Below are 72089 nucleotides of genomic sequence, written 5' to 3' on the forward strand. Positions count from 1 at the left end.
GGCTTCATATTTCTGGATTAGAGCAAGAGCTTTAGTCTCCTTGACTTGAGCATTTCCCTCATGGGTCATTTTCAGTGACTCATATATATCATAGGCAGTTTCCCTGTTAGATATCTTCTCATACTCAGCATGAGAGATAGCATTCAGCAAAACAGTCCTACATTTATGATGATTCTTGAAAAGCTTCTTCTGATCATCATCCATTTCTTGCCTGGTAAGCCTTACGCCACTAGCTTTCACTGGATGTTTGTAACCATCCATCAGAAGATCCCATAGTTCACCATCTAGACCAAGAAAGTAACTTTCCAGTTTATCTTTCCAGTATTCAAAGTTTTCACCATCAAATACTGGTGGTCTAGTATAACCATTGTTACCATTATATTGCTCAGCAGATCCAGATGTAGATGTAGGTGGATTTGTTGGAATTTCACCAGCCATCTTATACTGAAGCGTTTTTCTCTTCCTGAATCTTTTCTAAACACGGTTAAGTGCTTGCACCTTAGAACCGGCGCTCTGATGCCAATTGAAGGATAGAAAAACACTTAGAAAGGGGGGTTTGAATAAGTGTAGTCTAAAAACTTGAACGATAAAAACAAATTGCACAGTTATTTTTATCCTGGTTCGTTGTTAACTAAACTACTCCAGTCCACCCCCACGAAGTGATTTACCTCACCTGAGGATTTAATCCACTAATCTCAACAGATTACAATGTTTTTCCACTTAGCCCACGACTAAGTCTTCTAGAGTATCCTGATCACAACCTGATCACTCTAGGAACAAATGCTTAGACACAAGCTAAGACTTTTCTAGAGTATCCTGACCACCACGTGATCACTCTAGTTACAACTGCTTAGACACAAGCTAAGACTTCCTAGAGTATCCTGATCACACTTGATCACTCTAGTTACTTATAAATTAATGTAATCAAATCTAAGAGTATTACAATGCTTCTGAAAAGCTTTAATCACAACAGTGATATTTCTCTTAAAGTTTAAGCTTAATCTCACTAATATATTACAACAGCAATGTAGTGAGCTTTGGTGAAGATGAAGTTTCTGAGCTTTGAGTTAAACAGCGTTTCAGCAAGTTATTCAGAATAGGTTTTTTCAGAATTTGTAACCTTGCTTCTCATCAGAACTTCAAATTTATAGGCACTTGAGAAGATGACCGTTGGGAGCATTTAATGCTTTGCGTGTTCCGTACAGCATTGCATTTAATGTTTCATGCTTTTGTCAACTACCTCGAGCCTTGTTCACGCTGTGTCTACTGACGTTGCCTTTAATAGCTTCCAACGTTCCTTTTGTCAGTCAGCGTAGCCTGCCACCTGTACTTTCTTCTGATCTGATGTTTGTGTATACAACGTTTGAATATCATCAGAGTCAAACAGCTTGGTGCATAGCATCTTCTTGTCTTCTGACCTTGAAGTGCTTCTGAGCGTGATACCATGAGAACTTCAGTGCTTCTGCTTCTGAACTCAAGTTCTTCTGATGCTTCCATAGACCCATGTTCTGATTCTGCTTTGACCATCTTCTAATGTCTTGCCAGACCATATTCTGATGTTGCATGTTGAACCTTCTGAGACAAAGCTTCTGAGCGCTGATTTGTGCATACTCTTTATATATTTCCTGAAAAGGAAATTGCAATGTATTAGAGTACCACATTATCTCACACAAAATTCATATCCTTGTTATCATCAAAACTGAGAATATTGATCAGAACAAATCTTGTTCTAACAGTTTCTACAAGATTGCTCGAATCCTAAGAAAGTCCTAAACCAAAGGAGTTACAAGATCTTTTTCATGCCAAGCTTCCCTTAGATTTACTCCATTTCTTCACCTAGGGTCTTTTCTTGCAACATGATCAACAAAACCTGCCAAAACACCAAAGAACCAATTGAGAAATCAATGACAGTTCAAGGTGCAAGAATTGTGAGAAAGTAAGTACAAACCATAGAGAATATTTGAAGCCAAACATTACAAGAAATTACATATAACTTGCGAGAAGAAAGTCAATGGAATATCAAAAGAATTCAAGGTTCTTCAAGGTGTATTTTAAAGATTACAAGCATGTTATGTCAAAAGATGTGAAATTAGTACAAACAGGAAAAACAATTTTTGAAAGCCTGAAGCTTAAACCACAAGCCAGAGTTATTAATCTCGGCCGCTACGACCACTATCGTGGCGCACTAGAGCGGAGCGGCACCCACCCGTGTGAGAACATGGGTAGGGTTGCGGTGATGGAAAGGCAGACGCTATGGGCGCTAAATCGGGTCCCAGATCGCGGGTTTTTCCTGGGCTGAGCGGCATTTGGTTTTTATTTTCTTTTATTTTTTAATATTTCTGGACAAAATCGAAGAAAAATAGAAGAAGAAGAAGAAGAAGAAGAAGAAGAAGAAGAAGAAAAAGAAGAAGAAGAAGAATTCGTGAAGAATTCATGAAGGAAGAATAATTTGTGAAGAAGAAGAAGAATCGTGAATGATGAAGATGAAGTTGGAAACTAACGTTGGAAACTGAGGAAAGGATTGGAACGGCGCCTTTAGGAAAATTTTACTTTGTACCCCAACAATTATACTCATACCCCTCCACATAAAAAACTAGGACCGAAATACCCTCGTATAAATAATATATATTTTAAACTTTTTCATTTTTTTTCACATTTCAAAAAAAATTTCGAAACACCTAAAAAGAGTTCCGGTAGTCAAAATTTTCAAGTTACATACCGGAACACTTAGTTAAAGTCTTCCGGTAATTTTAAAGTTGAATAAGTGGGTGCTAAGGTGCAAACCAGAACACTTATTTAAAGTGTTCCGGTGGTTTATTTTTTTAAAAAAATTCTAGACTTTAGGCAACGTTTTAAAAGTGTTGCCTAAAGTTACTGGGAACAGAGCAAAAGCGTTGCCTATGGTGTCACCAGCGTCACAATACATTTTACGCAACGTTTTTATTTGTCAATTACTTTAGGCAACGTTGCGTAAAATCTAGAATATTTTTTTAAAAAAATAACCACCGGATCACTTTAAATAAGTGTTCCGGTTTGCACTTTCAAACCCCACTTTAAATACCTTAAAAATTACCGGAACTCTTGTTCTAAGTGTTCCGGTATGTATTTTTTTAAACCGGAAGACTTTAAAAAAGTGTTCCGATTTATATATTTTTGGGTGTTTTGAATATTGTTTTTTGAAACGTGAAGAAAAAATGAAAAATTTTAAAATATGTACTATTTATTCGAGGGTATTTCGGTCCTTTTTTTTTTCATGTAGGGGTACAGGTACAATTGTAGGGGTACAAAGTAAATTTTTCAGCCTTTAGAACATCCTAGGGTTTGCTTCTTTTCCCTCTTCAAAATGGGCTACCAGGCTGGGCCATGAATCACCCGGTCCAATCCAATTTTTATGGCTTGTATTTTTATTTAGATTTGGCTTTTACCCATAGTTCTGAGTTACATCACAAGCCCAACTCATGCTCTTATTTCTTTTTATCTTTTCATGTTATTTTCATAACTAAATGAATAAAACCAAAAATGAAAAAAATAGTTAGCCAGCAAAAAAAATATTATTTTATTTTATTTCTTTAAAATATTTTCAAAAATACAAAAATACTTCTTTTAGACATTTTCAAAAATACAAAATTATTTTAATTTTAAGGTTTCTTTCATTCAAAATATTTTCACCAAAACTACTTAGAATTTAAAATTTATTTATTTATACTAATTTTTATGAAAATGTATATAAAAATATATATGTCGGTCGTGCTATCCCGCTATCCGGGATCCCGTTATTCCCACTTTGGGGGTCGCACTATCCGGGATTAATAACTTTGCCACAAGCAATAGGCTTGTCAAGAAATTTCAGGGAGGCTCCGCACTAAAAGAAGGCATGTACTAGAAAGAAATTCCAATCAAACAATCTCTAATCTACCCTCACAACTCATCTTAAGGTCCCACAAAATCTTGAGGAGAAATTCCTCATAGCCAACTAGATCCTATCACTATACAAGTGAAGGAATATTTTCATTCCTTCACATGAAATCATAGCCCTTATTTCATCAATAAATTGAGCTAACCATAGAGCAGTATACACACACAGAAAACCCTACTAATACCTAACTTAAAGCTCTCATCTAATACTTACTGAGCTTTATATTGAAGCTCAAGTAACTCATCTGACACTTACTGAGCTTCATATTGAAGACCCGTAGTACAAAAGCTACAGAAGAACTAAAGGGAAGAGGAATAGAGGAGACCAATATAATCTTACCTGAAGACATCTCGAAGCTAATTTGCCTTGCCATTGTTCGTGTATTTGTGTAGTTTATTGGTTGACATTCGTTATACCCTGTACTATGCAACAATAAAATAGGGGTGTGGGACTATAGGGGTGGAGTTTGATGTTATTTGATTGTATTTTATCATATCTGTGATGTGATTTTGGTTAGCAATTAGGGTTTTGTTGGTTCAATTTCAGATTTGCAACAGTGAGGTGTGAGATTGATGTTTGATTCAAGGTTTGAAGCTAGGTTTAGGTCCGATTTTGAACCAAGATGAGGGTTGAAATTGTTGTTGTTTTTGAAGAAAATAAAGTGGTCGTGAGTTTGGTGGTGCGAACAAGGTGAGGTTGAGGGTAGATTAAGGTAGGAAATGGTGGTGAGAGGAGATTTGAAGTGGTTATGGGAGATGAGACGAGAGCTAGAATTAGATAAGGAGAGAGAGTTTATTGTTTTCAAATGAACAAAATCGGGTCTGATGCTTTTATTTCTATGGTCTGGGTCTGGGTCAGACCCAACACAGATCCACCCTTTTGACCCAACTGCTCCAGCCATGAGTTTAATGCATTTATCTTTTTTGACAATTTTTAAAACTATTCAATGCATTTATCTTTAACTTTGAACACGACGTTATTCGTGAATCAAATTTGTTTGACCTATAATCTATATTGACATTTTTTGTAAGTAAGTTGTATTATATAAAAGAGAACAGAGAATTCCCCAACCTGATTACAAAAGTAAGTCCCTCGTTGGAATTTTCCTCCTAAAAATTCTCCAACCGAAAGCCTTGATCTTCAAAGGAACTTCAGATTTTCAAAGCCTCTTCCAATCCGCATAAACATAATTTGGAGGACCATAGGGCAATTTTCCAGAAGTGATAATGTTCACGTAGGAACTTACCGAAAACCCTGCTTCGTGATTGGGCATCCAAACCACAGAATCCTGGTGTTGTACCCCAAAATTTGCCCACCATCTTCAATATTCAAAATTATTTTAAAATTGGATTTTAATAAAAATCTAGGGGTCATTTACATTGACATCTTGAATTTTATAAATACCCGATTTAAAGCCTATTTTAAAATATAATAGTTTACTCTTAAATTATTTATATTTCAATAAATAGCAAAATATTTGCCTATGCTTCATATACCTCCAATTGACTTTTTATTTCAAATAAGTAACATAGCCTAGTTGGTAAGGATTTGAGAGTAAGGCTTGCAATTATAAGGTCATGGATTCAAATCTCACTTTTCCAACTTATGACATTTTTTCCCTTTTATTTTGTTTCTAACTTTATTTTTTATTTTTATTTACAACATCATATTTTTTATTATTTTAATTTCAATTTTCGTATATTTAATTAATGCATTTTTTAAAATATTATTTTTTTCATTAAAATCATTATTTTATGCAAAAAAAATAGTCAAAAATTATAAAAATAAATAAAATCTTTTCAAATCAAATCTTGCACTCAGTCACAAAACCATTCAGATTCACAATCTTGCTCACAAAGACTTGAATCAAATCTCAATTAATTTCAATCTTCAAAACCATGCCAAAAATATATTAATTTCATTTAACTTTTGACCTAATTATCATCTATAAATAGGACTCTATTTTCACAGGTTTGGGAACTAACAATTTTAACACTTTTCTACACTACACTAACAAATTTTTGACTCACTCTCGGCAAGTTTTACAGTTATAGTTTTTCAAACAATTTCTCCCAAAAAACTAACAACTCTTTAAAAACCCAACAATCACCTCCAAAACCTCTCCTAATTCTCCATCCACAAGTATAGTGTTCTTGATAGGATTTTTCTTGTTTTTTTGTATTTTGTTTGATTTATTTTCAGGGTTGCAATTCCGGTCGCAGTACAGTGATAAATTTTCCTGCCTATCAGCTGAGTTTTGAAACTACTATTTCAATTTCCTCTTTTTTCTATTTTATTTGATTTAATTTCTATTTTCATATTTTTTTTTAAAAATCCAAAAAAAATTGTAGGTTCGTGATCTTATTTTATTTGATTTATAATCAGGTTTTTATATATATTTTTTTATTTTATTTTAATCATTTTTCTATTTTTCCAATTATTTTCTCAACCGGAACATTGCAGGTGAGGATCAAAATGTTTTGATCACACCTTATTGTTTGTATGAATGCATAGAATGTTTCTGGATCATTTGTTTAACCTAATAATTAAACCTAATAATTATAGGTTAAACAATTGGGGTTAACAATAAGTCATATTTTCATTAATTTAACCTAATAATTAACTTAACTAGCCCTAAAACTTTTTTCCAAACCCTAATTCCTTTTTTATTTTATTTTTTTCTGCCTATTATTCATTTTTGGAAAATTGTGTTTGTTAATCAAAGCCTTGTAATAGTTTAGATTTTACTTTCCCTCATTTTTTTTACCAATTATTGTATCTGCTCCTGGATTGTAATAGTTAATTAGAATTTTACTTTTTCCCATTTTATTATCTGTACCCCCGCTCCCTAAGCCTTTTAATAGTCTAGGACCTTTATTTCATTTTGCCTATTGCTGTATATAATTGTTAGTAATTAGGGTGTGCATGGAAAGACTAACAAATTGGGCATAGCTAACCTAATTTCAAAAGATAAATAAACTGAAAACAACACACTTCTCACACATACACCTCTAGGGTAATCTCTCTTGTTGCCTTACGATTACAATAGTCGTGTCCCTCGAACGTAGGGATATCTTATCAAATGACGCTTACAAATAAATCACCATCGCCCCTTCGACACAAAAATATCATAGTCCCTCAATGACCCTTCGAGTTGCCTTCGGAAAAATGATCTTGTCCCTCGATGACCCTACAAAATGATGATACTCCCTTCAAGAATGCTAAGATATCCTTACAAATGTTGCCTTCGATGACTATTCGATGACCCTACATGTCACAAGAGTATCGCTTGTTGCACGCTTCCTTAGCTAAAACATCCGCGCAACGATTTGATTCTCTATGCGTATGTTTAATGACTACCGTCTCATGATGCTGAATAAATTTGCAAATCTCCTTGATCAAAACCAAGCAATCCACCTTATTTGTCTTCCCTTCTTCAATAGCTTTCACAACTTTCAGGGAGTCCACATTAATCTCTACATCTTTCAACCCTAACTCCTTTGTGAGTTTTAGACATTCGTGAACACCCCAAAATTCCACCTTACTTTCATTGCAGATGCCCAAGAATTTTGTGAAACCCCTAATCCACCTTCCTCTCTCGTCTCTAATAAATCCACCACACCCTGCAAAATAACCTATTTTACTTGCACCACCAATATTCAATTTAACCATGATATGCTGAGGTGGTTTCCAAACATCATCTCTAGCTACTTCTCCTCTACCAGTGAACTTAGAATTTTTCTTCATAGCATTGTCATAGTCTTTCTTCCACACCCTAATTTGACTTACCATATCCATAGGTCTAGTATAATCTTCTTCATGCATCTCTTTGTTGCCCCCAAGTCCAGAATGCATGGCAAGCAATATCCCAGGTACTATTCCAACCTTTTGATGATGCTTCAATACTAATAATGTTGAGCCTCATCCACTCTCGAAGATTAAATGTGAAAAAATCCACCATGTGATTACTTGGAACTATGATTTTCCACACTTGAGCAATCCGCGAACAATATCTCATCGCATGTAAAGTTATTTCGCAAGTGTTCCCACACAAGATACACTCTGCACTTCCTAATCCTTTTGTGCTTTTGCTAAAGTTTGTAAGGATTCTATCATGATTAAGCATCCAGATGAAACTCCTATATCTCTTCGGTATGGCTAACCTCCAAATCTTTTTCCAAATATCATCAGTTTGATCTCCATCGAAACTGGCATATCTGTCAAAGATATATATCTTTTAACATAAAATTTCCTTTAGTTATACGTGCAAAAAGAAAAATTTCAGTTTACTCACCCTATCTTGGCGACATGTGTTGTACCCCAAAATTTGCCCTCTTCCTTTTGTAACATTTTTGCGGTTCAGTTGGGAGATTCATAACTCCGATCCAAAGAAGAGTTTAAAGTTTTTTTATATCCGTTGGAACAATCTCAGCATCCCCTATAGTTCATCTGTTTAGCCCGAAAGCCAATGCCCGGAGGAAGAGCATGTGAATTAATTGTTTTCACCATTTCGGTTGCGTTGTCCACTGTTTCGTGGGTGATAAAATATTCACGATAAATTCCCAGAGCATTATTTATGGACCATTCTTATGTCGAAAGAACCGGCTTGATGTCTTCTCAAACTTTCATGTTTGTCCCGAGAGTCAATTCATTGAAGAAGATCTCCGAATTTGCAAGTTAACAGACGTTGCACAAAGTAATTTATATTGGAATTTAAGGGTTGTACGATCACTTTTTCAGCACTAAAAAATTCATAACTCGAGATTAGAAATTTCTATCGAGGCTGTTCCGGTGCCCAAAATTCCATCTCAATGCCATCTTCAAAACGTCTTTGTTTCCCGAGATCCAACTCTGATTGGAAGGCCTCCAAAAGTGTGATACATTGAAGGATTTTTGTGATGCGTTCTGCCGTCTGCACAATCTTACAAAAATCGTAACTCGGTCAATTTTTATTATATCGAGCCTGTTTTCGAAGCTCAAGATCAAAATTTTCATTATCTTCAAGTCCGCAAGCTATTTTGGGTCTGAACGGTATTTCGAAGACTTCCGTTTTTGGTTTATTTCGCAAAACGGAACTGTTGAACCAGAGAATTTGACGTGACGTCGCTACATTCAAAAATTCATAACTCGGTCAATTTTTATACGAGAGATCTCATCTTTTAAGACGACATCACCGACTCAAAGCTCTACAAGTTCATAGTTGAAGTCAGAACGAGATTCAATTTTGAAAGGCATGACCTTGTCGCTTGTTCGAGTAGCAGACGTCAAATAAGATGATATTTTGACGGAAATGGATTCTCTAACTTTGAAACCACTAACTTTTCCTAACTTTAGTCCATTTTAATAGAGAGAGAAGAGAGAGAAGAGAGAAAGAGAAGAAAAAGAGAGGGAAACATGATGTAAGAGAGATGAATCTTAGAGAAATATAGAGACAAAGTTAGAGGGAAGTTCCCACCAAAATGTTAGAGGATGCATACCCATATTTATTTTGACTTAATAAATTTTTGTCTGTGACGTCTCGACACTGACACCCTTCTGATTTGCTCATTTTTTATTCAAGGGTTAAATATCTTAGAGGTCCCTATAAATATGACAATTTTTAATTTTAGTCCCTATAAAAATTTTCTTCAAACAATGGTCCTCGCAATATTTTCCGTCCCTATTTTTAGTCCCTCCCGTTAGATTTCCCTAACAGATGCATACGTGGCACGCCACGTACCACGCCACCTCAGTTAAAGTCAATACTGAAGAAAAAAGAACGGATTGCGGGGGTTTTAAACCTCCTTTAAGTAACTTAGAAACAATATATTTTTAGAATAACAACCTTTAGGTGGAGCTGAACCTAACCCATTCAAGACTTGGTATTGATTCTAATTTGCTGGAGGAGTTCGAATTTGAAATTTCAAAAAACTTATACCATTTAAAAATATAGTTATGGAGGTGGCATATATAGCATATTTAACATCTAGTTCTAGATTTTTCAATATGGCTTCACTAATTTGCAAGTAAAGCTGTTTCAAAATTTTGTGCCAAGTTTCGACACCAGCAGGTGCATAGGCATGAAACTTACTTAGCTGAGGATATAGCCACATCTTTACAGAAATCTTCTCCTCTCTATATCCCCATTTTCTTGAGTTAGAACTAATCCTATTATATCTTCATTTTGGAGTATCCTATTTTCTCTTAAAACTAAATGTTGAAATAATAATAAAAAAACATTAATAAGGAAGGGATTTAAGATTGACACATATTGATACATTTGAGGAGTTTTAGACTTGTTTAAAATATAGAAGTCTTACGTCCAGTGTTGAGTCTTTTTTCTGGACTATATACTTTTTTATCTATATATTTTAACCTTCATGGTTAATATCATTTGTGCATTTGGAGCTTTAAAGAACTGACCAATAATAGAGAATTGGAGTTTAGACATTTATGTATATATTTTTCTTCATATTGATGTAGAATGGATGAGATGATAAGTGGCCAAAGAGGATGGAGAGAATACAGTTTGTTCTTGCACCACCACTGCTTTTTCTAATTTACTATATTGTTCTTGATGCATGCAATTTAAGCCTATAGTCACTATACTTGTTATCTATAGACTACTGATGTTTTTTTAAATGGTTATCTATTGGTATATGAGTTAAATGCATGATTTCTTTTACTAGAATTGCTTACAAACTAAACGATATTTTTCAGTAGCTACTATCTAAAACCTTCTGTTTTTACTTTGCCGGTTATCTATTCTTGATTTTTTTTAACGGAAATAAACTTCTTAGTGTTTAATACATATAACCAGTTGTGTTTTTGTTTAATTTAGCTGTGAAAATTGTAAGGTTAAGATCTCATCGCTGTGTCATGTGTTTTCTGAAGTGTCTACATTCATGGCACTTATTAATTTATTATGATAGACTCGTGCCCGAATGAGTGTAAATTTGAAAAGTCAACTCTTAGAAGATGTTATGATTTATGCGGCAGTTTTACAAAGTGTTAGAGAAGAGTTTATATACAAAGGTTCAAAAGAGAGAAAAAAGAGGGAAAGCTATCCTATTGGTTAAGACTAAACTAATTAGTTAAAACTAATTAACCAATTAGTTAATACAAATATTATTTATCTTAACAATATGCAAAGAGGAGTGAGTGTAATGAAGGTTTATAAGTTAGATGCTCTGAAGAATGAGCGTAACAAAGATTTTACTATCAACTGTTTCATTAATTGCTTTTGAAAATTTATTGTTTTTTATGTTATTTAAAGGGGGTTTAAAACCCCCGCAATATGTCTCTTTTTTCTAGTGTTGACTTTAACTGATGTGGCGAGACACGTTGCGTGCCACGTAAGCCTCCGTTAGTGGAATCTAACGGGAGGGACTAAAAATAGTGACGGAAAATATTGCGAGGACTATTGTTTGAAGAAAAATTGTTTGAAGAAAAATTTTATAAGGACTAAAATTGAAAGTTGTCATATTTATAGGGATTAAAAACATACTTAACCCTTTATTCAATTGTCTCCGTTCTTTTTAGAACGCGTCCATGACTCAGCCGCAGACATTTTCACATAACCCGTCGGGTTAGAATTTTGCACCGAACACTGTGTCATTTCATTTAAGCGGCGAATAATCATTTTTACCGTTTTTCTCTTCAGATTTCCACCACACTATATATACTTTTTCCCTCCTATTTTGTCATCAACCACTCTCATTTCATCAGATTCAAACTCTCATTCTCTCAAACTCTCCTCTCCATTCTCTCAACCTTCTCTCTAATCTCTCATCAATCTCTCACATAACACTCACAAACTCATCAATTCGCCAACAAAAAATCACAAAAGCAAGAATCATTCTCCTCCTCTCAACCGAATTGGAACCGGATCACCTCATCGGCGATCTCACCGAACCGGCGCACACCTCCGCCTTCCACGGCCAGTCCGGCGCAAGACTCTCTCCGTCAACCGCCGAAGAGCGCGATGGAGCTCCCTCCGATATCGGCATCATCGTGTCGAGCTCCTTCCTTCCGGCTTGCTTATCTCGGCGCTAGCTTCATCATCATTAGAATCACATCATCTCAAGTTCTCTTCTCCATTTGTGGTAATTCACTTTATCCTAACGTTTAATTTTGAGAACATGTGGAAATTTGTTGTTGATTTGATAGAATTGTGATTAGAATTGTTATTGTGAGTTTAGATCTATATCTCTTTTGTAAGAATGGGTAGAATTAATATAGGATTTGTGATGTAGATACTTGAGAAAATTTGTGCACTCTAAGTGCTTGTTATAATTCCTCATAGAACTAGTATGTTGACATAGAGTAAATATTGGACATAGGATTAATTCTCTAAACTTGTGGCATTACATTGATTTTGTGATTGTTGAGATGGATATATCTGGCATTGGCTAGATTATGTTAATTATCAAAAACTTTTTTCGGATTGATGTTTGTGATGCTTACTAACATTTGTTATGAAGCTTGAAAATCCATATGTTAATTGTGTTGTGTCGAAGTGTCAAGCTAATGGAATATGTGTTGCTTACTAACTTTGTGTGGTTGCATATTATATCACTTTTCGGATTATGCTTGTTGGATGTGTGTGTGGTGTTGATGTCAAAGTTTGACAAAAGTGAGCTTGAGCTAAAAGCATGACATATCACTTTTTTCCAAGCCAAAATGACTTGAGCTCATTCATGCTAAACTTTGAACATCCTTTTGTGCTAATTGTTAGATAATACCATTACTTGAATTCTATGAGTTGTGTTGGCTCACTAATTTCCGGATTTGTGACTTGTTGCCTTAATGTGATAATTCTATGCCATTGCTCATTGGTGTACTAACTTTCGTTACTAACACTTAGCATAGTTTCTCATGTTTGCTACTAACTCTTGCCAATTTCCAACTTTGCTCACTAAATCTCATGTCTCCATAATTTGTGAGTTCTTGTGATATTGTTAGTTTCATTTGGTGCACATAATCTCTACTAACATAACATTGCTAACTAACATACATTCCTCAAAGTATTTGTTACTAACAATATATGCTAATTCTCATGTTTGCCTAATATTTCCAACTTTGACATAAGATGTTGATTTGTTAGTTTGTGTTGATACTTGATATCCTTTGCTAACATAGGCTATTTCCATGAGTTGTAACAATTTCTCTAGACTCAAGATGCCTTACAAACTCCTTTGACACACATAAAAGCTTGAGTGTATGAGAAAATGTCACAATTCTAGTTTTTTTCTCAATACTTGACATAAATGCAAATTTGCTCTAATTTCCTAACCGTGATGAGTTTTGACACTTGTGATTAATGAAACTTAACTTTCTCGATGATTTCGGAGTCATTAGTGTACTTTTCATCCGGTTTTGGATAACTTTTTTTTACTGATTTCGCTATTGTCCAAAAATCGAAAACGGCCTAAAAGTCACACTTCTGGGTGGAATTAATTCAAACCGAGTTCGTTTTTGAGTCCGTTGACGCGTTTGCAACCAACCATGTAATTTTTCATTTAATTTTGGGTTGATAATTTTTTACACTTTTTTCCCGATTTTGCGGTTTTTGACTCCGATTGACATGTACCGTGTCGCTTTGACTTTCATTTGACTTGTATTCATATTTAGTTAGAAATTATGTACTAATGCACTTGAGTTTGCTTGATTCGGATCCATTCTGTGCATACTTTGCGTTTTGATATAACTGATTTTCATGTTTTGTGCCACTACTTGAATTTTGTGTTATAGGCCGATGATGCAACTTCCGGTTGCTTTCTTGTTATTACTAACTTGTTTGTTGAGTTTGTACAAAGATTACCAAAGGGATTTCGATGCCGCTTATTTGCACGGTATTCCACTTTATTTGTGGATACCACTTTTCTCATGTGTCGATATTTCGGTACTCCGCTTTATGTGTGAGGTACCATCTTCCGTGTTGCATCCTTTTGCCCTCATGATGAGGCGTATATTTGTACATTGTATTTTGTCTGGACTGTTGGTTTTCTTGCAGGATACTTGTTCGGTTGTGTCTAACACACACCGATTATGTTGGTTTGATGCTTCAACGCATATTTTGACATTGTGTGTTATTAATGCTACCTTGTACGAGATGTCTGGGTTTCTTTGTTGCTTGCGTTTCTATTAACGAATTTTGATATCCGTTTGGTATATTTCTTAGACCGATTTACTTCTTCCGCACTTTATCGCTTTCTTAGGCTAGAGTCCCAGCCGTTTCGTTTTTGCAGGCATTTTTATGAAAGTCCTCCTTCAGAGGTCATGTACGTGCTTGTTTACTTTTGTGCCAAAGACCTCAAAAGAGGCGTCCCATTCCCAATTCCCCCTAATTAAGTCCTCAAAGAAGGTAAGCGGAGTGAGGGTTCATAATTGACCCTGGCAATTTCTAGTCCGTGTCGTTCTTATGCTCGCATCTCACGCTGAGGCTCTGAACCAGTGTCAAGATCTGCTATAGGAGCAAGTATCGAGTCACTAAGACCTGACTAAGGCAAGTGGGAAAGGGTTTTGTAGTCGGACCCCCACGTTTTGTCTAGCTCGCGTCGACCAACGTTGATGTTTTGTGCACGCACGCACAATTTACTATTTCTCCCCGCATTTGCGCTTCTTGTCTAGTGACATGATACCATGGTTAAGAGCACACTACTTTCCTACAGCTTGCTAGCTTCGTTGACATGATATCGTCACTTAGCCCCCCTTTATCCTATTTGATGACTTGATATCGTGATTAGGTGTCCCTTTGTCGGTTTCGATGACATGATATCGTTACTCCGTTCCCCTCTTTACCACCTTGGTGGCACATGACCTCGGTATGTTGATTGCTACTTGAGCGAGTGCATACTCCTCAAGCTCTTTATGTTTGCTTGCTTGTTTGCTTGTTTGACACGCTTTCCTATAGGATCCGACTCGGACTCTTTTGAGATGAGTTATATAGACCTTAGGTTGCTATCCATGTATGCTAACATAGGTAGTTCACTCCCTCTTTGTGAATCCATAACATAGGAACAACATTGTATGCTAACATTATATAAGTTAGTCTCCCTTAGACTTTTTTCTTCCCCCTTTTTGCATCCCGCTTTTTAAAATACTATTTTGTTTTTCTTTCTTGTAAAGCATGTTAATCATACAAAAACCCTTAATCAAGGTAAAAAAACACAAACCAACACTTATTTTCGCCATTCGGCTTTTCGCTTCTAAGAGCATTGTTAAATCCTTTCTACTTCGGTTGCGTGAGTCTCCAAAGGTCGAGCCGCAGGTAGAATGCGAACTTAGCATTGTTCAACTAAAAAACACAAAACAAACCAAAACGTGTGAGCCGAACTATGTCTGCTCTGATTCCTTAAAAGGGATACGTAGGCTGAGGTGTGGGGCCTAATCGAGCATATCTTTGTAAATATTCCTTTCTTTTCCTCACGTTTTCTTATTTTCCTTTTCGCATGCATTGTTATAGCTTTAGACTTTATCTTACACCCTTAGAATAACAACAATCCTAAATGGGTACCGTCGAGTACGGTGGGCGCGAGGGGTGCTAATACCTTCCCCTCGCGTAACCGACTCCTTTACCCGTTTTTCTTGGTCGCGTGAACATGTTCTTTCCTTTTCGCATGTTTATTTGGTGTTTCCTTTCCCTCTTGGGATAAATAGACATTGATGGCGACTCTTATGTTCCGCCGGCTCCCCTTCGTGACTCGGATAAAAATCCTAGGCCCGACAGCTGGCGACTCTGCTGGGGACGATGTTGACCTCTTGCTGGTCCATCTGGGTGTTGACCTCTTGTTGGTCCATCCCTGCGAGTCGATCCTAGCTTGCGTTTGTTTGTGTCTTTGGGTGTTTGTTGCTTTATTGCTTTATCTGTGTGTATGTTTGCATGCATGCATCATTGGTAATTATGTGTTTCTAAGTCTATTTATATTCGATAAATGTATTAAAATTGTGCAAATAAAAAATATTTAAATGAATTGTAATTAATTTGGAGTAAAGAAATTTGTCTTTACTTATTAATAATAAATACTTTTTTATTTGAAATTTGATAATAAACTCAGAAATCCTAACACACACTTCTTTTTTTTATAACATAAGCCAAAAAGAATATTTCATTATAACGTAGAAGGAGAACAAAAATGCAACAAAAACACTAGAACCAAGCAACAAGAACAAAATTGCACCAAGAATACAGTATGCTAATAGCATCTAAAACTACTGCTAGATTAGTTTAGAAAGAAAAACAATGAGCTAAGACCCATACCACCAAAATCAAATCTACATTAAGCTTAAAAACAATATGATATGCATTATCTAAACACCAAAAGCCAATTGTAAAACTGCAAAATCCAAATCACATCAGAAATAGATAGTTGCTCCAAACAACCGCAACAACCAGAATATCACCACCAAACTCCACACCTGCCAATGTCAGCACCGAGAAACGACAGAGACCGACTACAAAAAGCTCCACATATGAAGGACTAAGCTCTCACACTCAGCTCTATGGAAAATAAATTGAAAATCAAACAGCAATACAACCACAGTGAAAACTTCCAAGCTTCCAAGCTTTAGCTTCAGAGTAGCAAATTTTTTCCATCAAAAGCAGGTTGTTCTCAAGTTCCTCTCACTACTCTTCACAAGTTGCTTCTTTATAAAGTAATGATTTGAATTCAAAAACAATCATAATATATTTTTAAATTAAGGTAGACTATGTATACACTCTCTTTCTACACTAAATGCTTTTACACCATATACATACACATCTTTTACCCTTCACAATTGCTAAAGTAAGAAAAAAAATTATTAAAAAATTATTGAGTATATATTTATGATCTAATTTACGTAAGTGTACAATTTGGTAAAAATAGCATTTCACTTCTTTTATTACATCAAACAAATTGTATAAAAGTTAATAACTATTAGTAGTACCTCTCCCTAAATACAAGTATGATTTGAAAAGAAATGCTTTTTAACACAAGTATGCTATTTTTACACTAATTGTGACATTCAAACCGTATAATAATACTTTTTTTTTTCTAAAATGTTTAATTATTATTTTTTATTTTTGCTTACACAAACAATTGCATGGGACCATGTGTATTTGATACGGTGTATCACATATGGTGTTAGATTTTTTTTTGTAAGCATAGCAAGTCTCATAAAAGAATTGTATTATCTAAACTATTTTTTTATTTCAATTACTTAGTAATGAAAATATTAACAAAGTTACCTCTAACTCTAACACATTTGTACTAAAAAATGCTTATATTTTAATATATTGTTTATATTTAAATTAAACATTAAAAGGTTAAAAGAGTTAACGGTAAAAAATTTTACAAGGAAGCTAATAGAGGGTGGGGAGTGTTGAAATATTAGATTAGATTTGATTAGATCTAATATTTAAATATAATGCAAATTGTGTTAACTCAAGCCCAATTAAGATTGTATATAAATAGTCATAGTATGTATCTTTATTTTGTACAATTCAATCAAGTGAATAATATAATTCATATTTCCTATATTATTCTGTCTTTCTCTCTTCACTAAAATTGTCTTTCAAGAACTTCACGTCAGAGATCGTGTTTCCAGGGCAAGTGAATCAACCGCTGCGAAGATGGCTAGTGATAAGGGCATTCTGAATTCTCTTACAATGCTTGACGGCAAGAATTGGATCCGATAGAAAAAACAAATGCAATCCTTGTTTGGCTTCCATGAGACCTTAGAAGTGGTTACCAGCGACATTCTTGCGTTGGCTGCAAATGCAATTGACTGTTAGCTGAAGATTTCGACTAAAGGATTATGATACCTTGAAGTGTTGGATTATGATGAAGGAAGAGTTTTCATAGAGCTATTTAAGGTTTTTTCTCTTTGGAAGAAGTATTATTCGACCAAGAGTAATATTGGTAGTATTTGACAAGTATCCTTTGACGTAGGCGCTGGTATAGTCGAAACACTAGAGCGGGAAGATTTGAAATTCAAATGGAGCGGTTTCGTCTAGCGAACACGTAGGAACATCTGAAGTAAAGTAAAACGTTCGAAACGTCGAACGTGGCAGACATCTATGTAATGACCGTTATGGTCGAAGTAGTATAAATAGGAGTACTATTGTTCAGTTTAGGATGTTCAAATCAATATACAGAAAATTCACAAAAATACTCGAAGTACCGGCGCGAGAGAAAAAAGTCTTTGCTGAAACAATGTATGTGTGAAAAACATCGTATTTGCGTTTCATGTTATTTGTTTAATGCAAAGTTATATTTAACAGTTCTTTGTTTATACGTTTGCTTTGTTTCGTTTCAAAGTCATTTACTTTTTGCAATTTACATTAGAAAGTTGTATATTTCTGCAAATTAGAAAGATTATTGAATATGAATCAAATCACTAAAACACTATTCGACAATGTCCTAGGATCAATCTAGTCGATCCTACGAGTAACCAGATTGTTTAGACATTTTGGAGGACTAGTGGTTGTTTGTCAGAAATTACTGGTAAACAAATTGGCACACCCGGTGGGACTGTGTCATAGTGTTATTTTCAAGTGTTTTTCATTTCAATTTGTAGATTTAGTGTTTCCATTACCTTCTGCGTTGTACGAACCTTAGGAGTGGTAAAACTTTCGATAATAACCAACCAATACCTATGAGGAAATATACTAAGAGAATGGCTAACAACACTAACAGAGGAGGACAACAGGATCCTCCACAGGGATCGGGAAATAACAATGATAGTGCAGCAAACACTACAGGTCCCAATGCCCAATCACAGGCCATGTCTGCGCCAACGCACTCTGTGGCCACAACTGGTCCAATTCCTGGGTCTACAGGAACGATCCAATGAAATAGTTCAACATCTGTTGCTGCTAGAAATACTCCGTCAAATGCACAAGTGAGTCCAATACCACAATTTGGTACTCAGGGGACACCCCTACCGAATTAAGGATTCGGAAACCAGAGACAATGGAGAGACCCACCCTACGGGATGCCATGTTCTTACATGGCGGGTTTAAGTAGTAGTATACCTGTTTATCCAGCACCAAACGTGTCAGCTTTTACCCCATTCCAAAATTCTGGTTCTGGCGTGAATAATTTGGGACAAAATGTCCAAGGCCAAAACGTCATACCCACGTTAACAACGAATAATCAAGTAGCGTCCCGACAACAAATGGACGCTAGTAATCAAGATATGGTAGGTTTATTGGCCAGCGGAATGAGAGCTATCTTTTCTCCTTTAATACAGAACATTAACAAAACCAACCAAGATAACTCTGAGACATGCCAACAATTGTCAGCATAGATGGGTCGAATAATAAACTTTTTAGGCGCTCTTGAGACTTCGGTGCGTCGAAGGACAAACCAAATAGTTACCCAGGAGGATGAACCAACCATAAATCAAGTTTGACCACCAAGACCACCCCCCAAAATGGAAACTTTGAGGGCAAAACAACATATAGTTCAACCAGAAACCCCTGAAGAACAACCTGGGAGGGTAGTAATAGTTGATAGAAACCAAAATGTTGACGAAGTGATTCACAGGGTTAGGCAAAATAATCAGATGAAGACAAATCTAATTACTATGATAGAGAGGATTATGGCCAAAAATGGTCTAAATACCGAACTTCGGAGGCCAAATTATACATCCCCTTTATCTGATTATGTCTTACAAGCTGAATTACCTAGGGGTCGCAAGGTCCCTAAGTTTACCAAGTTTTCAGGTGATACTAGTGAATCTACCACAGAGCACATAGCCAGGTATATGACAGAGGCTGGAGATTTGGCGAACAATGAGTATCTGAGGATGAAGTATTTTCCCAATTCTCTAACCAAGAACGCTTTCACATGGTTCACAACACTACCACCAAACTCCATAGATACTTGGTCACAATTAGAAAGATTGTTCCATGAACAATTCTATATGGGTCAAACCAAGATAAGTCTCAAAGAATTGCCCAGTATTAAGAGGAAGTTTACTGAACATATAGACGAATATCTGAACAGGTTCCGTTTGCTAAAAGCTAGATGTTTCACGGTGGTACCTGAACACGAATTAGTCGAAATGGCCGCTGGAGGTCTATATTACTCCATCAGGAAGAAAATGGACACTCAATATATGCGAGATGTGGCCCAATTGGCTGATAGAGTTCGCCAGGTCAAAAGATTAAAAGCTAAGAAGGCTAGAGCAAATAAAAGTTATAAAAAAGAGAGGGTTACCTACGTTGAAGTAGACGAAGGAGAACCAGCGACCTTCGGGGACCAATATGGTTTCGAAGATTTCGAAGTAGATCTAGCCGAATTAAAAGAAGTAGGTCCTTATACCTGCAAGATGATTACACCATCAAATGGGAAAAATCCCGTTGAAATTGAAAAGAATGATAAGTTTCCTAAAAAAACATACACATTCGATGTAATTAAATGTGTGAAATATTTGATTCGCTTATAAAAGATGGCCAAATGGTGTTGCCTCATAATATTAAGATTCCTCCGTTTGAGCAACGGAAGAAGAGCGGCTACTGTAAATACCATAATTTTTTGGGCCACAAAACCTCACAGTGTTTCCTTTTCAGGAATCTTATCCAGAATGCGATCGAGGAAGGGCGTCTGAAGTTTGCAGACAAAGGAAAAAATCAGATGAAGATAGACGTCAATCCCCTCAATATTGCTGACACAAGTTACACTGAGCCTGTCGAGATCAACATGGTTGACATGGTCGAAGTTGAAGCAAGAGGTATCATAGGAGATGAAGAAGATGTCCAAATTGGAGAATAGGTTACTGATGACCTTAAGGAGGATGTCACATCTGAAGCTTCAGTCGAACCAAAGACTACTGAAGGTCTTGCTAGGGAGACAACTATGGCTACTTAAGGCTTAAGGAAGAAGTTTGAAGAAATGCCAATTGCTCATGGCGCCAATTTAGACGTCAACATGGTTAATCTGGACCATTCAACCCCTGAAATGGAGGAAGTTGAAATTTCTTTGAAGAAAAAGGGGGTGCAGTCCCATCACCCCAAACCTGACGAATCTCTGAAAGAATACCTCTGGAGATGTCACAAACAAAGTTCTGAAATGCTGTTATGCCCTAGATGCAACATACAAGTGAATCCAAGGGTGGCTGCAGACTATGAAAGGTGGCAGCGTACCAAGACTAACAGAAACTGGAGGAAGGAAGGTGAATTGCTGGGGGTGTATCCCAAACCTAGGGAAAGCCTATTAGGTTTTCTCGTTCGTTGCCACAAAGACGAAACTGAATGCTTGGTATGTCTCAGATGTGGGCCAAATGTGGGGCAATTTACCATCGAAGGTTGTCAGGATCCTTCGAAAGAATCCCTTCCAATCAGATTTGGGATGCCCGCAGGAGAAATCCATACCTTTACATTTTTGACAAGAGGGGGATCCCAAGAAGACAGGATAGTCCACATCCAAAAGCAAGAAGAGTTACCTTCAAAGTACCATCAGAGGTCTCAGAGCACAAATGGGTTTAAGTGGGGCCAAAGAAAGATAAGTGGAGGAACTTCGATAATGGAGGAAGAATGTCCTGGGCTTATAGAAAGAAATTTCAGGCATCAGAGAGGGAAGCCGTTAGACTAGGGAACTATAGGAGTAAGAACCCTATGTCAAGATCCTAGTGGAGAAGGCACTAGAGGCTGAAGAAAGCAGAAAAAGAAACGGCTTCGATTGACATCAGAGAGTCCAGCAACACAAGAACCTTCGCAAATGAAGGTTCATTCAACCAAACCTCCTGTAGGAAGAAAGCTATTCCCTGCTGGGGGCAAAATGGATTATAATAAAGTTGAGGAAGAACAAATGAGAGAAGACGATATACCTACTGTTGACTTTGATTCTGATGGAGTCTCGTATTTGCACATGAATTCCTGCAATGTGGTCTCCGTGTTACCACACGAATACAACCTAGAAACCGAGATTGATGATGATGATGAGGTTGAGATAGCAGAGATAGAGAAACATAAACCCGTGTGTTACTACATCCTTAGTAACGATGCCATCAAAGAGAAAAATGCCCAGTTCGAGCGACCACATCAAGGAATTCAGAATCATCTCAAACCCCTCTATATAAGGGTCAAAATAGAACAAGTGGGAGTGAATAAAGTTTTGGTGGATGGAGGAGCGGCAGTGAATCTCATTCCTCAATTCATGTTGAAGAAGTTAGGAATGTTCGATACAGATGTGAAACCTCATAACATGGTTCTATCGAACTATGAAGGAAAAATAGGACACACTTTGGGAGTTATTCAAGTGGATTTAGCTGTGGGATTAATCACAAGGCCTACCATGTTCATGGTGGTTCCATCGAAGGCCAATTACAATTTGCTCCTTGGAATGGAATGGATCCACGGTGTTGGGGCAGTACCTTCGACTATGCATCAGAGGATGTCTATTTGGAGAACATATGGCATAGTGGAGAACATAAAGGCTGATCAAAGTTACTTCATGAGTGAAGTAAACCAGGTGGATAAAGCAAATTTCGACAGGAATATGGGAATATAAGTCCATATAGCCCAGCTGAAGATGCTTACTCCCCAAACAAGAATGCTCTGTACTTTTTTACTCTCCACCCAAATGGTTTCCAATGGGATCGTGAAATCATGGGAGACCTTGAAGAATAAGAATCAACAAGAATACGGCCTTCGGGCTGGAACGAAGACATTGATTATGTCTGAGTCTTCATTCTTAGAAAAGATTTCGGCCTATATGGCTGAGAACAAAAGAATAGCGGCTCTCGAAGCCGAAATTATTGATATGGCTATAGAGGCCAAAGTATTATATTGAATGATACAGGACAGGGGGCAAACTTAATGCTTGAACCTCCTGAAGAACAGGTACACGAGGATATGCTAAACCAAAGGCTAGACGCTATCTACGATGAAGAGCCTTTGGGATTTGAGAAAGATCCAGGATCATCAAGCTCAAAGATGCTAGCTCAGGATCCATTAGAAGAAATTGATCTCGGAGACGGAGCCACGAAAAGGGTTACGTACATCAGTGCTAAACTGGACCCCAAGATGAAAAACAGGTTAGTCGAATTACTAAAACCTACGGAGAAACCCATAGAGACAAAGAGTAATTGTCTTCTATTCTTAGTGTGTCTATACCCATCACGATAATTATTTTTTCTTCTTCACTAGAACAACATCTTGATTATGAATTCATGTCAAATTCATTCTCTTTTTTGTTGCATCTTGTTCTTGTGAAATTGTTGTTATATTTGAGATAATTAAAGAGGGGAAATTGATTTATCTTGATATGTTGTTCATGATTAATCAATCTCTTGATAAAAATCAATGCCAAGACCCATTCATCTAGAAACTTGAGAGAACCTTGTGTGTGTGTTTTACATTCATTTTCATCTAAAACCCTTAACTAACACCTTGTGTTTGTAGATTGTTTGTGAAATATTCTGAAACTGTTCAGCATCATCATCCTTAGTCTTGTTCCATTGCTAAGGACCTTCATCTCAAAAGATTGAGTGTTGAGGGAGACTAGTGGTACATTAGGATATCCAATGTTTTTGTGTGAAGTTTGCTATTTGTAACAGGTGCAGGTATCATTTCTTTAATTTTGTTCGATGTTTTTGTTATTCATCAAGAATAGAGTTACCATTATACTCTAGGGAAGACTTTGGCGGGATCTAGTATCAATTATGCGTAATACGGGGATGGAAGTTATCCCTCTTTGGTGTTGTTGGAGAAACATTGCTCGCATAAAAAGTTGGGAGTTATCCAATCAACACTTGACTATGGCAATTGCTCAGACAAGAGATCGGTGGGATCACGTGGATTTCCACATATGAATACTTGGAGCAGAATTATTGTGGATAGCGAGGTTATTGGATCAAGATCTTTTATAGATATTGTTTTTTGTTAGCAGTTGAGTATATGCATCAACAGAGAAAATTGTCGTTTGATAGTTTATTGTAACCAAAATGCTTGTAATCAACTTATAGAAATAGTGGAAGATCGTGATTATTTTCCAATGGTTCTCAACACCATTGAAGAGTGGAGTAGGCAATGCGAGGACGATAGTCAAACCACTATATATCTTAGTGTATCTTTTCTTCTTCCCTTACATCTTTTAATTTTTTAGTATTCATCATTATGCTATAGCATTATTGCATCTTTGCGTTGATTGTATGCCACATAAGTTAGACTTTTCTTATAGAAATTTAATGTATAAGCTTAAGTCTGTGATGTATCAATCTTATTGAAGTATCATGAATTCAATTGTGTCGTGTTAGAACATATATGCTAATTATTTTGAAATAGCTTTGTTTAAAGCTACTTGAGTAATCTTGTAATTGACTTGCATTTGAAGCAATCAAATGCATAGTGAACATCATGTGTTATTTCATATGACTTAATTGATTGAGATGCTTCCAAGCTCTCTTATTTTTGTGTTTTGCTTCCGCACTTGTTAAAATATTTGATTTCGTACATGGGACCTAAATTTTTTTTTTAAATTGTCTTAAAGGAAAAAATGGTTTATTCAACCCCTCCCCCGTTAAACCTCTTCGTGTCCATAATCTCACCCATCAGAGAGAACCTATTAGAATTACGTGGGATCTTATTTATCTTGTATTGGGGTTTGTTAGAATACGTCTATATTTTGTTTGTTACTAGTAATTTAACTTCTATTGTTTGGTATTAGATATTTAAGTGGCTTGGGTGACAAGTGGTTCTCCTAAGGGATCCTAAGATTTTTGTTTTTGTTTTTCATCTCGCTAGAAAATATAGCTAAGATGAGAGCAGGTTTTACTTCAATTCGGCATGTTGTAGTGTGGTCTATCTAGTTAGGGCATAATAATAAACATTTCTCTAGTTGTTCAACAAACATGAAAGAGTTGGAGAAAAAGAGTTTTTTTTTGCTTGAAACTAATTTTGTGGCATGTCAGCGGCGAACTCGGTTTTTTCTACGATTGATTTCAGAGTCCTATCTTGTATCTTAATCAATAACAAATAAAAGGCTTAGACTTGTTTTAGAGGTTATTGGCTAGATTTTTTTTTTAGATCTATGGTATGTTGATGGTGGCGTTGGTGGTCTGAGGTCTAACATTTTTACTTGCTGGATGGATATCAAAGAACATGGTTATTCTTCAAGGATGGTTTTCTCCTTTTTATTTTATCTTGTTTGGTTTTAGCTTCTTGATTTTTGATTTTTTTTTCCTTTATTTGTTAGCACTTCTTGTGTCAATTTATCTGTATTCTCTTATTTTTGGTGGGTTTTGACTCACTACTTTATCTATTTATATTATTTTATCATTGAAATAAATCCAACCATATTATTATCAAGTTATTATTTTGTATCTGGAGTTTAAGTGCGGATACTTCAAAAACTCCATCATATCGTATCTGATACATACCGATACATCAATACACTTCGATATGGTGGCAATATGTATCGAAAAAATATCCTAATTTATTTATCTTAAAAAATAAATTAAAAAATTCTGATACGATGACAATACGTCTCCGATACGTCACAAATACGTGACTTTTCAATTAATAGATTTTTTTATTTATTTTAATGACTCTTTTTTTTTTTAATAGTTATTTTTAATACTCTTTAATTCCTTCTAAAAACTTTTCATTTTATAAGAATGGTTTAATTTCTCATAATTTATTACTATTAATTTTCAATATTTCTAATATAATTCATATTAATTATAACCTTTTTTTTACATATCATTATTTTTACTTTTAAAAAAAATTCTAATTTCAATATTATATCTTGCAACTTCTTTCTCTTGAACGTGGCTTTCTTCTTCTTTATAATACTTTCACATTTTTTACAAAGAAAATATCATTACCATAATATAGTTATCACTTTAATATTTTTCAACAATATAATAATATTTTAAAAATTCTATTATGAGTTTGATTTCGTTAGATATTTGATTTAACTAAATATATAATGTTAATTTTTATATACATATAATGTTTAATTAGTAATCTATCGCTAAATTTTTGGTAATAGTTATGTTCATATTCATTAGGCAATTATAGTTACAAAACAAATTCCTTCTGATTTCTTTAAATCTACAATTTTGTTCAAACTTTTTTACAATAACAAAATAACAAAAAAGGTATTTTAAATTATGAATCACACACACAAAAAAACCCTAAATTTTGTCTTTATTATATTTGCAACGCCATTTACAATTTCTCCCAACCACCAAACTTAATTGAAAAGACCACAATCTAAAATTATCTTATTAATGAAATTTCAAACCATTACAATATGGATACACATATATACATATCAACCTCAACATAGTCCAGATAAACTGTCCCAAGTATAGCAACCATTGTTTTCATTACTATCATCATGGTTTGTAGTATTTGTAAGAGGAAACAATGAAGCTATTGGCTTAATATCAAGTCCAAAATTTTCATCTCCCATCACACCACTAGAAGATTGAACATTGCCCACTTCTAATGCATTGTTATTATTATTACTATTATCATTATTATTATTCCAATCTTGATTTTGCATTGTTGATGAAGGCATCACTGTTAGCATTGTTGACAATTCATCATCCATGAATTTGCTTAGATCTGGTGCTTCTTCCTTTGGTTTTTGACCTATATATAAATCAATCAAATTTAATAAGTCATAAAATTAATAATTTATTAATTTACAAAATAAATTATCTATGAAAAAACCCTAAACCATAAACATAAAATATAACATTATTATTATTATTACTAACCTGAATTAGAAGGCCAATAAATAGAGCTTAGTGTAAAATCATCAATGCTTTGACATGCATTAAAGATATCATTTCCTTCATTCAAGCTTAAGTAATTTCTCTTCTTTGAATTTTGGCCAGATGCTAGGGTTTGTGCTTCCATTAAAATATCTCCCATTAAGATACTATTATTTGGATCATTGAAATCAATATTAGGTTTAATATCTTGTTCTGAGTGTGATCTTAGATATTGGTTTGAAGGTAGCTCTAGCTTCGTTGAGAAAGGCGAAGACGAAGAAGAAGAAACTCCGAGGTCGGATTCTAATAAAGGAGTATGAAAATATTGAGAAAAACTTGAGTTGTATTGCATTGGAAATCGGAAGCTATCGTGATGATTATTATGATGATGAGAAGTTAAAGAAGGATCATTGAATGAAGAAGAGCAGTTTTGTGTCATGGAATTCGGGATTAGTCCGAAATTTGGTGTTGATCGGTAGCGTTTGAAGCGAAGCGGCGTAGATAAGAGTGGTGCAGGTCTTTGAAAGGTGAAGGAAAGTGGCGAAAGCGACGAAGAAGGTGATGAAGTGTCTAAGAATGTGTGGGGAGAAAAAGAATGTTGTTGATGTTGTTGTTGCCTATGTTGGAGTGGTGAAGAGAGAGGAGAATGATGATGAGTTGGTGTTGGAGACAAAGGATGAAGAACTTGTTGATGTTGTTGAAGATGATGTTGTTGTGGATGATATTGGTTGAAAAACTCGAATTTTGGCGTGATGTTGTTGTTAAGGTTTGATCCGGTTGGTGTAACACACGGTGAAGGTGTTGTTGGTGTGTTCGGACGATCATGTTCGTCCGAATAAAGAGGAAGTCCTTGTCGTTGACGACGTTTGATTCTCGTGTTCCAGTAATTCTTGATCTCATTATCTGTTCTTCCCGGCAACTACAAAATTTCGAAGAACACAAATATTAAAAAATCGCAATTCATAAATAGTTTTTGCTTAGACTAATAAAGAGAAAGAAAAAAATTAGGGTTTAATTTACCAATGCAGCCATTCTAGCCCATTTGTTACCAAACTGAGCATGAAGTTCAACAATGAGTTTCTCTTCATCATGAGAAAATGCACCTTTTTTCAAATTAGGTCTTAAATGATTAGCCCATCTAAGCCTACAACTTTTCCCACAACGATTCAAGCCTGTATTCCTTTGAACTGCATTCCAATTCCCTTCACCATGTTTTGTTACATAATCTATCAAAATTGCATCCTCACCTGTTGTCCAAGGACCTTTCTTCAAACTCACGTCATCGTTACCACCACCACTACCGCTACCACCGCCACCGCCAGCGCTTTCCATCATTCCAAACAACACATTTTCATCATTCACTCCATCTCCAATATTTGTCATATGTTCCATATTTTTAGTATAAATCAGATACCTGCAACTGCAGATATTAATCTCTTGAGTTAGAGAGAACCACAATAAGCGGCAAAACTCTCCCTCAAGAGATTAAACACACCGATTCAATATAATGTCTCCTCCCTCTTGTTATTATTATATTATATTATAATAAAATACAAGAAGTTTCTATTCTTCTATGTATATTATTATTCTCTGTTTTCTTCATACTCCGTCCAAAATTCTCCATATAAAATATTAATATAGTAAAAGAAACTATGTATTAAATTAAACCAACATATGTACCAATTCTTCAGTAGAAAGAAAAGGAGAGAAGTTATTATTATGGCGGCGGCGGTAGAGGGTGGTTAAAAAAATCAAAGAAAAAAGGTGGTGGGTTAAGGAGTTAGGAAGGTGGCAATAGAAACTAAAGATGTATTGAAAAAAAACTGAATTATGGAACAATATAAACAAGTTGGTAAAAATAAGCGATTGTTAAGATTTGGATTCCGAGTAGTACTCATGGCCAATGGTGGTAAATTTTACACGCGTTATTTTGAATATAGTAGCTGTTGCATGCTCATAACAACTCAGTTTTTGTGTTCACTATTTTTTGCTACTATTATTTATTTAGAATGAAAAGGAGAACAGAGTGTGCAAAATTGTCTTGTGGATGGGATGAAAATAGAAAAATGTTAACATAGATATGTGTTTTTATTTTTGAGATATGTGAAGAAATAATGGGGTGTGATACTAGCTGGTTTCTTTGTGGTGTGTCACAAAATTAGGTTGGAAAGGTAATATATATATATATATATATATATATATATATATATATATATATATATATATATATATATATATATATATATATATATATATATATATATATATATATATATATATATCATTGAAAAATTGACTGTCATGTAATTTTCTATTTTACTCCATCAATCATTATTTGCTACTTCAAAAATGCTTGTGCTCAAAATCTTTTCTTTTCGTTAGACTCTAGTAACCAATTGAAAAGCTCTAATTGATTTAGATTGGGCCACTTGTCCAACCTCTAGTCATTCAACAACTAGACTTTGGTTTTTTTTTTTTGGTTCCTTGTTAATTTCATTAAACAAACTATAGTCTCTTGCTCTTCCTTTTATTATTTATAAGGTTAAGTTGGTTATTCTTTTGTTAAAGGTTGTTATAATTGTGTAAAACAACCTTTTGTATAAATACTCTTGTAATATTATCTTTTCAATTAATGAGGATTATGAAAGTATGCTTCAAACACTAGTGATTAGGATTATAGAACTTTTCGGTCCGATTGACTTGGTTAAAAGTCAACAATTGATCAACCATTGACTTGGACAACATGTTAACTATCAACAGACAATAGGTTGACTGGTCAATTGTTCGATTAGTTCATAAGAGATTTTAGTTTGAAAAATGATTCATAGAAGAAGATTGAGGAAAAATGTGTAACCACAATGAGAGAAACTTAGAGAGATAACGATTAAAAATTTTAAGATTCTATTATTTGAATTTGACATTTAAGATTTTATTATTTGAATTTGACAGACATTTGGAGTTGTTTAACAGAAACTTAGGAGATGCAAGGGTAGCGTTGCGGCGCGAAAAATACATGAGCGTAACAAACATTCGAAGTACAATAGAGTCGCCATCAAAATTTATTTATTCCAAAAAAACGGAAAAATGTCGATGAAACCCTTAAAGAACAAAAACATGGTCATCGCAACTAAGTTTGGGTTCGAGAGTCGACTATGCGAGGAAAGGTATTAGCACCTCCACACATCAGTTGTACTCAATGGAACTATTTAGTTAGTTTTGCGAATATGAATGTTAGCTTATGTTATTTGTTCTCTTCTGATTGTTATTGTGTGTTTATAAAAGGATAATGATGGACTAAAAATAGAGTTTTATTAGAGTGATGGACGAGATGTTGAATCTCGCTCCTAAGTATCCTCACATGCGATGTGGAACTCAAAGTTAATTAGTCCTTAGTAGCAAATGAGCAGTTGTTGGTTGATTTTAGTGAGCAGTGTTTAAGTCGCATTCTAGTGGCTAAATGTTTCTTGTATGCTCGCGCGTGAGAGGCTTAAGCATTTGTTTGTATCGCGTTAGAATGGATAAAACATCATTCTTTTTATGGAAAAGGTTTGGTAGTGTTTGGACGGAAAAAAGATATTTGATTGATTGGATTGTTTTTAGGTGGAAGACGAGTATTTAAATGATAAGCTATTACAAAAAGCATTCAAATACTCAGAGACTATGATGGATATTACGTCCAACTAATTCTTTCTCGTCCAAGTAAATTATGAAGTTTCTGAGAAGAATTAAGTTACAATTTCTTAATGGAAAATAAGCTTTCAAACGACAAGCTATTACTGCTAGCATTCAAATACTCGGGGGAAATGATGGATATTAAGTCTAACTAATCCCTTTTCATTCAATAATGAATGAACTAAACTCGATTAATTATTGTCTTTTGAACAAAAGATGAGTACTTGAACGGTAAGCTATTAAGGCTAGCATTCAAATACTCGGTGACTAAGATGGATATTATTTCCAACTAATCCTTTTTCATCTAGTTTTATTCAGAAAAAGATCTCGAAGCGTTTTCTTTTTTGATTAAGTTTGAAGAAGGGGTTTGTTGTTGATCAAACGATTCAATTGATTTTTGGTTTGAAATTAATTTTTTTTTTTTTTGTAATCAAGAAATATATTAAAGAACCAAAAGTTCTAACAAAACAATTACAAAAAGGCGAGACTAAGCTCGACACAAAAGAAAATTAATCACCAAATACAACCTAGGAAAGATATAACAAAGGGGATTTGCTAAACTCGTAGAAGTTATAATTGGTTTGATTAATTTTCCCAATAAAAGACCACCTCCAAATAAGCGCCTTGATGCTCCAAACGGTATCAAAAATATTCCAACAATCGTTCCGATAAATGATCCCATTCCTAAGCATCCAAATAGACCAACACGTTGCCAACCAAATAGTCCCTTGTTTACCCACACTCACCTTCTTGCGATTGCAAAAACCAAGCCAACCCATGAAACTACTTAAAGGACTATCCAAAGCATAACCATCATAACCAATCCAAGAAGCCATGTCTTTCCAAATTAAAATGGAAGCCCGACATTTAAATAAAAGATGAACCAACGTTTCCGCCTCCAAACCACACAACCTACAAGAAAAACCCGGAGAGAAAGAAATACCTCTCATGAGGAGGAGATCCAACGTCGGCATTCTATCAATGAAACACCGCCACCCAAAAGATTTGATCTTGGAAGGAACATCTAACTTCCAAATGCGATTAAAAGCTAAAGAAAATTCCAAATCCGGACCCAACGGAACATGAAAACAATTAGAAAAATCATAAAAGCTTCTTACCGAAAAGCCATGAACCGGATCCGGCAACCAAACCACTCCATCCCGCAAGGCCCGAACTGGCTGCCAGTCACGAAGGTGCATGTGCAGCCGCTGCACTGTGTCAACAGCAGCGGGGCTGTTTTGGCCTCTAATTCCGAAGTCCCCCCACTTCCAAACCTCGTCCTTCCATCCTCCCATGCAAGCTATCGATACAAATTTCAAGACCGAAAGCTTGTATGCCTCCGGGAATAATTCCCTTAAGCAAGAATCCTCCATCCACCTTGAGTGCCAAAAAGAGATATTATAACCTCTACCACTAATGAACCTACAATTATCAAGAAAATAATTATCGGGGTAACTATTTTGCAAAGAAAAAATATCCATCCACCAAGATGATTTCGAAACATTCTTAGCATTTTTAGCCTCAAAAGAAATCACATGAAGATTGATATCTCCATATCTAGCTTTCAAGACTTCGTACCATAAAGCCTCCGAACCTCCAAGAATCCTTCACCGCCATTTACTAAGAAGAGCTAAGTTGAAATCTTTAATCCTTCTCAAACTGAGACCGCCCTTCGCAACGGGTAAACAAATTGTCTTCCAACTAACCCAATGAATTTTCCTACCTTCACCCACCCCTCCCCAAATAAAATTACTTTGTAACCTCGTGATATCCTTTAAAACCTTCTTCGGAGCCTTATAGAAAGAAAGCATAAAAATCGAAAGGCTACAAAGAACGGATTTAAGGAGAGTAAGCCTACCTCCAAAACTAAGCAACCGGGCCTTCCAATCCAAAAGCCAAGATTTTAACTTACTCAAAATCCCATTACAAGAAGAAATCCTTCTAGGATTAATACCAATAGGAATACTGAGAAATATGAAATGATTTTCCTCCCTCCTACAAGACAAAAAATTAGAGGCAAAATCCAAGAAGTGATCACTCAAATTAATTCCAATGAGTTTACTTTTGTGGTAGTTAATCCCAAGACCCGAAACCATTTCGAAACCTCTTAAAATGGCTTTGATCACCCAAACTTGCTTCCAACTCCCTTCACCTATTAATAAAGTATCGTCCGCAAATTGAAGAATGTCCACAGAACAAGCTCTCCTAAAATTGAAACCACCATATTCACCAATTTCCACCGCCTTACTCACTATCCCCCTTTAAACCCTCCGCCACTATAACGAAGAGAAAAGGCGAAAGGGGATCCCCTTGCCTTAATCCTTTCTCAACCACGAACTCCTTTGTAGGACTACCGTTAACAAGCACCGACATTTTACTCGTGAATATCAACGCCTCCATCCACTTCATCCATAACTCCCCAAACCCCATCTTTCTTAACATAAATCTAAGAAAGTCCCAACACACATTATCGTATGCTTTCTCGAAATCCACCTTAAAAAGTAAACAACTACTTCCCTCCTTTTTCGCCATATCCACCACTTCATTAGCCACTAAAACACCATCCAAAAGTTGCCTACCTGGAAAGAAATTAATTTAATTTGATAAAGAAAGATTTAAATGTTTTTTATTCAATTGCAAAATGATTTTGAAAAATAACTTGATGTTGATCAACTATTTTTTATTTTAATTCGGAAAAATTAATTTTAATGGCTTTTTATATTAATTGACTAGTTTAATTAAATCTAAATTAATTAAATACAAGGAAAAGGAAAATAAAAGTGGTGTGTGGAATATACAAGGGGTAAAGATAATAAAAATGAAAGTGGGCTTGAGGCCTAACAAAAAATATGAAAAAAAAAATGATATAAAAAAAATTGCAAAAAACAAAAAGAGAGGGTGTATCACAAAAAGAGGCACTTGGGACCAAAATCTAAAGTTAGAGATCCTTTAATACTTCCCTCACGCCATTAGCATTGTGAGGAAGAAAAATGGATGATGAAAAACAAAAAGGGCAAGGCCCAAACTCTGAGGGAGCCCAACAGCCAAAGGAAAAATAGACTCAGCTAGAAGCTCTTGGTTTTCATACCTAAGGTAGTCAACAAGGTCCAAAGGTTTAGAGGGAGAAACACATGGTAACATGGTGGGGGCTCCCTGTACAAGGGCCCCTAAGTCTACCAACAAAGTCAACAAATCCAAAGGCTCTAGATGCGCCACATGGCACCATCCAGGGGCGAAGTAAGAAAGTATTGGTGGAGGAGAGAGTCAAATTGATATTCATTTCTCATCTGTTTTTCTCTCTCTTCTCTCAGCTCCTCTCACTCGTTCCTCACTCTTTACCAAAACACACAAACATACATATTTATTATTATTATTTGGATCAAACAAGCAAAAACCATATGAACATAATGAAGAACACATGAACACCATGGGTGTTCTTCACCCTCCAAACCCAAATATTTCCAAAACAATCTCAAATCAGAAAACTAAAAAAATAAACCTACCATCGTTTAACTTTCTGAACATATATATATAGCATCCAAATCAATAATAAGCTACAACATCATATCAAATCGAGGCCCAATCAAAAAATATAGCCTAACCTACAAAACCCTCAATCTGGCAAAAATGAAGAACAAGCAAGTTTAATTCTCATAATGGAACCGAATGAGTGGTGTGTAGAAATGTAATTAACAAAAAAACAAACGCAAATTTGAAGTGGAGGTACCCAACTCGAAGAAAATGGGTTTTTTTAGTTTAAGGGCAAATATCCAGGTATCTCATCCTTCTCTTACTGTTTTTTTCATCCTCTTCTTCTTTTTCTACTCTTTTATTCTTCTGACTCTCTTTCCTCTAATTTTTGCTTCTTCTATTTTTAAATATTCTTCTATTGCACTGCCAATGTGAGGATGTTGGAGCAGGTCGGTGGAGGGCTTAGTTCAAACCAATCAGAGATTCAATGAGAAGCTCTAACAATTATGGGACTTTTGACCCATTCTCAAATATATTTTAATGAGAAATTAAAACTTATGCAAATGGATGATAACTGCCAAATTGTAGTTATTTTTGTATATAATTTTGCGGCATTTATCGTCTCTTTTTCTTCAACTGGAGCGTGAATGCGTACGTTTTTGTTATATTTGTACATATACATATTCTTTTAGTTTTTGATTAATTTAAGTACCGTTTGATAGTTTTTTATTCATTTTGTAGGTATTCATTCATCATTGGAGCATCGAGTAACAAGAGCCAAAGGCTAAGCTTCAAGAATGCAATGTTTAACAATTAATCAAAAATTAAGACTCAAAATAAAGATGATAAAAATAATCAATTTGGTTGCCATTTAGTCATTATTAGATAGAGCATTGAATAAGTTTTCCAACGCTTCAAACTGGGCGTAAATCGGAGTTACGGCTCTCAAGTTATGGCCGAAATAATATTTCAAATTGTAACAGATCGAGCGTAACGAGCTTTTGCTAGCACTAAGCGAGATCTACTGGGAAAAATTGTATATTTAGGGCACCATCACCTTCATTTCTTTGATTCTTGGATGATTCTACAACACATTTGGAGCATACTTCTTCAAGATTCGGAGTCGGATTAAGCTTCAATCGCGTTTGACATCATGGGAGTTGGTTGACTCCTCTTCTCTCTTATCTATGTATTTTCCTCTTGTGTGGTTTTCTATGTATATTTACTTTGATTCCTTGTATATCTATTGATTATGGTGTTTTATAAAATCTATTTCTCAAATCATTATCGGTGATTATCCTTGATTTTTGCTTTATGCTTGGGGTTTGGGTTTCTATAAACATATACTCCTCGAATCTCTATCTTGGATGATTATCTGTTAAATTAGGGACTCTAGAGATAGATTTAGGTCGGATGTTCACAGTGGGTATCGGTTCTTAATGCTTTTGTGTTGTTAAGTTGCATGCAACATCGCCTCCGAGACAATACAATTGTTCTCTCAACTTTGCGTTAGACATAACCTTGTTGTGAGTGATATGTGACGATATTTACGAGTGATTTAGGTTGAGTTCAACTTATCAGTAGGTTTAAGTAGTTGATAAGTGGATGTAACACAAACCTACCGGATTTTCTTGGATTCAAAGAGGGAATTCTTTTTATGTTCATATCTTTTAATTCCCGCATTTAATTTAAGCCATTCAAAACCAAGCCAAAGAATACGGAAACCATTGAATGGCATTCTAACCAGACCATTCTCCATGGATATGATAAAACCCGGAATACTTCCAATCTTTTGCTTGCCGCTTTACTTCTTCAATAATGGACTAGTAGCTTTTGCTTAACAGTAGTCAATCATTGACTTCTGAATTTCATTCCAAAATAAAATAATGAATAACAATGATGCATGGGGAATTAGAGAGCCAGATGCAAAGTAGTCAACTATTGGACTTTTTGCTTCTAATTCTCAATCATAATGAGTGTCAAAACCTTACAAAGGTTCAGATGGAATGGGTGATGCACTGAGACTAAGAAGCTAAGCCTTTTGACTTCTTGATCAACAGATGAATGCATGAATCTCATCAAGACCAGATAAACCCTGATGAATGCTTTTGACTGGTGGAATGTATGATTAAATGAAATGATCATGCTATGCTGATGTAGGTGAAAAACTCGAGATAAAATTTAGGGTATGATAGTACCATCTAAGGGCGGCATCCCGGAGGATGCTTTACAATAGTTTACATTTTAGGGAGTCTGACGCTTCTATGATATCCATCTGCATGTTGATAGAGGGTACCTGTTTGTAGGGATCACTACATCCATCAAACTTGGCCGAAAATGGAGGTTTGAAACCTTTAGGTACAAGGGCTCCCCATATTTTGTCCGATAGTGGTTGGGGATCCAGTAGTTCCACGTCTTTCGGGGGTTAACCTCTTATAAACGTTGTCTGATGTTTTAAACGTCATCTTTCAACATCTGGTTATGGTGTCAAAGTTCGTCCATGGCGGCGCGCATCTCTGCAATGACATCGACATCGTCTGTACCGTTGGTACCCTTAGGCATAGTGGATGGAGCTCTTCTATTCATCATGGTTGATAATGGCAAGGTGTAGGAGTTGATGGTACGATATGGAAGGTGATGGTGATTAAAAGATGTGTGGCTTAGGTTAGTTTTATTGGGGCCCCACAGTAGGCGCCACTATACTAGTCAAAAAGTACAGGATATGTGTGTTTCCCTAAAAAGGGCAAGGAGACTCAGATACCTTTGTAGGTATATAACATGTTTTGGTAGTGAGGGTTTGCTCACAGATGCAAGAAGCCATATGCGGTGTTTTTGAGGTTGTTTGGAGAACTAGCTCTCGTAAGGTGAGTGGCCTTGTTGGTGGCTGCCGCCACTATGTTACACGCGGGTTGTCAGGTTGATAATGAGTTTGGGTTACGGGGAGCATAATTCTCTTTGAGTAGTGGAGAGTGTGCATGACTTAGAGTCTGTCCCTTCCCTAGAGGGGAAATGTATTTATAAGAGTTTATGTCTCTTCCCTAGAGTCTTTCCTCTTACTATGGAAGGTTATTTAAGGTTATTTGCTACCTATCTTCTTATAATCAATGGATACTCTTTCTTACTTGACTCCCACGTTTGAGAAATCTCTCGAGTGGACCCAATTGTTGGGTGATGGCTCTCTAGTCTAGAATTTTACCAAATATAACACTACAAATAGTAATTATTTTCATGTTTGATATGCATTAACTTAATAACAAGTGTGTGTTAGAATTTTTTAAGGGGAATGTTAGGATATTTTTCTATTATTTTTTAGTTATACTTTTATAAAATATGTTAATGTTATGATTGATTTGATAATGCTTAAGTCCGCTAAATCTTATATATTAAAGTTGTCAAGTTCCTTCACAAATTTTGGCGCCAAAATGAAGGATAACTTTGTAATTTTCATACCTCATCATTTATTATATTTTTTTTCTTTATTATTAATTAATTTATTTGTCATTTAGTTATTTCTTTATTATTAATTTATTTATTTTTCATTTATTTATCCCACTAACTATTTTTCATTATTCATAATTTTAAAATTTCTCTCCACTATCAATATGAAGGTAAGTTAACTACTTTTTTTTATTTATCACTAATTTAATCATACTAAATTATAAATATAAAATCAAATAAATGTTATTAATTAAGAAATAAATAATAAATTAAATTAAATACCTATTCTTATATATTAAAGTTGTTAAGTCCCTTCACAAATTTTAGTGCTAAAATGAAGGCTAAATTACAATTTTGGTCCCCCTATTTTGGCCAACTCATGAAATCAGTCCCCCTATTTATTTTTTAAACAGTTTTTGTCCCCATGTCCATTTTTCATTCAAAAAACACTGCTGTGTATTATTTTTTAGATACGTAACATACTTTTATTGACTTGGAATAAGAAATATTTATTATTGACGATATTTTCGTCCTTTAATTGTCTTCTCTGATCGTCGTCTTTTTCTCTCAGCTTGCTCGTTCATCTCTTTCATTCTCCAAAAAACGCTCTTTACGTTCTCTCTCGTTCGAAAAGTATCCCGGGAATACAAAAAACTGAAAAAATCAACATTTTTTGGACGAAAAATGGACATGAGGGACCAAAACTGTTTAAAAAATAAATAGGGGGACTGATTTCGTGAATTGGCCAAAATAGGGGGACCACAACTGTAATTTAACCTAAAATGAAAGATAAATTTGTAATTTTCGTATCTCATCATTTATTATATTTATTTATTTCGTTATTATTAATTAATTTATTTGTCATTTATTTATTTATTTATTATTAATTAATTTATTTGTCATTTATTTATCTCACTAACTATTTTTCATTATTCATAATTTTAAAATTTCTCTCCATTATCTTGCAATATGAAGATAAATTAACTACTTTTTATTTATTTATTTATCACAAATTTAATCATACTAAATTATAAATATAAAATCAAATACATATTATTAATTAATAAATAATAAATTAAATTAAATATCTATTCACCAGTCACACACGTTTACATAGCCCCACTAATTAAATTAAATAAGTAATATTAAAATTTTCATATGTAGTTTCTTTTTAAGTTTGTAAGTGGTTGATCTTTATGAGGTAATATTAATGTGATTTACCATTTTTCTCCTAAAATACTATTATTAATATTTAATAATAAATAGTTAATGGGGTTTGCTAACGTAGACCCACAACTTAGGTGCATTTAATTATTTTTTAATTAAAGTTTGTTAAAAGGCACCTTGATAAAAATAAGTGAGTGTATTATAGCAAACCCTTGTGAGATTTGCTATAATACCCACTTATTTTTATGAAGGTGTGTTTTAGCAACATGCACTTTAAGGTGCATTTAATTATTTTCTAGTTAAATGTTTGCTAAAATAGACTTTCATAAAAAGAGGTGGATCTATGTTAGAAATCCCATAGTTAATATAAAATAATTAATATAAAATAGTTAATATATATTAACAAGATAACTTCTCCTAACTCCACTAACATCAACTTTTTATTACTCTTACAATGTGATTTTTATTTTTTGTGTCTATTTATTTTTTTTTCTTCATTGCTGTCTATTATTATAGTTTGACCTAACTCATCCTTACAAAATTGGTTGTTAAGGTGAGGCGTGTCCTTCTATATATATTTTTTCAATGCTCTATCTCCAACTAACGTGGGACTTTAGGATCTTCCTAATACACTCCCTCACATCCAACACTTTTTTGGACTTAGTGCGTGAATATTAACCGTGTAACTGTGAAGCACGGGTACTCCGTTTTAGGTAAAGTACCGGTATCGAGTACCGGTATGTGTACGGTACGCCCGAAGCCGTATCAAGTTTTTTATTTTTTCTTGCTTTTTTAATTTAAATTTTTTTTGGATAACATAATTTAGTAACTTAGGCTTAAGTAAAAATTAGATTATTTATTTATTCTACTTTATAAATAAAAAACTGAAAGAAAAATTAATAAATAGGCTCATTGAAAAGAAATTAGAGCACTGAAAGACTGAAAGAAAAATTAGGTTTTATTTTATTCTATTTTTTAATTTTATTATTTTATCTTTATTTATAGTTACTTTTATAATTGTATTTTTAAAACATTATACAAACGTACTCGTACTTTAATTTTTCTAAAAATGTCGTACCTCGTATCAGTACCGTACAGGATACTGGGTACGTACTGGTACCTATGCAACGAGCTGTGTAAGCATTGGATTTAGGTGGTATTTAAGGTTATGTAATTTTAAATATATTTAAATAGCTAAATCATTAATGTATGTTAGTAAATTTTTTATTTTTATACTGTATTTTTTTTTTAATAATTTATGAATTTTAAGATATTTTTTATATTCATCTTTAAAGTTAAAATTTGTAGGAAAATTTACATGTTACATGTAAAATTTTCTATTAATTTTTATGAGAATTTTAACTTTAAGAGCCAATATAAAAAATATATATTTATGAATTATTAAAAAGAAGGAAAAAAAGTAAAGACACAAAAATTAAAAAAAAAAAAAAAAATTCAATATCTTAGATGGAAGATTTAAAATTCATGTGTTTGCGGTTGTTTAGCCTATTGAGAATCCAAATCCTTGAGCATATTATCACAGAAATCTAGTATTATAACAATTTGATGTTAACATGTAACTAGCCATTAAGATACTTAGATATGAGCAAAACACTCTCATACTAATTCAGATTCATAAATGCATTTCTCGAGACATTTGAGAAATACATATTTGGAATAAATTTAATTGTAAATTAGAACGTAATTTAAAATTAAATAAATTATATGTGTTTGGGGGTGCGTCAGAAAATATATTTTTAAATGTGAAGATAATTTTAAAAAATCACGCGGAGCATTAAAAGGTTATAGAGGTGCTAAGAAATTCCCAAAACTAAGTAAAACCCCATTGCTGTAACATGAGCTGGACTAGCAACGGACGGGCCCTTTGTCTAATGATCAAAATTGACAATTTTTTACAGACTTTCATCCCTTCTTACCAATTGCTAGCGAAATTTCATAAATATTCTTATATTTCGGAGATATATTTTTGAAGACGTAAAAAAGAATTATTTCGGAAATACATTTATAAAATCAATTTTTTTTTGAAAAAAAGTGTTTTCATAGATTCATCTCCGAAATAACTTACGTCTTCGAAAATGCTTCTCCGAATTATGCTGCGTTTTTCTGTTATTTTAAAACAGCCCACCCACCTCATTTCATTCTACCCAAAATATCAAAATTTCACGACCACACCCATTTCTTCAAACTTTCTACACAATCTAAAATTGCTCTACAACATCAAAGTACTCGAAGGTTCATTCAAAGGCACACTAAAAGCTTCAAACAAATTGTAAGTTTCTAAACTTTAAACTCTATCATTGATAATCTTGTTAGGGCTGTTAGAAATTAACAAAATGTAGTTAGTTGAAGTTATTAGCAACATGTAGTAGTGTTTGGTTGGTAAAAATAAGATTTTTAATGGTTTAGGGCAAGAAATAGGGACTGCAAAAATAGAGAATCGCATGCGTTTTCGGAAGTGCATTTCCGAAATCACCTCTGACCACTTTCGGAAATGCACTTCCGAATTTAGTCTGAACTGTATTTTTTTATTTTCAGGAAACCAGACACGACTTAGACAGGGTAGGGAGACCCAGACGGCATCAGCTCGACGCAAGCGGGCTTCATAGCTAGCAGCGACACGGGGACAGGGTCGAGTACGAGTGCTCGTCCAAAAGGATGAGACGCCTGTAGGTTCCTCATCTGGATCGAGGAGTCGGCTGGCTCGGGCGACTTCCTCCCGTAAGGATGATGTACATGAGGATGAGGAGGAGGTGGGAGTTGAGGAAGAGGAGATACCAGATGTTCACCCTGAGCACAACGAGGATGATGCAGAGGAGGGCTACCCGGGAGGGCCTGCAGTCACATCTGTGTTAATTAACTATCATGACCATGTCGCTCGACGAGTTTGGGAGGGAGAAGTTGTTCTTTTAATGCACTTTATAATTTAACCGTTTTTTATTTATGTTTTCACTGCACTTTCTTCTAAGGGTTTAACTAACAATGTTTTTTGTTTCTGTTTTTGCTGTGACAAGAACGGGCAACCATAAAATCTGTGAACCATGCGTGGAAAATATGGGATCTGTTTAAACCACGAGCTGAATGGTTTAATGACGTTGTAGCTGGGAGCGGGCTTAGCGGGTTATGCATGACCAGATATGGTACCATAAGCCACGGCATGCAGGGGGATTTTGTCAAACGGTGGCACAAGGAGACATATTCTTTCCACTTTTTGTTGGGGAGTTGACGATCACCTTACACGTTATGGCTTGTCTGCTCCACCTGCCGATTAGAGGGAGGTTATTGGACCATTCTCGGATAGAGATGGTTGAGGCTATAGAGTGGATGGTGGACTATCTGGGTATGGACTCTAACATGGCGATTATGAGTGCAGAGCGACGAGTGGGACGCATATCCGATTCTCCATCTTGAAAGAGCTTTATGAGAACCACTTGCTAGCGGCAGCGGAGTCCGAGGAGGAGGGTGACGGGCTTTTTGTTGAGTATCACCGCAGTTGCACTCTACGGTATTGGTTCATTTTCTTGGTAGGCACTGCACTCTTTGTGGACAAAACATCATGGTCAGGTATCTTCCGGAGCGGTGCATGAGACAGTTTGAATGTGTGCAGATGATACCGAGGTCTCCGTTTGAGGTTGCTCCTGACACCGTTACCCGTCGGGACATCACTACTATATTTAAGGATTGGGCGCATCATTTGGTGCCTAAGGAGTATCAGCGTATAGTGGCCACCCAGAGCTGGCACTGTGTAGATGGATACGTGACATAGATTTATCGGGTGTCACATCCTTTGATGACACCCGATGCTCCTGGAGATCTACCTAGGCCAGCACATGAAGAGATCTTGGAGAACCAGCAGACCGAGGATGACCATGCCACTGATCTCCTACCGATATGCCAGCGGATACAGATGTTTGGACAAGATGCATTGGACAAAGGTATTACTGAGTAGAGATCGTCTAGAGGCAGTTGCCATTGTGGAGAGGATGGTCAGTGATGCGGCCGGTGCAGCGGCATATAGGAGGCAAAGGAGGTCGCAGGGTGTTCACATTAGGCATATTTAGTAGCAGTTGCCTATTTATGTTTTATTCATTTTTTGTATTCGTGTTGTAATATTTTGACATTGAGCACTTACCCGTACAACTAATTTTGCATTTATAATATTGGTATTTTATTCTAATTTACGTGTTATATTTTGTCGATTCTGTTATATTTTATCGATTAATGTAAAATATGGGATTAATCATTGTTTTGAAAAGAAAAAGAAAAACTCAGAATATATTTCAAAGATACATCTCTGAAACTGGTCTATATGTTATTTCAGAGATTTCGGAGATGCATCTCCGAAATAATTGAAAATGTAAAAATGAGTGATTTCGGAGATGCATCTTCGAAATAATTGAAAATTTGAAAATGGGTGATTTCGGAGATGCATCTCCGAAATCTAGGGTATTTTGGAATTTTTAACAGGGGTCTTCACCCCTTAGGGGTCTATAAAGAAATTGTCTCAAAATTTTAGTTTTTAAGAGTGAATGATCCAAATTATTTGAGAATTTTTTTTATAAATATAAGGTGAAAAACACTTCTGGAAATTTAAAAATACCTTTAAAATATGCATATCCGAAGACACCCATATCATATTTTTTATTTTTTATTTTATGTTAAATATAAAATATCTTATAGTTTTTCACGTATGCATATATGAAAAAACTCTTCCCAAAAGAAATTTAGAATATTAGTTAATTCGGATATGAATATCCCAAGTATCCAAATGTTTTTAAAAAAATTGATTTTATTTTAAAAAAATATTTATTTATAATATAATTAGAATGAATTATTATTAACAAATAATATCACATATATAAAAAAAACTTAAATACAAATTGTTATAAATAAAAAATAAAAAGATTAAATAAAATTTTAGTTTTATAATAATTTATTTGTCAAAATTTTTTCTAAATTATAAAAGTAATTATTTTTTAAATGACTACAATATTATGCATTTGATGTGTTTTGATTAATCTTAAACTCTCTTATATTAAGGGTGCAATGAAGAACCCTTTAATCAATAAAATAATATTAGAGTAATGTTGTTAATTAATGAAATTATATTAAAAATATTCTTTTCTCTTTTTTTTTTTTGACAAAGAAAAAAAATATTATAATTTTTAATTTGTATTAAATTTTTTTAATTAATTTTATATGAGAATAATGTGTTGATTTAAATCCTTAATTAAAGAGGAGGGATATATTTGAAAAAAAATTTTAAATAACTAGGTTTAATAAAAAAAATACGAAAAAAACCATGTTTTCGGGGTATTTACCAAACTGTCTAGGTTTGGGACCCCAGACAAGTGAATGCGCCAAATGAAATGGCGCATACATGTGTTGCATGCCAAATCATTTGGCGCCAAAGAAGAAAAAATTAGGGCAAATATTCCAAGCCATTTCAAATGGCGCGTGAGTTAGGATGCCCACACATAGGCGCCATTTCATATGGCTCCTATGTGTTGGGTTATTTTTAAAAAAAAAAAACCGCTTTGGGTATTTTCCCGCACCGTTTTTTATTCCGGTCTTTTATTTTCGTAAAAACGTCTGAGAAATCGAGTTAGTAAAATTTTTAGCCACCCTATATAATGTTTGCGTTATCGATACCAGTTTTTCACTAAAGCTCAATTTATTGATGAAAGACCGATGAACGGTTACAAGAGGTGGTAAGCGAAACTGATACATTGCCTTAAAAAAAACAGATTAAACTAAACTTGCGACGAGGTCGAGCCACGATTAGGGCATCTTTTTATATTGTGCCCCACCTGACGACAAATGCTGCATTTTCGTTCCATTTTGTCGTGGACGTCCATTTCGGTTCTAATCCGTGTACTATTGGGACGCCCTTTTTTCTTTCGCCGCATTGCGTTGTTGTGCCAAACCACCTCTCCATCATACTCAGGCCAGTAATCCTCCTTGGCCACCACAGGAAACGCAACACTGTAAACTCTGAGCAATGTCTGAGTCTTGTAAATCAGAGACAATAGTGACATAGCGTCGCTGTGGGCATACGCACACGCAGCTATGACGTGCGAGCAAGGCATACGAAAAGCTTGAAACCTTCCACAGTCGCACCAATCTTCGTCAAGAAGAACCCTATATTGTTGCCTTGGCAGTCCCTCATTGTGGTCAATTGTCTCGCGCACACTGAACGTGCGATTGAATCGGTCGAAAGAAGTTACTTGGTGAGTGTTTGCTTTTGCCGATTGTTGTTGCATAAATTTCATGCAACTATCACTTAATAGTTGACCAGCTTGCCTAACATCACCCCATCTCCTGCCTCTTGTTGAGAAGAGTGAGGCCATCCTAAAGTATGTGGTCTCCACCAGTGCTGTGATTGGAAGGTTACGAATGCCTTTGAAAACGCCATTCATGGATTCCACGAGATTGGTCGTCATGTGGCCCCATCGAACGCCATTGTCGTAAGCCCTTGTCCATTTGTCCCTGGAAAGATTATCTACCCAAGTACCTGCCTCTGGATTTGTCATTACAATCTCACTCCGATAATGCTGGAATGTGGGTTGGGTCAATGCATAACCAGCATTGACCAGGGCCTTTCTTAGATGTCTGTCCTTGATCTCCCGCATGAAGTTTTGGGCGATGTGGCGAATACAATAGACGTGTTTTGAAGGGGGGTCATGTCATCCGTTCGCTGGATCATTGTAAGCACTCTCTATGGAAGCGTGCCTATCAGAGATTAAACATATGTCAGGTTGGGGAGCAACATGTTCTCGGAGGTTCCTTAGAAAGAAACTCCAAGCCGCCGCAGTTTCACCTTCGACGATAGCAAATGCCACTGGAAATATGTTGTTGTTCCCGTCTTGTGCAACCGCCATGAGCATGGTTCCTTTGTATTTGCCGTATAACCATGTCCCATCAATTTGAAGTATGGGTTTACAGTGTGCAAAACCTCGGACGCAAGGTTTGAACGCCTAAAAAAGCCGATGGAATATTCCGTTTCCTTGGACAGGGTTTCCATCCGGGGCATGCGCGAGCAGTGTCTCTAGAATAGTAACAGTGCCAGGTGCGTAACTATGTAGCGCATTGAGGTATCGGGGAAGAATTTTGTATGACTCCTCCCAGTTGCCGTAGACTGTCTCAATTGCCTTTGTTTTCGCAACCCACGCCTTTCTGTAAGATGGAGTGTAGTTGAAGGTTGTAACGATGTGTGATATTATATTTTTAACCTTCAGAGACGGATCAGAGCTTATGAGAGGCAAGATCTCCTGACATATAAGATCGGCACTGAGTTTTGTATGATCCTGGGAATTGTTAGGGTTGATCCTACTCCTGCATGCATGCTACCCGAGCTGTCACCTAGATCTGAGCTGCATGCATGACACCATGCCTTGCCACCGAAAGTTTGACTGCATGCATGCCAACAATTTCTGCAGAAGCAACACCTAGCACTTATGGATGTGTTGACATGTCCAGCATGCAGGATGTTACCGTTTTTTGCCTCATGAATATATAAGGCACTTAGAATTCTGGAGAAACCTCACCATTATCACTCACCTACTCTAACAACAATCCTTTTGCAATCAGCTTACGAATTTACATCCTTCAACCATGTCTCTCCTAACAATGGGCGAAACACACAGAGGAACCCCCCAGAACATCGCTACATACGTAAGTATATTAGTATTACTTTACAATCATGCAACTATCCCTGATCAACTAACTGATTTTTTTTGGCATACTTACTCTTTTCAGAACGCTCAACGTTTTCGCACTCGTAGTCACGCTACCATCGCTCCGGACGACCGCATTATTCCATACCTGAACGTTGCTGGTTTCGGTCCGATTAGCAGGATAGCCGAGTCTTCTATTGACCACAAGTTTGTTCTTGCTTTGCTAGAACGCTGGAGGCCAGAGACACACACCTTCCATCTTCCAACAGGGGAGTGCACCATCACCCTTGAAGATGTTCATATGCTACTTGGCCTTCCTGTTGATGGTAAGGCAATTAATGGCTGTGTTATGCAGGCGAATTCCTTATGCCTTGAGGCAATTGGGATAGACTTGATAGAAGGAGCCGTTGGTGCTAGGGGGCAAGGTGTTAACCTTAAGCGGTTAAAGAATTATTATAAAAATTTTCACTTGAATGATGCGTCTCCCCAAGAGACCATACTGCAGAAAACTAGGTGTTACTTACTATTGCTTATTGGAAACGTTTTGTTCCCAGATAGCACTGGTAACACTGTTAACTTTATGTATCTTCGTTTGCTAATGGATTTTAGTAGAGTTGGTCTGTACAGCTGGGGGTCTGCAGTTCTGGCTACCGTGTACCAATCACTATGCAAAAACGCAATTGCTGATTCTTGCACATTCTATGGATGCGCCCTGTTGGTGCAGGTGTGGGGGTGGTGGAGGATGCCAATACTGGCCCCGGTTAACAATGGAAGTTGGGACTTTCCGTATGCCTTGAGGTAAGTTTTTAGTATACCATTTTCTCCTTACACATTCTACTCCATTCTAACTAAATCATTATGTTTTTGTTGTAGATATTGTGTGAAAAAAAATGGACTTCACACGTAATCCACGGTCAAATATCACAATGTACCGCACGCTAATTGATCACCTTGGACCCCAACAAATATTATCTCTAATTCTTTTCTTCTTTTTTTAAAGTATTTTCCATAAATAATTTTTCCCGAAGTAATGTATAACTCTCATGCTCTCATGCATGCAGTTCATATGGCGACCGTATCTCGAGTGCGAGTATGAGCCTAGAGCTCAGGATGCAGAAATTTGGACGACAAAGTGTTGCTTAATCAGGTACAACATCATAGAAATGCATCAAAGTGACCGGGTAATGCTTCAGTTTGGGATGCGTCAACGGATACCCGACCCTCCAGTTGACTTGGGAGTGTGGCACCTCAGAAGAGTTAACCATCAATGGACACACCAACACTGGAAGGATTTTGCACCCGATCATCGCCAGATGTGGAAGGACCGTCGCCAGTATGTCCTGAACTTCCCCGTTAGTGACCATGAAATGAAACCTTCTCCTGAATACATGAGTTGGTATCGTACAGCCACATCCCCTAACTTGTTTCTTGCAGCTCCGTTCTATTTAATTGATCCCCGTGCACAGAACTACATCTTGCCACAACAACAACAACCGGAAGAGGAACAACAACAACAACAAGAACAACAACAACTCCGGCAACAACAACGACAACAGCAACGACAACAACAACGCCTACAACAACGCCAACAACAACTCCTACAACAGCAGCAACAACAACAACTCTAGGAACAACAACAACTCCAGCAACAACAACAAAATCTTTTCAGTACTCCATCCCGTTCCGCACGCAACTTCCGCCAATCAAATATTTTCCAATCCCAATCTCAACCATTACATGAGTATGAAGACCACCATCATTCCTCGGACCAATATCAGACCCATTCACAACCATTCGGATTTGGAGCATTTGCAGGGTCCACAAGGGGATTCGGCCAAAACCTAACTCCCGGTTCATCTAGCCTTCATCTTAGTCCCGACGATGGTCCTCATGGTGAATCCTCTTACCGTGGCACCCCCTCCGGCTTCGCAACACCTTCAAACCAATTCGGCTTTAATCAAGGCAGTTCTAGTGCTGCTGGATGCTATGAACCCGAAGTCTTTTCCCAACCCACTCCACCACCACGACTAAACACATTTGAGGGAATGGGTAACCGACTTTACAACAGCGGTTTTCCGGATAATTATGGGGGCGTCGACGAATTCATAGACAGCGATCCACGCGACATCCCAGTACCAGGCCCCGTGACACAAACCCAACAAGAAGCACAAAGGGGCAGGGGTAGGGGTAGAGCTAGGCAAAGAGGCGATGTCAATATTCGCGGCGGAATCAACGATCGCGGTAAATGTCTCATTACAAGACCAGGTTGCGGAACGGATGGCTATCTTGGTGATGGACGTCACTGATCATTTTGTTGTATTTTCTTTAATCTGTTGTATCGTTTCTCAAATTATTTGTAACCGATGTTTATTTTTTTAATTATATTGTAATCGATGTTACAAGTTCGATTTTCGTTTTCTGCTTTACATTTTTAGGACGAAAAAAATATTTTCCAAATTTATTTATGTATATATCTTAACAAATAAAAATAAAATAGGATTTTTAAAAGTAAATATTTTCATAAATCTTAACTAAAATAAATTAAAAAAAATGAAAAAAAAAAAAAAAAAAAAGGATTGCACTTAGGCGCCAAATGGTTTGGCATCTAGGGCAAAACCCTAGACTTATGCGCCATTCCATTTGGCGCATGCTTTAGGAATTTTAGGGTTAGCCATTTCATTTGGCGCATGCATCCCTAATTAACACCTATACGCCATTTCATTTGGCGCATTCAGTTAACGGAAATCCCAAACCTAGACAGTTTGGTAAATACACCGAAAACATGGTTTTTTCTGTATTTTTTTTATTAAACCTGGTTATTTAAATTTTTTTTTCAATATATTTACTCCAAGAGTAAGTGTTGAATACTTACTCCAAATCTTAACCATTGATTTTCATTAATCTAACGGTTTTAATTGATCATTTAATTAAAACTGTTGGATTAATGATAATCAATGATTATGATTTGGAGTAAGTGTTCAACACTTACTGTAAATATATCTTGATAAAAATAGATTATATATTTAATTATATATCTTGATTAAAATGGTATGTATAATTATATATTTTGATTAATATAATTAATTATACTATTAATACAATTGATTTACTTTAATTTTAATAAATATTGAGTTTTTTCGGATATGCATGTTCGAAAAACCCCAAGATCAAAAATTGAATTATTTCAGATCTGCATCTCCGAAGTCATTCTTTTTTTTAAAAAAAGTGTCTTGCATATTCGAAGATACTTTTTTTCTTAAAAAAATAAGGTGACTTCGGATGTGCATATCCGAAATCACTTTTTTTTAGAAAAAAGTGTCTTCGGATATGCACATCCGAAATATAGGAATATTTTGGAGATTTCACCGCAAGTCTGCGAGTATGTATATGAGTGCATAAAAAATCCTCTATTATTTTATCTCATTATTTACAAAATAACAATCAAACATTTAACTTGAAATTGTATTTATTGAATGGCATTAATATTGTGAATACAATAATTTAACACTTATATTTTTATTAGAAAAATACAACATCACTGGCTTTTCATGTTGGTTCTATGTGTTGGGTGGGGAATGCCTTAAATTCCATTGTCTCTATCATTCATAATGAAGTTGTTTCCTATTGATGAATGAGTATCCTTTTCTTTGTAAAAAAATTTAAATTTTTACTCTATTAAAAGAAAATTAAAAACATTTATATAAGTCAAAATTTTCAATTTCTTAATTATTTCCACTTATCCCAAACACACTCAAAAGAATCGCTTCAACTAAAATCAATTTCATGAAGAATAATTGTTTTCTCAACGACAGTCAAACATCCTTTCAATCTAATAAAGTATTGTTTGAAGTCTATAAATCTGATCAGTTTGTTGCTTCTTAAAACCATGGAACGAGTATTATTGAACATGTGAGTCTAAAATTTTGATTCGTTTTACTATGTAGAATCGGCAACTTTAACGCTTTAAAAATTATAAAATGTTATATTAATATACGGATCTGCAAAAATTCACAAATAAATTGAGCGAAACAAAATAGACAAGTCTAAAATATTGAGTCGCTATGAAAACAAAATATATATATATATATATATATATATATATATATATATATATATATATATATCCGTTTTACCATCTATTCAAAAGTAAATTTTGTTTATATTTTCTAATTAAGTGGAAAAAAATTCAACTCAAAATATGAAAATTGAAACACAAAGAAAATGTTTCTCCATCAAACATCTGGTGACATTGAGAACCACCCTATCAAAGAGCTTGATATAGTACAACCTATCAAAAGTGTAGACCCCACATCAACTATGTCCACTCTTTCATAAGGTTACTTCACTTCATTTATTTATATAACAATCCAAGTCTTATCTTAAGTGCTTTTGTATTTTAACAATTATTGGAACACTTAAGCATTGAGCACTAAAATCGATCTTTGAAAAGTTAATATGGAATGCATAGTAAGAGATTAAAAAAGTTTAAAGAAAGCTAATTCTAGACGTAGCTTCTATGAAAATGATATTTCTCTTTATATAGAGAAATCAACATCTAGAATTGATAGTGATTGGTCCCTCTTTTCTCCCCTCTCATCACATATCATTATTAGATAATAACCTTATTCTTTTTAATATTAAATTGATTAAGTTATTAAAAAATGTTGAGTTGGTGGCATGTCTTTGTCCATTTAATGCACTATGATTCAATAATTGTAGAAGTGTAATACATTAATTATTTTGCTTATATTTATATTAATCGGATTTACACAGGTAAAATCACATAATTTTATCTTGTTAAATCTTCGATTCTCAATTGATATTTAATTAAGTTCGAATATACGACATTTCATTCGTTTATTATTAAGGGTGAAATTCCGACTATTAGGTTAATGGGTGCAGATTCTCTGCAGTTTTAGTACATATATTTATGTATTTAATGTATTAGTATTTGTTAGATAAAAAATCAAACAGTATGTTGATATAAATTATGATTTTTAAATATGATAAAAAATAAAAAAAATATATTTTTTAAATTATTTAATCTTGATCAAACGGTTACTCATTCTCGATATACGTAAATAAATATGTGAACGATCATAGTGCATGAAATCTGATTTTTAAATTAATTGTACAAGAAAAATTAGATAATATTTTATTCACATTAACCAATGCATGAATTTTTGTTTTTAGAGATGGTATAAATGATTTGTCATATTAAAGAGACAGGTAGTACATAAATTATTTTTTGTACTATGGATTTCCAGTTCTGTTGAGTCACAAATTATTCAATCCATATAGAGACATTTTCCTTTTCTATTAATCCAACTATCAACTATGGATTCTACAACAACAAAATTCAGACAGCAAATGTTGGAAAAGAAACTATCCTAAAATAACTTGGCAAGCATTTAATTGAAATTATAATTAACTACTAATGTTTAAGCATAAATAACCTCTTCAAATTTAATAAATACTTTAAAACATTTATTATTATTGTGTTGGTCTCTACCATTCACATATTTGAAGAAAACAGAGGACAAAATTATTAAAGTTATGAGAAAGCAAAGTTGGGAGAAAGACAGTGACTTGTTTATAAAAAGCCAAAGCTTAAATTTAATAAAAAAATTAAATAACATAAAAAAGAAGAAAAATATTATTTGGGAAAGAAACTATTTCAATTTTTATACTTCAAAATGTTAAATACATTTATGATTCAATTCAAATATTTAACTAACACATCCATAATATTTTGTAAGGATGGTCTAAACAACATACAATAACCAATGAATTTCACATAATTGGAATTTGAAATCAATACCTAAATTATATCCAGAGCCGTCTAGTTACAGTTTAACTTTGACAAAATAAATAAGACACCACTGTTTAATTTTGACAAATGTCATATTTAACAATGGTGGAACCGTGATAAATTTTAGATCTTTTATAGTAGTCTGTCTCGCACGTCTTCAAAAACGACACTAATTATAACTTACTGATACAAACTCAATTGCGGCCGCATTACAAAACATTGTGAAGTCTCCGAAACTATATTACAACTCCAATTTCGACTAGATTCTCAACATTTTAATGCAATACAAACTACGCAACCGCAATTGAAAACCATGTACATAACACATCGCAAATTTGATCAATTGAAAAACTCTTAATCACAATGATTCAAGAAAACCAGTCTTTATGAGGACAGAGTTCCTCATTTTGCTAAGATCCCTACCCTTAAGTGTCCTACCAACTCCTTCAAAAACAGAAAATGAAGAAATCTGACTCCTTGCTAGCCTTCTTGCAATTATCTCATGTGGTGGCAGCCTAGTACCATACTCACCATCATCATCATCTTCATCTTCATCTTCATCATCACCATCATCATGGTTCAAGACTTCATCATGACCATCTTCATGATCATCATAGAAACCATAATTATCATTACCATACCTTGAAACATTCTTAACACTCTTGTTAATTACCTTATCATTCCCACCATAAACCTTTGACCAATCCGGAATATTAACCGGTGCTGATGATTGTTGAAAACCTTTTGTTTCATGAGATGAACTCGGAATCGGAATCGTTCTCGAACCAATCGGAATCGAAAGAGAAGATAGCTCTTTGTTCTTTGCCTTGTGGTGAACAACTTCACATGAGTAATCTTCTCTTTCTTTCACAACATCCCAAACTTCTTCCTCTTCAAAATCTCCATCTCTCAATGTTCTCCATAGCCCACTATGCTTCCTAACTAGCCTATACTTATCATCCATTCTTTCTCTTCCTACAAAAAAAAGAAAATCACAAATCACAACAAAAAATTTAAAAATTTAACTCAGATACAATATCGCTGTAAGGGTTTTATACACTGTCAATCAATCATAACCATTATTTTCAGATACGCGTACGTAATATATTTCATAATAGAAAAATATGAAAAGGGATTTTTGTAATAAATATACCTTTCTTGGAACAAGTACTTCAAAGAAAAAACTTTATGTAGACTTGAATCTTGATACTATAATTTGAGAAGTTTTTGTTACCTCTATAAGTTGAAAGGAGGGTGTAGTTTTATGATGTATTTTTGATGGAGAGAACAACAAGGACATCCCCACAAGAGGTGAAGTACACAGCAGCAAGGTCCCAAGAGGCAAGAATAAGACAGAACTGATTTTGATTTATGCCTCTAGAGCTTCTCTAAATGATATACAACTTCATCTATTTAACTCAATTCATACATAAGATAAGTTTTGATAGTGAAAGGTAAAAGGATTTGGATTCCATGTGGTAATTGTATGAAACATTTATGATTTTTACCTTCCTATTTTAATCGTATGACAAATGTTATTTAAAAAAATATGAACTTCAAGAAATATGTGATTTAAAAATGATATTTTAGATATCAATTGTTAGTTGGTCTAGTGATGATTGGCGTTGAACTTGATAGGGAGAACCATGATTCGTTCCTCAGCAACTACGGTCGAGAGTGAGCTTGACTCACCCTTGAACCGGACTATACTAGTGGTGATAAACTCAAAAAAAAAATGATATTTTAGATTGTGATATTTTTCATATTCACGTAATTAGAATATTGATGATCGAACGACTTTAAACGACTTTAAATAATGAAGATTTTAAATTTTTAACCTAAATGTCAAATTTAAATTTAAATAGTTTGATTTTGATACTTTCCTAATGTGTGAATGTGGAAAATCTTGATTGTCATATAAATTGATTCTAAAAAGATAGTAAATTTCTTTTGTGATATTAGTGCTATTATTTTTTTTTAATAGTTTAGTAGTTAAAATTTTATTCTAAAAGAAAATAAATGAAATTTTACAACTTAGAATGTATGAATGTAGGTTGTTGAAATGCACAGCTATCAATTTAACTGTTTATAACAAAATTATTTTTAGTGATATTATGTGACAAAGTATATGTATTGGAATCTTTAATGTGAAATGAAATGAAAAATAATAAGTGATGTTAAATTTCATGTGACATAAGTGGTGAATAGTGGATACTTTTTACTTGTGTTTTTTTTCCTTCATCTTTTTAATTAATGATAAAGTTATGTATTTTTACTTTTCTTATGTGGGGCTAAAAATAAGGTTTCTTTTCTTTTCTTCATTTATGGTTTTCACAAGTCCACTTGTCATGATCACATTCATATAGCACTTTTTGTCCTTCAAATTTACTTTTGGTAATTTTTATAGAGCATAGGTAAATTGGCTTTTAATGTAGCATCAAGGGTGAAAACTTTAGGTTAATTATGACTTTGTAATAAATTTTCTAGAGGTAAATGAGGCAGTGAAATGATGGTAAAGGCACAGTCATTCCATTGTGAATGGGTGGTTTATAGATAAAGGGTGGTTGTTGTCATGGAAGATGACAAAAATGTCAAAAGTTTTGAAATGGAAGAATACAAATGTGATTTTGTTTAAATTAAGAATTACATACCTAATTATCTTTTCTTAAACTAAACATCTTTTGACAAAGCTTAACATTGAAGAGTTAAAACACAAACATGTTAAAAAAAATTAAAAAAACTTTGTCGTATATTAAAGTTTTTACCGATTTAATAGATTAATCTCTGCAAATATAATTAAGTTGAATTATAATAATGTCTAAATAAGCAAATGTATCATATAAATTTATTTACTTTAAATATATAGTTTAATTTTTTTAATTTTTTTAATTTTTAATCATAGATATAAAAGAGATTTTAATAATTGAGTGTTCATTTAAAATAAATTAAATTTTTACTAAGCAATTCAATCATTTATATTATATATTTTTTAAGATAAACACAAAATTTAATATAAATAAATTATTTAAAATATTCAATTTTTTCTTCTATTAATACTCCATTATTTAACTTATTCTGTTGTTATATGACCAATTGTTATATCTATATAAAATAAAATGAATTATTAAACAATATTACAATTTCAAGAAACTTTATTTTGTCCTCTATTGTTCCATAATTGATAGTAGGAATTAAAATGATATATTAATTGGTACTCACTTACAACCACAAATAGTAGGTACATTTTAATAAAAAGTACAAATATAATTTAATATAAGAGAGGAGTTTGGTGTCGTGCAAACTTCTCGAGTAAGATATATTATATATCAAGTGAAGAAAGAAATAATAATAATAATAATAATATTATATATTAATAAAAAAATATAAAAAAACACTTGCAAATAGAAAAAAGAAGAAAATTGATTCACGTAAATTCCATATCTGGCTCATATTAATAATTAAAAACACAAAGCCAAATGAAATCTTTGTCCCTGAAGGATCACATGGTCGAATTGTATAGCTGACATTCAATGAATTTGGATACTAATTGCCAAAGTTGAAAAATAAAACATTATGATAAAAAACTAAAAATAAAATTAAAAATTAATTTAAAGATTCAATATGAATCATGATAACTAAAGAATTGCGATGTTTTTCCAAAGCAGGAAAAAAAAAATCATGTTGCTTAATTAAGCTGAAATTTCAACATGGACAGTGGATTAAAATGGCGGCTATAAATTAAAGTGCATATATTGTGGCACAAGAAAATTAGTGTTACCACAATTGTCTAATGTTAAACAGTTAAAGTATAGTGAAGCCTGACCCAGAGATATAATGATGCATAATTGTTTTTTTTTTCTAATAGCAACTAAAATACTCTTTTAGAGAAGATGCAAGAGGTTGTCTCTTATCTCTTTAGAAAGAGGAGTGTTATTTATACATCAAAAATCATACACCTATACTTATACTAGATAGAATACAGCAAACACAAGCATTCGTTTGTATTGTAAAAAGTGAAAAATTAATTATTAAATATAATAGAAAAATCAAATCGTATGAAAATACGGTATAATTGTCATGTTCAGTGTAAAAATATCATTCTTGCTTTAGAAAATCATTTTCTTAGAAAAAAAAAAAAACTCTTTTCCTCCATTTCTTTTTGTTGATTGTGGGACTCTCTAAAGATGATATTGTTATGGGTTTTCTCGATGGATCAAACTCCAATGTCTTAGGTTAAAAGATAATCACCCATATACTTAAATTTATACTTTAAAGAAAGAAAAGATTCAAAGAACACTCTAGGATCATTAGGAATAACTATTTATCACCCCAACCACTTAAAGATTTTATACCATTCAGACAAGACAAACTCACAATTAACAAAGAGGTGAGATATTGTCTCAACCAACTACACACATAAGGGACAAGCGATCCTACTAGGATCTGAAATCACGCCTCTCTTAGACAATATTTCTCTAGGAGCCTATCTTGCAAATGTTCGTAAGAGATTACAAAGAGACTTAAAAATGGTTTTAGCAGTAGATTTGTTGAGAATCTTGAGATACTTAAAATGAGGTAGAACATCTACCAGATTTCCTCTTACTCTATGATATCTTTTTTTATATATCTTTTTTTGAGCAGGTGTGAGACTCTTTCTATCCGCCACCATACCTACTCCATCTACTTCAATGCCAATGTCATCTTCAGGAATATCCAATAACTTATCATCAAGATCTATGAAGTGAGCGTACATTTTACTTTTCCACCATTCAAACTCAATAGAATATCCACTAAAGGTTAGAGGTTTAGAAGTATAATTGTTTCTTTTAGAAGCACTATGATTAAAGGGCACGACAGTGTTTGCAGGGTCACCAGAGGTTCCAAATTCTTCAGTCATGTTTTTTTCTCAGGATCTTTTCTATACTAGTGTTAAGTGTTAAAGCACAGACCGTGCTCTGATGCCAACTGAAGGTGAGAAAAACACAAGAAGGGGTTGAATTGTATTAACTTTTTCTTCTTTTACTCTTAAAAATCTCTTAACAGATTCTAAACACAAGGTTATAATCTGAGTCAGAGTCTAAATATGCAGCGGAATAAAGGTTCATAAGTAAAGAAGAGAGAAAGAAAGACACAAGAAATTATCCTAGTTCCTCCCACAAAATAGGAGTAGTCCAGTCCCATTGCACTTGAAAGAGATTTCCACTATAATCACTTCTGATTACAAATGTCAAAGCACACAAGCAAGATACTTCCAAATGCTCAAACATAAAAGTATGAGGCTTCAATACTTAAGCACGCAAGCAAGAGACTTTAAATGCTCAAGAAACAAGCAAGAGACTTCTAACAACCTATCTTTCAGATTAAGGATTGTTTAAGACTTACACTTGATATACAATCAGAGGTGTAAACAAAATACAACACAAAAAGACTCTAAGACTTAAGAACTCCTAAATATATTCAATTGATAAGAAGCTCTAAGTTTAAGCTTGTGAAATAGTTTTAACAGAGTAACAACTCCTTGTTTGTTAAGGTGAAATGTTGTTGTTTCTCCGAGTATTTCTAGCTCCTTTTATAGAGGAACACAAAAGAGTCGTTGGAGAAGACTTCATGCACAAGGAGTCTTTGAGAGAAGCATAATCAGAGACGTTGAAAAGCTTCCTGATATGGTCAACCTCGTTGAGTGGTTATTTAAACATCCTTTGCTATAAGAGGATTTATCAGTTGCACTCCCAATGTCTTCTACAGATTTCAGCTAAGTTTCCATGTGACCAAAAGAGGACAATCAAAAGAAGACAAAATGTCTTCAGAGTCTGATAGTGAATTGTTAGAAACTCCTTGGTCATTGAGCTTTGACTGGCTTTTGAGACATCAAAAGATAAGTCTTCAGAAGTATACTTCATTTAAAATTTGGGATCTTCAGATTTTGATCATTGATTAGGTTCAGAGTCGAAGTCTTCAGGTTCTAATCCATAAGAGGTTGACTTTCTTCAGACTTTGGTCTTCAGAAGTTGATCTATTCAGAATCTTGTCCTTCAAATGCTAGTTCTTTCGGCTTCTCTTTAGATGTTCGATGCAGTGTCAGATCTGACTTTGAATGAAAATTTTGATCTATGTTCCTGTACACTTGAACAAACATTAGTATATTCAATTGTTCTTTAAATACTTTTTATCATCAAAATCTAAGGGATATGGTAAAAACCAATTTTGTTCCAACATTTATAAGTGAGGAAAGCACTCTTTTATATAGGAAAAGAATTGACTAAAAAAGGAAATAATTCATGGGCTTAATCGCTTCCTAGTCAATTCAAACATTAACATAATTGATTAGGTTAAGCCAGAAAAGGAAACACTAATTTGCGATGTCACTTAATTGATTAATAAGGCTACCTAATCAATAAAGTGGTATTGCTCTTGCTTTAATTAATTAGATGAAGGAAATAATCAATTAGACGATTGAGTTTCACTTTTCTAATTGATTAGAAAACTTCTTAATCATTTAAGTACTTGCCCATTGGTTTTAAATAATTTTTTAAGAAAAGATGAAGAGTTTGAAATACTTATATGTATGTTTTCATCACCTTAGAACTTTAAGACCTACCCTTAATTCGTGTACATTTAACTGGTCAAACTACAATTTAAAATATTGAGCACAAAGTTAAGAAAACTTTCACAACTTCACAACTACAGTTCCTTTCGATTATTTGATTCAATTTTGTTTAGCTTTTTCAACTGAAACTTAAGCACTTTGTCTTGTGTTTGCCTCTTGACTAATGATGCTTGTTATTTTCTCTTTCTTATTTAGAAGTCATCATTAAAACCTTTAGAAGACATTAACCTCCACAACATATAATCACAATTATAACATTGAATTTTACTTTTATGAAACTCTTTCTTCTTTGATTTGTTGTGTCCAAAACCTTTTTCTCTCTTGCAAGATTCAACTTTGTCATTAATCTTTAATTTGTCATTGTTTGACCAATTTCCATTCTTAAATTTTCATTTGTCTTTCTTCTTGAACTTTCTTACATGGCCATTTTTCCTTACCATATGAACTTGCAAAGTTTGTTGAACTTACCTTTCAGTTCCTTTATAAATCACCATGAGTTTATGAGCCTCCAAAGAAGTATGTACTTCTTTAATTTTCACACTCTACAAGCCTTTTGATTCTTACATTTCCACCACAATGACCTCAAATCTTGAATTGCAAGATCTCATCATTTTCTTAACCATTTGCTAATCAATTATATAATCACCATGGATCTTCGTTCGGTTCCACACTACAATCAATTTAAAGAAGTTAATTACTTATCTTTTGGTCTTCATATATACATCTGCATCAATTTCATACTACCTCCTTAAAGATTAAAGCTTCAATTGCTTCACTTTTTCTCCACCATCATCATACTTTATAGAAATCTATAAAATAATAAATTATGAAAAACCATAAAAAAAATAAAATTTATACTAGAGAAAAAAGAGAAAATTATCTTAAGAAATTAAAAACTTTTTCATTTGAATATGTCAAAGACACTACATATATAATATTAAAAATAAATAATAAAATAAAAGACTCAAACTCCTAAAGTCTAAAAAAATCCAACTAAATAACAATAAATTTAAAGTCTAATTTCATCATCTAGCATGTCTCCCGATTCCTTATTATTAGTATTATTTTATTTTCCAAACTTCTACCCATATAAAACTTGTCTTCCACTTCCCAATTTATTTTTCAAGTTTCCCCTATATAGCTTTCTTGAGCTATTTCATTTGTTTTTTTTAACATGCTATAGATCATTGCATAAAAACAAAACAAAAAATATCACTTTGTGAATTAAAAAAATGTTTATTATGATGTTAATTTTAGAATTTTGAGGATAAAATTCAAGAGAACTTGATGATAATAATAGATGATAAAGTTAGACTTTCAATTTAATTGTTATTTTTTGTCAATATATATATATATATATATATATATATATATATATATATATATATATATATATATATATATATATATATATATATATATATATATATATATATATATATATATATATATATATATATATATATATATATATATATATATATATATATATATATAAAATAGATGATAAAAGTGTTTTGAATGTAAGTAGACTATGAATTGATTAAATATAAAATTACCAACAACTTTATATAGTTAAAGAATGATACTTTTTTTTTTATTCTTTTGGAATCTTTGATCAAACTTTAAAATAAGGAAAAGATGAGTAATTAACATTGACCCCATGTGGGTTACATACCAATTTCTCTTTTGCTACAAGTTGGTGTTAATTTAATTAAGATTAGAGGAGCATTAATGCAACTATAAATTATAATACGGCAAGTTATTATTAATGTTGCACGATATGTGGATTACAAAATCAGATAGAGACATATCTGCCTAATTTTAAAGCCATCACTCTAAGCTAATTATATAGTTTCTTAATTAAGGTGAAGTATACTTCCACCAAAATAAATAAACTAAGTTGAAGAACATTCATTTTCTATCTCCTATTACTATTATATTTCTTCTCTAATAAATCAATTAAGTTAATAGATAGGTAGAGACAAAACGTAACAGTTCTGTATTTTTTGTGAAACAGACTAATATTTTAGAATTATGTCCTCTAATATGTATGTTCTATTACGCATCATCTTTTTACAGGTTTTTATAAACATAGATGTTAATATAAATTTTTGTAATTTTTAAATTAAAAAGTTCAGTGATTGTACACCCGCCCTATCCCGCCTTAATTTTATATAGAACGGACCAAAATTTTAAGTTAATGTCCAACACAGTGTCCGTTGTGTTATGCTCTGTTTTTTGCGGAATTTAACGAAGCGAACATATCTATTTTCCAACTCTAATTTTGAAGGAGTTCCTAGAGGTGTAAGCGGATTAAAAAATCAATTAAATTGGCAATTCAAATCAAACCAAATTGAAAATAAATTGATTTTTGTAGGTTCGTGTCATGAGCAGAAATATACAAGAGGGCATAAAGGACATTACAACACATGTGATGACAAATAACAACCAAGGACATGTGGCAATTGAGCCGAATTTTACGGAGCTGAGGAGAAGCACTAGGGAGAGAAGGTCTAACAGAAAATATTCCCTTTTGTCAGCTTAAATGGAGGAGGACTGATTGGTAAAGGGTGTGAAATGATTTAGTAAAGTTTCCTCTTCTTCTCACCTGTACTGATTGAGTAGTACTCAATCATTCTTTTAATATTACTTTTCAATTCCTCCAAATGATCTTTAGGTCATACTTGTAATTCTCATAGTGTATTTCCCTATTTTGTATCCTTCATTTACATCATAGTGGAAAGAATTACTGAGAACTCAAATACTGTGTGCATTCTATTTCTGACCTTGACAGTTCGGTTCAAAAACCGAATCAAAGAGATGAAAACTGACGTAGTTTGGTTTGGTTATCGATTTTAGTTTCTAGGAACCGTCAAACTGATGAACCAAGTCGATGACTATGGTTACACAATTAATCTTTTCTTTAGCCCAAATTTTGCACCGGCCCAACCGATCTCCATTTTTGTTTACACTTTCTTCCTTTCGTAAAAACATGCCGCCAACAACCAACCTTCGAACATAGAAAGTAGAAACCTTAAGTAAAAAAAAATTGTTCTCATTGATCTGTTGTTCTCATCACTGTCGAGGGTATCATATGCGTGCAATTGCAGAGACTAATCTCTCGTGCGGGGTAGGACCACAATGGCTGACAAAGCTCTCCTTCAAAAAAAATGTAACATTGTTGTGCGCTCAAGGTTCGGCTCGAACCGAAGACCTCTGGTTAAGTTGGAAGAAATCTCTTACCATCTCAACCAAATATTCTTGAGTTACCCTACATCTTTTTTATTTATACCTTTTTTTGCTTCTTCTTCTTTAACAAAATTTCTTCTATTCTTATTACAAAATAGTTTTGATATGTGTCTTAGGTGTTAAATATTTTTAATTTATGTTACTGTAACTTTTTGTTGTTAATTGTTGTGTCTTATTTGTTATAGGTATGTATTAATTAAGTATAATTTGTAAGTTATTTAAAAAGTAGAATATAAAATAAATTATATGAAATGTACTATTAGAAAAAAATAATAGCAAAAAATACATAAAAATATGATAAAGGAAAATATACATATAAATATAATGTTTAGAAAAAAGTATTATAAACCAATCAATCGAATCAAACTAATTAGTTTGATTCGGTTCCATTTTTAAATAACACCAAAAATCAATTTAAATCGATAAAAATATCATATAAAAATCGATCTAAACCGAACCGTTTACACTGTTAATAGTCCTTATATAGAAGATTCGGTGTATAATTTGTTACTGTGTTAAGTTTTGTTTGGTAGCTTTGAAAAGTCTGAAAACTTAGTTTGGACAAAAAATAAATAATCTCTAGTAGCTTGTGTCCAAATGTGATATACTAAATCAAAATGCCAAACGAAACACAGTCATGAAACCACCTCCCATGTTCAACCAAAAATATTGATATCTCTGAAAATGAAGTAATGGGTCCAGAGCACATGAATCGATGAAGATAGATCTGTTTCAATATGTAAGATTGTCAATTTTGAACACCACTTTTATTCCATATAAAAATACATTTTTTTTAATTTGTATAACATTATTGTCTTCGACCACTTAAAAAGATATCAACATAACAATGTTTTTTATGATATCAACATAACAATGTTTTTTATTATTATAATAAGGAAAATGCTAATCAGTGTCTTCAAGACAATGGTTAAGACTTTAAAAATAATAAATCTATCTCGGTAATCTGCATATTTAATATTTTGAAAATTGAAATATTAAATTTTTTATAAAATATTTTTTTTTTGAAGTGCTTAATTGGTTAGCAAGACCTTTATAGTAACGATGGTTTAGTTAAGAAATGAATAATCATGTATTCTCTATTTTTATATTTAAGTTTGAATGTATCATTCTTTTGATTTGGGTCGAGGCCTAATTCATAATAGATTTTACTACTAATACATACTTTAAAGATTTATTTATTTTAACTTAAAAAATAATGTTCTTTTATAATTTTTAGAAACAAATGATGTTTATAAAAGTATTTCTAAAAATATTTAAAAAATTTAAACTTAATTTTTTATAAATTAAAAATTTTATTTTGCGATCAAAATACATAAATATACATTATTATTGAAAATTAAAACATAATCAAAATTAAATTTTTTCAAAAAATTATTTTTATAAAATGTTATTCAAAATATATTTAATTTAAATAGTTATTTAAAATTTTGATATTTTAAAAAATCATCGTAAAAACGTGAAATACATATACCTAAAGTAATATTTTAAAAAAAATTATTTAAATTAAATTTTGAAGTTTTATTTTAAAAAGGAATTGTAAATTTCTTTTACATAAAAACATATAATATTATAAAAATCATTTAAAAAACTAAAATAAAATGTTTTTAAAACGATTCACCCGGTGGATAACAAGTGTTTGTTGCTTACACACAAAAAAAACAAGTGTTTGTCTATTTGGTTATCAATCATTACATGATTAATATTTAACCGTGAATGATGAGTCATCATGGTTATCAATCATTACATGATTAATATTTAACCGTGAATGATGAGTCATCAGTCATGCAAAGAATTTCTTCAACTTAAAGTTATAAGTATATTTACCAGTGTTTTAAAAACCGGACCGGTCATCGAACCGGTGAGGGTACTGGGTCACTGGTTTATCGGTCGAACCACTGGGTCACTGGTCGAACCGCACGACCAAACCGGATTAAACCGGATTAAACCGGATAACTCAGTTGAATAGACCTCTCATTATATAGGTATAAAACCGGTCGAACCAGATGATTCAGTCTCTAAAAAAATATAACTAACTTTTAAATTTTTTAAAAATATCATATTATAAATTCACAATTTCATAACTTAAATTCGAATTTTAAACAAAGGTATCACACATAACAAAATAGTAAAAAATTACAAAGTCTAATTGCAAAGAAAGTCTAGTTACAACATAATCTAATGGAATAGTTTATAACAAAATAACTCCAATGTGTACCAAATTTAATTCAAAATAGGATCCTCCTAAAAAGAAAATCAAATAAAATTCAATATGTTTATACTATTTAAGAAAATTTATTAGCAAAGATAACAAATAGACAATAAAGTTTTTAATTTGTCACTAACGAAAATACTATGTGAGAATGCTATTTAAGTAATACACTACTAAATATATTTTAAAAAAAAGTTAAAAATTTTTTTTAAAAGAAATGTTAAAAAAAATTAAAAAAAACACAAAAAAAGCAATTAAACCGCCGATTTTCCGGTTCTCACCGGTTTGATGGCATACCCGATCTGACTATTGAACCAGACCGGTTACCTGGCCGGTTCCCGGTTCGACCGGTCCGGTTTTTAAAACACTGATATTTACCTTGATTCACTTAAAACCTCACAAAGAAACGAATGCATAAAGAAAAAGTGCAACATTGTATTCTAAATGTGCATATGTTATTTCTTTCCTGTGGAAGTTTGAATTTCGAGAGTATATTTCTTTTAAGGTCAAAGATTTTAGTCTTTTTAGATATTAATAATTCTTGTGTTAGATCAATTAAGACAGAGTTATGTTTTGGTTTTAAACGAAACTCTATTAATAAATAATATAATTAATTTTCTTGAATTAGTCAACCGCAAAAAACATATCAATATCTCAAAAAACATATATCACAATGTGAACATATGTATCAATTTATTCGTGAAACACTGCTATCATGAAATTGAATCCACTATAGTTGGGTTTTTTTCACATACATCTAGTCACGACGTTATTAACCATTGGATCTTAATTGCCCTATTATGTAAAAACATACTTATAATCATTACTTTAAATCAGAGTTATTTGATCTTAATCAAATAATTATCCGCATCTAAAGGGAGCCTTAACTGCAATGAAACTCAGCACTATTATCACCTCAAATCCACTATAAATCAATCATTTCAATTCACTTATGTTTTATTAAATCGAATGACCGTTTGATATTTCGAAAAATTTAACAAAATCACATTATATATAATGCGACTTTGTCTAATTCTCTCTAATATCAAACAACTCTCCACAATCTGATGTCATGGTCCACCAAGTTAAATTTGATATCATGGTCCACCAAGTTAAATTTCACAATAGTGATTTTCTCTTTTCAACCTAGCATCTACAAGTACTTCTTCCACCATGCACACGTGACCTTTTTAACCTATCCCTAAATCAAAATTGTACCCCTACCTCCAATAGTAAAACAAAGTACCATAACAAGAGCTACCATAAACCATAGAGTGTGTGTGGACCAAGTATCATTTTGATATCACATCACGCGTGAAGATCCTGTCATCTCAAGGGGAACTAAATTTTGATTCATCAATTATAGGCACTTCTTTCCTTCATTGAAAGGTTTTAGCTTTTTTCAATCAATGATGTACTTTGAATCTTTGATCATGGGAGGACTAATTTCATTCATATGTTTTATCATTCTATCAATAATTCAAACGTTAAAGCAACTTTATCTCTTTTTTTGAATCATTTTTTACTCATTTTATCTTGGAGTTAATGCATTGCAACCAACATATGTAAATGAGGGCCCAAATTTTTGATTGATGATGCAAACTTTCCTTAAAACAAGGACCGGTAGAAGGGCAAGGTTGCATAAGCCATTACTTTCTCTCAAGGTTTTAAATAACTTGCCATGCATAGAGGTTTCGGCAGTTTTGATAGATATAGATGTTGTGATACTGATTGAGATTGTCGTGATATGAATTAATCATAATGATATTTATATCAGTACTTTTCAATATTATTTTGCCGCGGTCGTTTTGACATTAATGAATTGTGTTTTTAAAATACACTAGTAGAAGACTCGTGCGTCCATTTAGATCATCCGATAAGGCTTGATTGTACTATACTAATATATAATTGTTATTATTAATCATTAATAACGTAAATATTTAAAAGTAAATATGTAGCAAATCACCAACATGATAAATTTGATATGTTTAATCACTATAAATATTAAAAAATATCACTAATTACTATAAATATTTATAAGTATTTTGCTGATTAAAATAAAAAAATATTGCGGTGATAGTAACCCGAAAGATTTTGATTACACATATAAATTTAAAATTTAAAATGAATTAATTTATTATAAAATAAATGATAATTATATAAATTCAATTATATTAAATAATAAAAGGAGAGAGAAAAATAAGTGTGAGAATGAGTGGATAGAAATGAGTTTGAAGAAAAAAGAAAAGTTTTAAACAATTGCTATGGTTTTATCCGGGAAGTGTTTCAACAAAATTTGCAAAAAGATTGTGTCACTTGGACGAAAGAAATACTTTAATTGGTTAGTACAATCTTATTTAATCAATTATTATAAAAGGCTTTTTGTAGTATAAATTTTTTGATGAAAGGATATATTAGGGAAAGACTAAACATGTCTCATTTTTAGATAGATAGTTGATTTAACATTTTTTTTTAAATTAATTGAAAAGAAAGTGAAGAAATATTGAATTTTGAATTTGAGTTTAATAGTTTTGCATACTATATCACAAACTATTGGATATAGCATATGTATGATTAAAAAATGTATGAGTTTAAACTATGGGTTGGCTGTGTGCCGACCTAGTACTCTCCATGCACCTTTGTCTATTAGTGCATTTTATTTTTTTCTATGAACAAATTTTCAGAATCTATGGAAACAAACTTAGGGGAATTAGAGAAAGGAGTAAAATTGCTGTGCCATTTATTAGGCTGCTTAAAACTATATCCATTGTAGCAAAATGAGGTCGGCATACTGAATAAATGTGCAATTAGTATTTGTAGTGGAGAGACTGTGGTGGCAAAATGGATTGTCCGCTCTGTCTTAGTTTGCTTCGTCTTAAGTTTGTTAAAAAAAGAGTAAGACTGACACGTCTGTCAAATAAAAATGGACATAAAAATCTAGTCTGTCACATAGGCGGCGGGTTTGTGCGCTAATTTGTTTATTTATTTATTTTAATTTTTTATAGATTAATATTTTTTTATATTTCAATTCGATTTTCACTTATTTTTTAGAATAATTTTTTATAAATTATCTTTTAAAAAATATTATATATATTCACAAATAAATGTATAAAATAACACAATCAAGATTTAGAACTACTAGAATTAACTAAAAAATGACGGGCTTAAGGCGGGATAGACTAAACGAATAGGCGGAGCGGGCGACGGACCTAAAATTTCAACCCAACCTGTCATTTTTTGACGGGAGTTTGGACCGACCCGACAAACTACGACCCGTGTTATCATCCTAATATAAATCAATATTACACATACCATCCATCAAAATTTTTATATTTATCATATTATATCAGTATTTTAAAATTAAAAACATATTTTAATTAGATACATATTTTTTATTGGTTGACGGTATAAAAATATTTTGCAGACATATTCTTATTTCTATTTCAGAATTTCAAAAAAATTTTGATAATTAAAATTTATCAAAACAGAAGTATAAAAATACTCTAATCCAGCATCACATAAAAGACCTATTACTCATTTTCTATGAAGAGTCACATAAAAAACACCCACCAAACCTAATGACTCCCACAATATATTGTTTTAGGACAGATTAATTTGAGACTCAATTTTGCCATTTATTAAACATTAGTATTACTCTTGAATGTTTGCTAATACATAAGAAATTATCTTAAAAGTATTAGTTACCATATTATTAGCAAAATGAACGAATACAAAGGACTATTTAAAATAAAATTCTATAAATCATAATCAATTGAATCAAAAAAATTATGAGTTCACATTGCGGTGTTTACAGTAGTTGCATTGCTTGCATAAGAAAACCATACATGACTATAGTTCTACTTCTCTAATAGTTTTATATTGGTTTTTAATCCAGTATAAAACCATAAATAATAGAGATAATTATGGTTTATCCGAGTCTTTCCGAAATTCGGATTATCAAAAAGACTGTTAGTATTAATTTTGTATTTTTTTAATAATGTAGAAAATATAGACTATTATTTTTTTCAGATTTTCTGATGCACACCCTATGTATCATATTTTGAAAAGAAAAAAAAAACGAATCACGTCCAATAATACATTTTAGACTTATCAAAAAGTTAGTAGTTGTGTTTTTTAAATAATTGCAAAAAAAAAAAAAACAGAAAAAATCTATTCAATATTTTAAAAACATTGATACACCTACACTATATACTAGTTTTTTTATTAAAAAAAAAAAACGAAGTACTAATGATTTTAACGCTATTACAAAAAAGGCATTTAATCACTGTTGGGTGAAGGATATTATTACGGATAAATGTCCGTTTTAAGTAGAATGTGGTAGTAAGTAGGCTTTTTATCACCAAACATTAGAACCCGTAGTAAAAACACCATAGTGTTTTACTTATCTCCATATTTTCTTATGATAACCGTAGTAAAAGATATAAGTCAGAGATTCTATTTCTAATATAGCAATTTGGAAGTTTTCTCAACTTTTTACCACGGTCGTTCTTTCCAACCGTAGTGAAAGATTCAGCGCACAACCTTTTCATTATGGTTTTATTTTTTCAACCGCAATGATATGTTCTTTGAGTTTATTATGACATATGTGGAATACTTATTTCACCAACTACACAGTAAATATATAACCTTTCAATGTGATATAGAAATTTATAATTCGACAAATTAAGTTATATTACAATAACAAGTTACAAAGATCAATATTTTTCTCTTTTTTCCTTTCATTCTTCGTATCTCGCTCGCTTTTTTAGTGTTAGAATCAGGTTCAATGCTTATTACTCTTCAACCGACACTTCATTCTCTACTAGTTCATTGAACTAGTAATGAAAGTGTTGATTTAAAAGCTACAAACATTAATCTAAATTCTAACTATTAAAGAGAGAGATAGATACGTAGAATGGTTTTGAACTGTCTTTTTCTTTGAACGAACTTTTTTGTAGATTTTTCTAATATGCAGAGTTGGTAGTTGTGTTGGTTTTTGAAGTGTATGTTGACTGTTTTGAAAACTGAATGTGTATGGATGTTGATGTGGTTTTATATTATGTAGGTTTATTAGAGACTTTTAAATCGTGGCTGGTTTTGTGTTACGTTGGCAGGGTTGTTTCTTTTTTGGAGGTTTGGGTTGATGTATAGTGAGAGACTGTTAAGGTTTGGTTGTATGTTGCTGTTAGTGTGAAATATTGACTGTTGAGTGAGTTGGGTTAAATTCTATTCAGAAATGGTTAGGGTAGTTTGAAAGTGTTAGTTAATTTTGTTATATCTCTGTTAGGAGTGTTAGTGAAGGGTATGCAGAATTTTTGAATGTTGTAGGTTGAGTTAGTAGCCGAACTGTTATGGCCATGTGATAAAATCATGTTATAAAGCCTCTTCTGATCTTCCTTTCTCATTTTCTGAACTGGTGCCGAGCTACGGTTTATTTGAAGTGCATGGCTACAACTCGAGTCAGTTTTGTTGGATATGGTACAACACATGGTTCACTGGACATGGAAATTACTCATGAAGATGGGAAGAATTGGGAAGAATACGATGGAAACTCGAGAAGGAGGAGGAAATGGAAGATTAGTCCTTAGGATAAGTTTAGGAATGTATTTGAATGAAATAATTTGTGTAATATTCTTGATGTCAATACAATGTAATGCGATTTTTGAAAGTGTAATGGTGTATTTGGTATAGAATGATTTTTGAGAATGGAATTTGAATCTTGAGAAATTGTAATGTAGTGTATGGACTCTTCTAAAAAGGCAATGTTGCATTTCATTTCCAATTAATGAAGATAAGAACTCTTCCCTCCCATTTAAGACCCTTTTGAATTTGAATTTTCTAACTTAAGTCTCATGCCTTGCTTTGTGCTGATGGCCAATGTATTAAAAGGAAAGTAGCAATAGCCAAGTATAAATGGTGGAATCCCTATGACTTGGTCAACAAAAAGGTCAACCTTCCATAGTTGACTTTGTTGATCAAGAGTCAATTCATCTAAAATTGATTTCCAATTCCTTCTCTCATGATGTGCACCCAACATGTAACTGACCAACTATGAGTATTTCACAATGATTCTTCCAAGATCCTTTATCAAGAAAACATTAACTGAACCCAGATGACCTGTATCACTAATAACCATAATAAAACCCTAATCAAATGATGAGATCTTGATTCAAGCATTTGGTACCATGAATAGCGAAAGAGAACTAATCATGATTGTCTTGCTTAAACCAGTAATAGCTCAAACATTGAGGAGAAGCCCACGATTGTGGTATGATGTAAAAAGAGCCCATAAGAATCCCAAGATTAAACCAGGACTCCTTGATCCATGTTTATAGAGAATTTCAATTGAATAAACTTGTGATGTAGCAGTTCTTAAACCGCGTGAAACCCTGACTTCCTCCATGATCCTTGATCCCATTGCTAAGTTATCAATTAATGATGTATGATGTGTTGGATGACCTAGCGGAGAGTATGCAGATGAAATTCAAAGCCTAAGCCAGTTAGAAGTTAAATGGGTAGGACAAATTTGGGGTATGACAAGTAGTATCAATTAATCCTTATAAACATTCCTTCAATCATGCAGTCTCATGTCTGCACATTCTCATAACCTCTCTTATTCCAATGTGAATTCAGTTTTTGTCTAGAAACTGTCAAGAGTCGCTCATTGTCATGTCTTATGCACCGACGACCACTCATCGCCCTTGTCAACCTCGGGTATTTTTATATGCAACACATTTAGACTTTTATAAATTTTATTATTTTCTAATAATTTATTTTACGTGTAAGTTATATTTTAATTATTTATTACTATCGATCTACTTTAGTTATTTGCTTCTCTCTCTCTCTCTAATTTAATTATTTATTGTATAAATAATTATTTTGATAAATTAGTATATTAAAGTTAAGGGTTAATAGTTGTTTACCCCCTGTAATATGAGCGTGTTTTGGTTTACCCCCTACCGTTGGCAAAGGCAGGTTTTGGCAACGGTTTTTTTGAAAAAACCGTTGCCAAAAGGTAGGGAGGGGGGAAAAGCAAAATTCGCTAACATTACAGGGGGTTGAGTTACTATTAACCCTAAAGTTAATTGTTTTTATATATAAGTTATTGATTTTATTGATTTTATAAATATATTAATTATATTTAATAATCAAGCTTAAGAGTTACTATTATTATTATTATTATTATATTTGTTATTTTAATAATTTTATAAATATAAAAGCATTATAAGGTGAGTATTTTAAATAAATAATATTTTAATTATGAAAAAGAAAAATAAATAAATGTATTATGTATTAGAAATAAAGGAGGTGAGAAAAAGTAATCATGAGTATAGAATTTATGGATTAGGTCCATTTTGCTTCTCATATGAATAAAGAAAAAAAAAGAAAAAAAACTATTTTTTATCTACATCAAAAATGACATACAATGTGCTACGTTATAGTAAATGGCAATAGAACTATAACTGCTAGATTACAGTTACGAAGGAAAAGGAAGTGGAGGGGGGGTCTTCAGTTCCGATCTCAATCAACTATGTAAAATTATTTCTCTGGTTTGTCTCAAATTTTAGTATGTTATTTCTACCAACTGAATAGTTAAATTTTTATATTCATTTCATTTTTCAGCATTCTTTTACCTAGTTTAAAATATCGTCTTCTCGATTCGATTAACGTTGTTATTTTGTTTGAATCTTCATCCTTGTGTTTACCCTGAAATTTGGTAAACAAATGGTAGTCTTTCAAAAACAAAGAAATTTTGGTTACTTACAGGATTGACTAGATTGATCCTAGGATATGTGTTTAGTTTGTTAATCTATGTCTTTCGAAAGTTCATTCTCTCAACGGTTATGGTTAATTTGTAAGTGACAGTAACGTTAAACGAAGTAAAAATAGGAAAGTATAGGATTTTCGACTGAAAAGTAAAAGGAATTAAAAGGACTTTGGTAAAAACAAATTAACAATTGAATAACATTTGGTGAATCATACGTACATTCTCAGAAACTCGTTTTTTGGTAAACTTTGGTATTTTGAGTGATATTGAGTATTTGTACAGAATTGAACACACTAAATCCTAACGCTAATATTCTAATTTATACTAACTCGACCATAACTATCTTTTTCTAACATAATGCCACGTT

At 33.3% G+C, this 72089-nt stretch overlaps 4 protein-coding genes across 5 annotated transcripts; 1 reads left to right on the forward strand and 3 right to left on the reverse strand.

Moving 5' to 3' along the window:
- Positions 1-19315: 19315 nt before the first annotated feature.
- On the forward strand, positions 19316-20658 carry LOC131658906 (uncharacterized). Its single transcript, XM_058928154.1, has 3 exons — positions 19316-19770; positions 19891-20296; positions 20443-20658. Exons 1-3 carry the CDS (start codon positions 19316-19318, stop codon positions 20656-20658), a joined length of 1077 nt encoding a protein of 358 aa, XP_058784137.1.
- A 5382-nt stretch (positions 20659-26040) lies between these two features.
- LOC131656618 (transcription factor MYB101-like) lies at positions 26041-28387 on the reverse strand. The gene is made up of 3 exons (XM_058926286.1): positions 27632-28387; positions 26615-27530; positions 26041-26486 (listed from the first exon to the last, which is right to left on the reverse strand). The coding sequence occupies exons 1-3, from the start codon at positions 28001-28003 to the stop codon at positions 26170-26172; spliced, it is 1605 nt and encodes a 534-aa protein (XP_058782269.1). The 5' UTR covers positions 28004-28387; the 3' UTR covers positions 26041-26169.
- Positions 28388-30810: 2423 nt separating this feature from the next.
- LOC131658907 (uncharacterized) lies at positions 30811-33424 on the reverse strand. Its single transcript, XM_058928155.1, has 4 exons — positions 33310-33424; positions 32536-32862; positions 32045-32435; positions 30811-31705 (listed from the first exon to the last, which is right to left on the reverse strand). The coding sequence occupies exons 1-4, from the start codon at positions 33422-33424 to the stop codon at positions 30811-30813; spliced, it is 1728 nt and encodes a 575-aa protein (XP_058784138.1).
- An 18514-nt stretch (positions 33425-51938) lies between these two features.
- On the reverse strand, positions 51939-53265 carry LOC131662417 (protein S40-4-like). 2 transcript variants are annotated; one of them, XM_058932201.1, is made up of 2 exons: positions 53019-53265; positions 51939-52840 (listed from the first exon to the last, which is right to left on the reverse strand). In XM_058932201.1, exon 2 carries the CDS (start codon positions 52827-52829, stop codon positions 52224-52226), a length of 606 nt encoding a protein of 201 aa, XP_058788184.1. In that variant the 5' UTR covers positions 52830-52840; positions 53019-53265; the 3' UTR covers positions 51939-52223. The 2 variants fall into 2 exon arrangements, with proteins under 2 accessions (XP_058788184.1, XP_058788186.1); XM_058932203.1 differs by having other exon boundaries at positions 53100-53260.
- Between the last annotated feature and the right edge of the window lie 18824 nt (positions 53266-72089).

The sequence above is a fragment of the Vicia villosa genome, linkage group LG3, assembly GCF_029867415.1.
Source record: "Vicia villosa cultivar HV-30 ecotype Madison, WI linkage group LG3, Vvil1.0, whole genome shotgun sequence".
NCBI classification, from domain to species: Eukaryota; Viridiplantae; Streptophyta; class Magnoliopsida; order Fabales; family Fabaceae; genus Vicia; species Vicia villosa.

Excerpts from the sequence above, each read along its gene's own strand:
- LOC131658907 (XM_058928155.1), bottom strand. The coding sequence starts at position 33,424 with ATGTTACCATGTGTTTCTCCCTCTAAACCTTTGGACCTTGTTGACTAC. Across the intron at positions 32,436-32,535 it reads GGAGGGTTTAAAGGGGGATA|GTGAAGGGAGTTGGAAGCAA; the intron begins GTGAGTAAGGCG and ends CTTTATTAATAG. Across the intron at positions 31,706-32,044 it reads GTTTTAAAGGATATCACGAG|GTTCATTAGTGGTAGAGGTT; the intron begins GTTACAAAGTAA and ends TGATAATTGTAG.
- LOC131658906 (XM_058928154.1), top strand. The coding sequence starts at position 19,316 with ATGGAAACTTTGAGGGCAAAACAACATATAGTTCAACCAGAAACCCCT. Across the intron at positions 19,771-19,890 it reads CCAAACTCCATAGATACTTG|GTTCCGTTTGCTAAAAGCTA; the intron begins GTCACAATTAGA and ends ATATCTGAACAG. Across the intron at positions 20,297-20,442 it reads AAAAAACATACACATTCGAT|TGTTTCCTTTTCAGGAATCT; the intron begins GTAATTAAATGT and ends AAAACCTCACAG.
- LOC131656618 (XM_058926286.1), bottom strand. The coding sequence starts at position 28,003 with ATGGAACATATGACAAATATTGGAGATGGAGTGAATGATGAAAATGTG. Across the intron at positions 27,531-27,631 it reads GGGCTAGAATGGCTGCATTG|TTGCCGGGAAGAACAGATAA; the intron begins GTAAATTAAACC and ends GAAATTTTGTAG. Across the intron at positions 26,487-26,614 it reads TTATTGGCCTTCTAATTCAG|GTCAAAAACCAAAGGAAGAA; the intron begins GTTAGTAATAAT and ends ATTTATATATAG.
- LOC131662417 (XM_058932201.1), bottom strand. The coding sequence starts at position 52,829 with ATGGATGATAAGTATAGGCTAGTTAGGAAGCATAGTGGGCTATGGAGA.